This window comes from Narcine bancroftii, chromosome 1, assembly GCF_036971445.1.
Source record: "Narcine bancroftii isolate sNarBan1 chromosome 1, sNarBan1.hap1, whole genome shotgun sequence".
NCBI lineage: Eukaryota > Metazoa > Chordata > Chondrichthyes > Torpediniformes > Narcinidae > Narcine > Narcine bancroftii.
The window spans coordinates 326,601,216-326,673,304 of NC_091469.1; the positions used below are offsets into that span (position 1 = coordinate 326,601,216).

At 43.4% G+C, this 72,089-nt stretch overlaps 1 protein-coding gene and 2 long non-coding RNA genes across 12 annotated transcripts; 1 reads left to right on the forward strand and 2 right to left on the reverse strand.

Moving 5' to 3' along the window:
• Positions 1-4,501: 4,501 nt before the first annotated feature.
• Positions 4,502-7,062, reverse strand: LOC138748110 (uncharacterized). The gene is made up of 2 exons (XR_011347783.1): positions 5,616-7,062; positions 4,502-5,185 (listed from the first exon to the last, which is right to left on the reverse strand). It is a non-coding gene; the product is annotated as an uncharacterized lncRNA (long non-coding RNA).
• A 481-nt stretch (positions 7,063-7,543) lies between these two features.
• On the forward strand, positions 7,544-28,576 carry LOC138748119 (uncharacterized). 10 transcript variants are annotated; one of them, XR_011347806.1, is made up of 6 exons: positions 7,556-7,802; positions 18,426-18,489; positions 19,023-19,227; positions 20,225-20,390; positions 22,551-22,659; positions 23,107-23,554. It is a non-coding gene; the product is annotated as an uncharacterized lncRNA (long non-coding RNA). The 10 variants fall into 10 exon arrangements; XR_011347805.1 differs by having other exon boundaries at positions 7,544-7,802; positions 18,426-19,227; XR_011347807.1 differs by lacking the exon at positions 18,426-18,489 and having other exon boundaries at positions 7,558-7,802.
• LOC138748113 (transcription factor SOX-4-like) lies at positions 8,074-11,836 on the reverse strand. The gene has a single exon (XM_069907808.1). It carries the CDS (start codon positions 11,548-11,550, stop codon positions 10,411-10,413), a length of 1,140 nt encoding a protein of 379 aa, XP_069763909.1. The 5' UTR covers positions 11,551-11,836; the 3' UTR covers positions 8,074-10,410.
• Positions 28,577-72,089: the final 43,513 nt, after the last annotated feature.

Consider the following 72,089-nt stretch of genomic DNA (forward strand, 5'->3'; position numbering starts at 1 on the left):
AATTTCCCACCCCATTCCTTTCCTGACATGTCTGTCCGTGGTGTAATGAACAAATTGGAGGAACAACACTTCATCTTCTGAATGGGCACCCTCCAACAGGATGGCGTTGACATGGTTTCCATCAACCCCCTCCCCTCTCTTCTCCCCTCCCCCCCCCCCCCAGTCGTCTTTCCCCAGCTCTCTCTCCCTCTCCCGTTGGTCTCCTTTCACAGAGCCAAAATCAATTCTTCCTTCTCCTCTAATCTATCCAATTAACACCTTTTGTTGGTCTGAACTCCCCCCTTGCATTCTTCAGTCTTTATTCTGATTTATTCCTTGAAGAAGGTCTCAGGCTCTCCAGCATTTCTCTGTGTGTTTTAAGAATCTTGCTGCACCTCTACCTCTTTCCAATGGCAGTAGAGAGAAAAGGGAGCCACCTCTAAAATGTGGTCACTCTCCTCCCACTGACACAGCCACAAATCCCCCAGAGATACCAGTATATCCACACTGTACTTGACTAGAGTTTCCAATAAGCCCTGTGTAAGCGAGATCTCATACAACAAATATGAAAAGGAGGCAAAGACATGCAGGCATCAACACTTCTGTATTGTAGCAGAGACTCTTTAATTCCTGCTCAAGCCAACTTGATGTGGAGATTGCTCCTTCTCTAACCAGAACTCAAAAACGAAGTTGGTTCGTTGCGCATTCTTGCAGGCAACGCGGATAGTGGCGTCGATTCTAACTGCACCCACAAGCGTCCCATTTATTGACAGGTGGACCAGTTGGGGTTGGGGTTACCTTGTGCGGCCAAACCGGCGTTATGTTCTCAAATTTTCAATTTCTTGTGTCCCAAATCCGCTGGTGTATTTCATTCAGTAAACGGTTCGAAACTATGAATGCGAAAATGTCCAATATCCATGAAAGTACTTATCTTTCGCACAAGTAAATTCGACCTGGGTCTGTGACTTTTCGCGAAGGTTTAGCTATTTCCATGCAGACATTTTATGACACAGGAGTTAAAGTTCATGAGGAAGTCCAGCCTCACGTCAGAACCTTGCCCACATAATTTGCCCTGCCCGGGTTTTACTGCAATGGAAAGAAGCAGCAAACAGGCAGTAGTGCAAAACCTCTTGGATTTCACATTCTTTCACGTCTTTTGGGGAGATGAGAGCGGGACGTGCGGAGGAGACCATGTTGGTGGTGGAAGTAGCGATCCCGTCACCTTCAACTAGAATACAGTGGTTACAGGCTGTTCGATCTCAGCCGCCGGCGACAACAGTTCATTGAAGCTTGCGCACAATTTTTTCTCTCTCTCCCACCCCACTCTCCCCCTTCCCCCTCTCTCACACACTAACACCCATACACAAACCCTCACACACACTAACACCCATACACAAACCCTCACACACACTAACACCCATACACAAACCCTCACACACATTAACACTCACAAACATACACACACTAACACCCATACACAAACCCTCACACACATTCACACACACACTAGAAGGTGGCATGTTAATTTCATGTAAAAAGTGTGAAAACTTAGCGGAAGGTGTCCTAATCTTCATCCAGCAATCTGCCGTTTAAGTAACGGATTTTTTAGTTCATTTATCGAATGGGTGCTCCACAGAGTACGCACAGTTTTATGTTAAGGAGCTACTTGGCGGCTGTAAGGTTCTCATGTGGTTTGAATCTGCACACAGCTGCGGTTCTGCTAAATCTAATCACTAGATCCAGTTGATATTCTCTTTGAGAGAAAGTCCATGCCCAAGTCACAATGCCATGTAAAACAGTTGAAAGAGCAAATTCACTAGCTTCGTCTGCACTGCAATTCAAGATTAATGTAGAATTTATGTGTGCTCCTGGATGGATGAGTAACGTTCCAACATGTTCAAAGGCATAATGCGTTTGTCCTCAAATTCTCTTCGTGAGACGCGAGAGGACCTGGGTCTCACTTTCCAAACCGTAACGGGGTGTGAACTGCCCTCTTGCCCTGTGTCTTGGAAGTGGCCAGGATCAGCAGTTCTCTGAGGACGGATTTATGTTAAAAAAGGAGATTTTTAACAAGAAAGCTATCAGCTCATAGCAGGCATGTCAACATGAACCCGAGTTTTTTTTTTAAACACCAAAGTGAACACGAAAGTCTGCAGACACTGTGATTGTAGTTAAAAACACAGAAATGCTGGAGGAACTTAGCAAGCCTCACACCGTCCATAGGAGGTAAAATATATAACCGATGCTTCGGGCCTGAAGCCCTTTCTCTAGGTATGAACAAAAAGCAGACAGACGCCAGAATTTAAGGCTGAGGAAAGGCCACAGACCAACAGACAAAAGGTGTTCATTGGACATGGATGGGGGGGGGGGGGGGCAGGAGAGAGGACACGTGAGAATTAATTGATGGGGAAGGACGGGGTTTACTGTGTGGGGATGAATTAAAGTAATTTTACAACACCAGGCATCCTTGATATCTGAGCACGTAGTAATAACAACCAGGTAAACTCGCTCTCTCTCCAGCAGCCTGGCGAGGTCCACTCCGAATTTTGCGCCCAATCTAACATGTGGACAATTCCTGGTGGGAGCTCAGTGAAGATCTGACCAGCAGGCTGCATCTTTGCCCTGCCCATTACTTTGCAGTTGTCTCCGCGGTAGCTACAAACAGCTGCATAAAAGTCTAGCGTGGAGATGGTGGGGAAAGTGGGGGGAGGGGATGGAAGGGTGATATCTATTTGCGTACCCGCCCTCCTACTTTATGCCACACTGATAACTGTGCCAACCACATTACTTCATGGTTGACCGGTAAAGAGGGGGTCGTGGCAAGCAGCTCGGCAGTGCATAGAAATTACAGAAAATCTACAACTCAAACGGAGGCTATTCGGCCCATCGCGTGAGTGCGGTTGGAAGACGAGCCAGCTTAATGCGAACTGCATCTCCAGAACTGTCGAAACAAGGGTTTCTGCCGCTACCATCCTTTCAAGAAGCGAGTCGCAAACACGTACATGAAAAGAAATACCAGCCCCTTTAACAAGTCTTTGATGTTCCTTCCATAATCCTGTTTTTTTAACCCTTCGACTGAGATAGAATCATCGAACATCGATGCAGAACATTGCCATCACAGCCTGAACAACCAGTGATGTGGTTTCAAATTCCTTGAGCATTTAAAACGGAGGCTGAGAGATACTTGTGTGCAAGTCACCCCGAGGAGACCCATTAATTGATGCTCCATGGCCGACATCAGCTCCTTGTGTTCACACATGCCACGGATTGCAACCTTAAACTCAAGGCGGGAGGGAAGAAATGTCCAACGTCTAGACTTGGGAGTTGTTAGTGCACAAATGATACAAGTGGATAAATCATTTGGCACAACAAAATAATTTGCAAACAAATGTGCCTGAGCGAACGTCCTACAGATTGGCATTGGTATTTTTTTTTCGAGTGTTTTCTCTTACATGTCCACGTGAACAACTGGTTCCATTAACAGTTTCTCACCACAGCGACACTGGCCTCCCTCTGCTATCCTTTCTCCTTGCAATTTAAAACGCGTGAAAACACAGAAATGCTGGAGAAGCTCAGCAGGCCTCGCAGCGTCCATAGGAGGTCAAGATATATTCTTGGCGTTTCGGACCTGAGCCCTTCCTCAAGTTCCTCCGGCCTTTCTGTGTTTTCGCTACAATCACAGCGTCCGCTGACTCGCGCTTCGCTGGATTTAAAACTAACTTGTTATTCCACCCCCGCCCCCACCCCCCCCCCACCAGTCCTAGCTTTAACGAAAGAAATGTTCGCTCCGTCTCTCTTCTCACCAATGCAACCTGAACCGCTGAGTAACTCCAGCCTACTGTTCCATACCAATTTCCCAAATTTCGCCCAAAAAGGTTCACTATTGGGATCTAAAGCGTGTTAAAGTCACCTCTGGGGCGCATTTGATTGGAGCCTTCACCGAAGGAGAACAGGGGAGGGGAGGCAACAACTACAATTCGGAGGGTCCGAGAGCGGGACGGATGGAGAGACATGATCGTCCACCCCGAATGATGATAATGTGCAGTTTTTTTAATTTTTTTTTTAATCACTCTGCCATATTGTTCCCGTTTCTAGGTCGGGACGAGGCACTGCTAACACAGTGGCAAACGAGGAGTATTGGGGATGGGGACGGAACAAAACAAAGGGTACAAGGAGGAGGCCCAGCGTCACGCTTGCACGGTTTTTAATATGTGACAATCAAAGAGCCATTTCAGCGCAGCAGGAAGGAGGGGATGCGTGCTGGAGCCATGTTGCAGTGGGCTTACCCGAAAGTCATTGATCACAAATGGCAGCTTCGTTTGACAGCAGCACCCCAAGATTCCCGCACCAGCGAGCATGAGGTAAACAAAAAACCGTGCAGAGAGCCCCAGACATGTAGTGTGGCCGGAAAGATAAGACAACGGGCATTAGCTCCAAATGAAATGCATACAACAAAACCGAATGTTATTTTGCCATATGTGACTTCACCCTCATTTATTGACAAAAGGACGCTTTCAATACATTAATGGAGAACACGCTTTTAATTAATGCTGATTTCAGGTGCTGCTAAAGAGGTTTTCTTTATATCTTTGTTTTGTTTGTTCTAAAGCAATCAATTCGGTCTCAGAACCCACACATTTGTAACTAGAACGCCTCCCATCGCAACACCTCGACCCCATCGCCCAGCGCCATGCACAGCTAGACGACGAAAAATAAAGTGGCGTGGCAGCTATGAATGGGGAGGGAGGATGTACTTCATTCTGCCCCGATCGAGCAAGTTTGGCAAAATAAACAAAGTAAGGTGAATCTACCTCCATGAGGTCCCAGTGCGAAAAACATACAAAGAAAACCATTCCTTAAAAAAAAGCCATTTGCTGACAGACCTTGAGGCTGCAGTGATTTGGGACTGCTCATAAACAGGGACCAGGGCTTCCAAGGGTTCCGGTTGTGACCAGACAAACTGACAAGCTTTGAAGGAAAGGATCGTATTTTATAGAGGGATGTGAGGGGGCATTTGCAACGAAATTGTTCATGCCCTGGACAAATCCCTCACTTATCTTGCCCATCTTGTGCTGCTTGCTCGAGTGTTGGTGTCCCGTGGTCGTGAAACTTAAGGTGCCAATCATGGCGTTTATTTCGCTTCCCATTATTGGACTTCCATGTATTATCGTGCTACTTACGATGACGAGCTTTTTCATTTCTGAATCTAAAATCAATACGTCGGACTTTAGGTGCAGGGGAGATTAGAGATTGTATATTATATAATAACCCACCATTTATCGCTCAGAATGTATTCCAATCTGCCATTTCTGGCAGTCTTAATTTATGAATCGTTTTCACTTAATCGTTCTAATCTCTCAAAGATACTACAAATTATTTTCAAACAATATAATTCTAAATAAGGCAATATGCTAACATTATATTTATACACACGCATACTATATAACAATATGCTAACACTACAAACGAATCATTCAGAAATAACAATAAACCCTATTCTTTAATCTCTCAAATTTACATTACCAGGAACTTACAATAAAATCAAACAAAATCTATTACTAATTCTAGATGCGATGGCGCCCTACATTGAACCTAATTTAATGACCAAAGCTTCTCCTCAACGCATTCTCTCATACCTTGATGAAGGGCTCAAGTTGGTTATGTCTTTCCACCTTTGCTACATCCAGGACACTGGTTGACCTGCTGTGCTTTTCCAGCACTTGGTGTCGGTTTTTTTTTTCTTCATTTAAAGGTTATAGCTTCTCCCAATTGTAAACCTAAACAAGTAACAGTAAAGGCTTCACTGAATAACTGCAACTTTTTCTAACTTAAATTCACAACCCTAATCCTAAAATAGTTATATTTAACTACGATTACTGCTTTCCTAACTCTAAAGCTAAAAATCTTGGTCCGTATGGACGATCTGGGCCGAAGGGCTTTTTCCCCTGCTTCATGGCTCTGTGTCTCTAACCTGAACAGTATTTCCCAATGCTCAAACCTAAATAATACTGCCGTTTCTACTGATATGAAAGTTACACTTTGCAACTTCCCACCTAAAACCTGACCCAAAGTTAAAAATAGCTAAAATTAATCCTAAACCTTTTTAATAGCTCTAAACAGAAATGCGCCAATTGACCTAGTTGACGAAAAGGTACAACTTCTGTTAATTCCAACGGTATAAAAAATGGTCTGCTTTAACAACCAATCAGACAGAAAATAAGTTAGATCCTGCCAATTCCGATAAATTATATTTTCCTCTAATTTTCCCCATTTAAAAAAAATCAGAAAAATCTGTAATTAATTTCTGATCCTAATCTCACGTAAATCTCAGTTAAGATATGAGGCAGCGAGGCTTCGCTGCCTGAATTTTACAAAGCACGTCTTATTAAGTGCATGTAATGAGGACTTTCCATCAAACAACTCTCTGGATGAATTGTGCAATCGGCGATTTTACATTCTGTCATTGATTTTGCTGATGTAAAAGAGAGAATGGGTGTGCTCAACTTCACCTCGTTTGACAACTAGCCCTTTGTGTGTGTGTGCGTGTGTGTGAATTTGCCCGCAATTTTGTATTGTCATTCGCTAACCCATTGAGTAAAACGGGGCACCGTTTTCTGCCACCTCCAAACTATCTAGACCAGGTTTTCTGAAGAGATGGCTGCCGCTTCGGCAAATAGGAACTGGGAAACCGTGACAAGCCCACAAGTTTTCAATAGTAGCGTCCTTCTCTGGCTGCTCCAGCCACGGGCCACGGGCCCTTTGGCATTCAACACTGAAAAATGATGCCACCCCCCTGTATCTGGTCTTGCTCTTCTCCACAAATTCATTTGAATGCACCCCCAAGGGTTTAGTCCTGCATTGAAGTAATAGAGTCGCCATTTTCTTCTCATGAAAAGATACAATGACTATTTTAGCCAAATAAATGTGATTTTTAGTGGAAATACTCTTTTCCAAATGTTTCGTCTTGACAAATTCAGATGGACCCGCCTCAGCAACCCTGGCGGGTCAATTCAGTAATTCAATCCAGGTTTGCCCTGCATCTGCAGTCGCTTTCATTGTCTTTAAATCTTGTTAAAACGTAACGTTCCATCGTATTCCCCCCCCCCCCCCCCCTCCCCAATTTGGTTTTTGTTAAATTCTGCTCACGACGTTTTCGGCGGGATTTGAAAATGGATACTGCTCGCCCTTGCAATTCCCCAGAGCAGCCTGGTCCGTTTACCTTCACCACACCCCCAATTCGCCAAGTGCTCTTCGTTGCTTCGCTCAAAAAAGGCTTCGCCCGCTCGTGTGAAGTCAAAGAAAGTCCCCTTGCACCCAATTACAAGGGTGGTGGGGTGTGCCGGCTCTTTGTAAGGGATCGTTTGGGGACAAGAGCGGACGGAGTGGGGGAGGGGGGGGGGGGGTCATCAAACCTCTGAATTGGCTCAAATGCACCCTAATCGCTTTAAGATGTTGTCAGCAACTTAATAACCGATATCATTCATGTTCGCCAACGTCAAATTAATGCATTTGTAAAAGCAAAAATGTTTGCCTGGCTTTAAATAAAACATATATTAACTTCTACGAATTGCGGTCAAACAAATGCTGAAATGGTTCGCGATAACAAGCCACACCGGGCACTGAAACCCTCCGGCCCCCGTAGTTGGAAGGTTATTGTGAAGATTCATGAATAGCCCTGTATCCAGTTGCAGTGCACAGACCACACGTTGTTCGAATGCATTACCTCTGACTGTTCCAGACTACACAGTCTCCCATCCCCCCCACCACCCATCAACTGTCTAATCGCGTACTTCCTGGGGAAATCAAGCTGCATTCATGCCGAAGTGAGTATTGAAAATTTACAGGATTTGAAAGCCGCCGGATGGAAACTAAAAATCAAAACTGAACTCCCGTCTTTTTCGAGTGGTTCAGGTCCCAACTACGAGAGAGGGGCTTACCGCTGGGAAGCGTGTTATATGAGAAACGGGTCGCGGACACAAAGATTTTGTTTGGAAGCCCATATTTTGGGGCGTTAGCTGGTTAAGATTTCTGCTTTGTACTTTATCCCATTTCAAACGACCTTTCTCTATGTCACAAGACACCACTCAGACAACATAGAGAGATGTGTGGCTTGTTTATTTCGAAATTGACAAGAAATAACGTGAAAATCAACATTTCTGTTTTCTTGTTTTGTTCCCTCCCCCTCATACACACATAAACATAGACAGTGCTTCCGCTTTCGGTTCTTGGAACCTTATTTTTGCTCGCTAAGTTCTTAGTGTTTGGAATGATATTTCTAATCTTTTTAGTCACGCTAGGTGCGTGTACACGTTTAGTGTACGTAAAACGGCGTTTAGTAGATAGGCGCTTTTACTTTCTCTTCCCCACCCCCCCCCCCCCACCCCACCCCACCCCACCCCGATTCTCTGCATTAAAACAGGGACTCAGTGATTAGGGTTCAGTTCCAGCTAATTTTATTTCCTTCTTTCTCTCTCTCTCTCTCTCGCTCCTTTCTCTCGAACAACTATTTACAAAGATTCTATCAACAATCTGACAGGCAGTGACTTGACACGGTTAGCTGGCATGATTTTTTTTAAAAGTTGTGTTGAGGCATGATCTGACAGACTATACACAGCATATTGCACAGGATGTGAAAATAAAGAAAAGTTAAAATAATAAAAGATTTATATTAAAAAAAACCCTAACAATCGGACAGCAAACCAAGATTTTTTGCTGCCTTAATGCCTGTCATGGTAGTTTTGGACACATACATGTAACACAGTCTCATGTTTATATAATACACATTTAAATATACAAAGGCGTTCGCACTTTTCTCCCAACCCCTCCCTTCAACAACCCCCCCCCCCCCCTCCCCGCAACAGCTGTACCTGAATTTGGAATTATATAAGATAGCTTCATGCCAAAACAATAATATTTTGCCGACAAGTTATAAGAATTAATACTAGTTATTATTACAGAATGAGAAACAGTATTGTGTAGCGAACTCAAATCAATATTTGATATCCAGTGATTAAGCGCCTTAGAAGGAGCGCCACATACATGGTATAAAAAGGTGCAGCATCCCTTGTAATCTACATTGGTGGACAGTTTCTGTAAGATTGAAATACGTACAAAAATCCTGGCGTGTAACTCCCTTCACGTTTCATTAACAATTGTTTACTCAGACTATGACTGCAGGCAGTACAAAGTTTAAAGGAAGCTTTACCGTCACCTGTTTCGGGGTAAGTGTCCAAATGCTTTCCCGCGCGTTTAAATACTAGAAATGAAACATATCAGCTATCTTAGACAGGAAGGGGATTGGTGAGTTTTGATATCTGCTAAGAAACAGCCGCGAAGCCAACATGAAGGTCACTGCAGCCTTAGTTACAAAGCCTGCAGATTGAAGACTGTAAACATGTGGTATATATATATATATATATAAAAAAAGAGGCATATTGTGACATCGGCCTCTTTGTTCACGATTAGGAAACCCAAACAGCGATAAACACCGATTAACACCCCCTTTATATTTTTTACAAAAATACACTGAGAAAATAATCAAACGTCTCAATTTTCTCTGTCTTTTTTAAAAGTGTCAAAGTCTACATTTAAATATAAAATTAAAAGTTTAACTCTAGCCCTTCAATGAAGGAGATAAAACGGTGCAGGTAATTAACAGGCCTACGGGGGAGGAAAAAAAGTCAAAATGTTTGGCCAGTATAAATACATCCACATATAAAATGGTTTCTGATTACATTGACAAGGGGAACAAAACAAGACGAGGATGAAACATCGGTGACAAGAAGTTCCTTTTTTTGTAGAATTTGTGGAATATGGAACTTTTGAGGAAATTTGGTCCGGAAAATGCCGTCCAACGGAGATTTGAGTTCATTAAGGATACAGGAACAAAAAAAAGCTGGTGACTTGGTAGAATCATACCGAGCGCCATCTATCAGGTTGACTCGCCCTAACACTGTTCCAGTCTGTACAGAATCTGGGGAAGGTACATGCTATGAACCCAGCGAAATACAGTAATCCAATACCACCATTCTTCTGAGAAGCGCTCTCTTCGCGTGCAGATCTCACGTCTTGGCGTGTGTGTCTATGTCCATACCAATAGAATTTGTTTGGCGATCTCTTTCCACGGTTTTAAACGACCTGTCTATGCGAAGCCCGTATTCCCTTCCCATACGTGCAAATCAATTTCAGGTTTTCCTTTTCAATCCGGACTCGAGACTGGGCATTTTTTTTTTCTTCTTCTTCTCGGTGGAATCTCAGTCTCTCGTAAAACACGTCGGCACATTAGTTTGATTTTTTTTTTGCTGAAGACTTGCGATCAGACGTTATGATCACGCAATTTTACAGCCTTTGGATCACAATAACTTTAATTCACGATCCCTTTATTTCCCTCCAAGATCAAACTGCAAGTCAGTTTAGTTCACTCGTCCCTTTTTAATACGTGAACACCAGGTTTGAAATACTTGACTCCAGCCAATCCCCTGAAATCATTTCGCTCACCTCTGGCGTGCAGTAATCTGGGAACTCAAAATGAGACGCGGACTCCTGTTCAAAATTAAATTCCAAATCTCTGTCCAGGGACGAACTCAAGTTGCCCAGTGTCATGCTCTCGAAAGTGGGGCTGGAGCTAAGGTCCATGAGGTCATCCTCGAACTCTTCGTCGGAAGACGAGGCCAGAGACGAAGATGAACAGGAATGGGTCGTGGAGGGCGCCGGTGAGATCGATCTTAAATTGCCGGGGTGTTTGCCCTGGTCCTCGGGCAAGTCGGGATCCCTCGCCCCTGTGCCGCCGACCAGATCTTCATAGAAACTAACCGGGTCGCTGGGTTCGGCTGAACAACTGAGGGTCGGGCTCGCTGGCACGGCGGCTGAAGAGGTGCTGCCCTGGCTCCCGAACGACCGCCTCTCTCTCAGTTTCTTATCTACAAGGTGCTTGGAAGCGGGGCTCGTCCGCGCTTTGTAAACCGAGTGTTGGCTGTTAGTGTTTGTGTTAGAAGTAGTGGTGCCTGACTGCGGATGCTGGTGGGTGATCGGAGTCTTGGTGAGGGCACCCAAGATGATCTTGTGCGCTTTGCTCGACTTGCCAATGATATTATTGGTGCTGGTGCTCTTTTTAGCCGAGGGTTTAGTGTTGATCTTCTCGCTTTTCTCGCCGGGCTTGCTGCTCGCACTTTTCGCCTTCTTTCTCGGCCTGTATTTATAATCGGGATAGTCCGCCATGTGCTTCAGGCGTAGTCTTTCGGCTTCACGGATGAAAGGGATCTTGTCGCTCTCTTTCAGCAACTTCCAGCGCTTCCCCAGGCGCTTCGAGATCTCCGCGTTGTGCATGTCCGGAGACTGCTCCATGATCTTCCTCCTCTCGATCTGCGACCACACCATAAACGCGTTCATGGGTCTCTTGATGTGGCCGCTGGCCGTCTTGCACCAGTTCGGCTCGTCCGTCTTCTCCCCATCCGACGCGACGGAGTCCGCCGCTGGTGAACAAGCTATGCCCAGATCGGAAGCGCCCGAGTCGGTGGAGTCTCCGGCAAGCACCGCTTCCGTGTTCTCAGCGTTGTTCGTTTGTTGCACCATGCTCTCTCTCTCTCTCTTTAAATATATTGTTGCTCTATGGGTACTGAGGGGAAAAAAAAGGCTTTTTATACTGCAGCAGTTTGGTTAGCTTGCACTTTTTCTGTTATTGCAGAAGCTACTGTGCTTTGCAAGCTGTTCCTCGCGTTCGCAGAAAAGAACCTGGTTTCTTGTATAAAATGTGTATATACTTTGGCACAACCTTCCCCCTCTGACCATGCGGGAAGACTGTGTTATATAAAAAACTTGAGTCTGCTGCTTAAACCAGACGCGAACTCGCTTCGCCTTCTTATCCAGTCCCAGCCATTGTGACGTCGAGTTAAAGGTGTCCTTGTTCCAGCCAATCAGCCGGCGCTGTTCGCCCAGACCGCGTCTGTTTCCAACGCTTCCAGCGCCCCGCTCCGCCCCCGCGGCCCCGGATTGGCGGGCGGCCGCGCGGCGCGAGCAATGAGAAGCGGCGTGGCTGACCTCATTCGAGTTTACACTAGCAACTTAAAGGGGGCATGGCTGCAAATACACTCTTTCCCTCGTCCTCCCCTCCCCCCGCCTTCGTTCACCCTCCGGCATTAAATTAAAGCTGCATTATGCCTCCCCAAACTGGCATTCGCCCGTCCCACTGGCTCAGACACGAATCTATACAAACCGAAACGGTTTTTGTGTGCGGTGTGTGTCTATGTGTGTGTGTGTGTGTGAGAGAGAGAATGTGTGCCTGTGTGTGTGAGAGAGAGAATGTGTGCCTGTGTGTGTGAGTCTGTATGGGGGAGGTGTGTGTAGGGAGGTTGTGTCTGTGGGTGTGTGAGTGTGTGTACGTGGTGTGTCTATCTGTGTGTGAGAGAAAATGTGTCTGTGTGTGTGAGTCTGTATGGGGGAGATGTGTGTAGGGGATTGTGTCTGTGTCTGAGTGTGTGTACGTCGTGTGTCTGTGTGTGAGAGATAATGTGTGTGAGTCTGAATGGGGGAGGTGTGTGTAGGGGGTTGTGCCTGTGGGTGAGTAAATGTGTGTATATGGTGTCTATCTGTGTGTGAGTCTGTATGGGGGAGGTGTGTGTAGGAGGTTGTGTCTGGGTGTGTGAGTATGTATGTGTGTACATAGTGTGTCTATGTGTGTGTGTCTGTGGGGGGTTGTGTGTGGGGGAGTTGTGAGAATTGTGTATGTGCTATGTGTTTAGGGGAGCTGTGGGGGTTTTGTCTGTGGTGTGTGTGTTTGGGAGAGCTGTGGGGGTTGTGTATGGTGTGTGTCTATGTGTTTGGGAGAGCTGTGGGGGTTGTATGTGGTGTGTGTTTTTGGGTGATTGTGGGGGTTGTGTCTGTGGTGTGTGTGTGTGGAGGAGCTGTGGGGGTTGTGTCTGTGATGTGTGTGTGTGTTTGGGGGAGCTGTGGGGGTTATGTCTTGTGTGTGTGTTTGGGGGAGCTGTGGGGTTGTGTGTGTGTTTGGGGGAGTTGTGGAGGCTGTGTGTGTTTGGGGGAGCTGTGGTGGTTGTGTCTGGTGTGTGTTTAGGGGAACTCTGGGGGTTGTGTGTGTGGTGTGTGTTTGGGGGAGCTGTGGGGTTGTGTATGTGGTGTGTGTGTTGGGGGGAGCTGTGGAGTTGTGTGATGTGTGTTTGGGGAGCTGTGGGGGTTGTGTGTGTGTTTGGGGGAGCTGTGGGAGTTGTGTGTGTATTTGGGAGAGCTGTGGGGGTTGTGTGTGGTGTGTGTGTTTGGGGGAGTTGGGGTTGTGCCTGGTGTGTATGTGTGTGTTTAGGGGATTGTGGGGGTTGTGTAGGTGTTTAGGGGAGTTCTGGGTGTTGTGTCTGGTGTTTGTGTGTGTGTGTTTAGGGGATTGTGTCCGGTGTGTGTGTGTGTTTAGGGGAGTTGTGTGGGCTGTGTGTGTGTGTGTGTTTGGGAGAGTTGTGGGGGCTGTGTGTGTGTGTGTTTGGGGGAGTTGTGTGGGCTGTGTGTGTGTGTGTTTGGGGGAGTTGTGTGTGTGGTGTGTGTATCCGTGTATGTCTCCTCGCTTGCACCCCATGCAGCTAGTCGACTTTTACAGTATCAAGTTTCGCGAATTTGACACAGAATCGCGCTTCTAAATTGATACGCTGCAGTTTCACTTCAACGGATACCGGTCCATAAACCACGATGAAGTAATTTTAAAAAAATATATATAAACACCTGCGCCAATGTTCCTTGATATACAAAACGATTCCAAAGGACCCCTTTGATGCCTTTTAATTCTAGTAGTAGTATAAATAAATAAAACAGACCAAACGCTTCTGATTAAGTGCTCAGGTTTTTTTTTTGGGGGGGGGCTTTATTTTCATCCGTCGAGAAGTGCACGATCGCTCGCAGGAGCATGAGAACCCCATTCAGTGGGTTGGGCATGGCAAGAAAGAGGCGCGTCAAAAGCACTCGGTGGCGACCTCCTTTTTACCGTATTGACAGATGTAGGTTGAAATGCTCACTATGCAAATCACTTTAGGTTAAATGGTGCAACATTGTCAGAAGCAGCATGCTTTTAAAGCACCGTAATGCAGAGAGCAATTGTGAAAATTTTCATCCCCGCGTCATGTAACATTAACATTTCGGCCATTTGGTTAATATCCGATGAACCAGCCTACATTTAATAGGACTCTAGTCCGAACAAATGTTCTCTTCACATATTTAATGGCAAAAATATTTGACATGGACATGATATGCTAAATTGCACGAGGTTTCAACTATTCGTGTCTACGCGAGAGAGAGAGAGAGAAAAAGCCAAAGAACGAGAAATTGATAAACCATTTAGTGGATGCACTGGATTTATTAACTTCAACGGGAGCAAGACAGTAGGTGGCGGCACCGCGCCTAGAAACGCAGCCGGCGCCTGGATCATTGAGCCCTGAATGGCAGAAGAGAGAGTACAATCGTTTTTCTCTGTCAAGGGTGAAAAACAAAATCCAAAATCAGCTTGCATTGGATTTGTTCCAACTTCGGTTTTCTTTAACCGAGCTTTCATTGTGACGTTAGGTGAACATATTGGCTGCGCTTCGAGTTCTTGATTCCTCGACGTCCCCACTTAATTGCTATATAATCTTCTACAGAATTGGCATGTGCATGAACATCCATGGGTTAAGAGAGGAGGCCATTGTAAACTATATATAAAAAGAGGAAAGCCACATATCCAAACATTTTCCTTCCCCCCCCCCCCCTACTCCATCTGCTGTCCCCCCTATCCACTCTCCACCCACCTTCCTACCCTTACTTGGTTCCACTCTTTAGTCTTTCTCATCAGACCAGATCCCATAATTCACAGCTCTCCACTTTTCACCTCCCAGTCTCTGGAGCCAACTCTGCCTTTCCCTTCCCCACTTATCCACAAATCAACCCCTTCTCACCGGCATCATCTGACCCCCCTCTATCTCTTCACCCAAGCTACCTCCAGTGAACTGCTGGTGACACTGAGCAGGTCATGCAACATCAATGGGAAGCAAAAGGCTTCTGGCCTGAACCCTTCTTGAGGCAAGTGAGATCTGGGCCTGAACCCTTCTTCTGCGGAGTGAAATACTAAACTCTAGCATCTGCAGACTTTTTTTTGTTTTATCCTTTCACTACTCTCAGTCCAAGTGAAGTGCCTCAACTCAAAACGTTGATTCTCCATTCTGCTCCTGACCCTCTGAGTTCCAGCATCAGCAGTTTGATGCATCTCCATATCCAAACACTTTCACTCAAACAAAATAGGTTTTGCTGCTAATTCTGCATTTTAAATTTTTTAAAAATCTGGCCTTAATTGCAAGGCAGTTGGAGGGGTAGAGTGTTAGCATTGTAAATTGCACAATGATTGATTCTGCCAAACACAGCTGCAATCGTCCACCCTCCTGTTTGACATGATGCAGTTAGGTGTGAAAAAGGAAGAAGTGAATTGATCTAAAGTCCTATTTTGTTGGGACACCCTGAATCAAGACAGAATACCATTACTGTAAGTACTCAACAGGCCTGACCAAATGTACAGTGTGACAGATTATGTTGTGTTTGTATTGTATATAGATATGATTTTGGGAAATAAATTTGGGCAGGATTTTTTTTTAAGTGTAAGTCACATACAAACACTTTAAAATAGATCTCATTTAAAATACTGGAGCTCTGCTCAAGCTGGACAGGGCAGGTCCTGGGGACCTTTGCAAAACCTTTGGATTGTTGTTTACAAAAAGGCAACAGATGAAAGAACTTGGCTGTCTGGACTGCAGCCTGCTATTCTGAGAGGGTCAGGTGGTTTTGCAAGCAGAGAGAGAAAAACAGGGTTTTCTCTGGGAGAGAGAGAGGGATTCAGTTCTACAGTGTTACAGTCAGCAGCAGCAGCTGGGACTGGAACAGGACAAGCTGGAAAGCTTGTGGAAAAACCCCATTTGGAAGATGGGTTGTGAATTCTTAGTTCAGCTTGGTCAAAGCACTTGTGGTTCATACAAGAGGAGAGGACTGGCTGCCTAATATTTCACTTGAAATAAAAGAAACAAAAAGGAACTCTGTGGTGACTTGAAAGAAAGAGGTTATCATCTGGAGAACCCTGATGGGGCAAGTTTCATCAGCAAGACACTGAAGTGGCTGATTAAAAGGTATCAGTTGTGGGTATCCCATGAACAACAAATCTCTCACTGAAAACTGACAAGAACCTTCTTGAACAGTAACCATTTACCTTTCAAGCACCAAAGCCTGGTGAACTTCATAAATGTTAAATTCTGTGCACAGTATAAGAATTGCCTGCAACCAGTAAACTTGGAGGAATGAGAAGTGAGATTGGTCTGTGAATCAAAGAACTTTTCTGAACTTACATACATGTGCGCTTAGAATTAGAAGGGGGCTAAGTTAGGTTAGTTAAGTTAATAGTGATAAGTTAAAGTTTGATCCTGTTTTCATGTTTAAAGATAATTAAAAGCAACCTTTGTATAAGTAACCATTTGTCTTGGTGAATATCTATTGCTGCTGGGTTTTGGGGTCCTCTGGGCTCGTAACACAGGAGAAGAAAAGGCAAACAATTCAGAGTCAAGAAATGAAGTCAAAAATAGCAGAACTAGATGATTCTTGTTGAATTATATCTAACTGTGGGAAATGTGATTGATAGCTGTACTATGCCACAAATTCAAATTAATCCATCAGTTTGAAACAGAGGTGGATTTGCATCCTGGGATATTTGGGTCGAGGAGTTGGGAGAGGGGTTTAAAGAATAAAATAAATATTCATGAGAAGTGGAGTGCATTCCAACTTTGATCATGCTTATTTCCTCAAATTGTAAGATGGAATTATTATTATAAATGGCCCTTTCACATCATGTTGACTGGAGAAGAACGATGATTATTCTACCATTAGAATTGTGAATAAAACAAAGTGCAAAGAAAACACTGGATGAAGTGTCCTAAAATGCTTCATAGCCAATGTGTGTACACAACTGTACTGCATTGCTTGCCAGTGTGCAAGCAACAAGGTGATACACATCAGTGTGGTGTGAAGAGCAGATACGCATAAAATAGAGAACACCTTCTCACTATTTAGTAAAACCATGACTTATCCTGAACCTCATTCGCTTTCCCAATTCTCTGATTTCCATTTCATCCAAACGTTCCATCCCTTTAATTTATTCAATAGCCATGGCTATGTGAAGGAAACAATTCCAAAGATTCACGACCCACCAACATAAAGAAATTTCATTTTTGTCATTATGGATCACTCCCCTAACTTAATGGGAATGCAGCTCACTCTAACCAAAAATAAAAGCTTATCAGCAATCGCTCTTTGTCAATCTTGCTCAGAGTCTTGCATATGTCAGTAATGTTTTTTAGACTCCAATGTTGGGAAAATGGCTGAAAAAAATTAAAATAGTCATTTTCTGTGTGGTCGTTCATGCTGGACGCCTTTTTTGACTGAAATTACCTGGGTGTTGGACGTGCAGTAGAGTGGATGACTGTCAATGAATTTTCTCTGGTATGATTAACACTGCAGACTTCCTCCAAAAAGTTGTAGGGGTCCTGCAGCATAAAACATTGTGGAGAAATTGACTCAAAATTCCTGCACGTTCCTTTTCAGACTGCCCATGTAGCGTTAAAATTCCTTGATTGTGCCGTTACATGCCTGCAGTCTAAAAACTATAATTGAAATCACCTCTCTTGGCTCATGTTAATTTCTACTCACAAGAAACACTTTCATCACAGAAATTAATCCAGTTACTCCATCATGTACTGAATCCAAGGCAGTGTTACTCATTATTCAGGTCACTTTGCAAAATTGCACTGGTCAAAATGATAACTTGGGATCTATTAGCCTTTTTTAGGTATTTTATTCAGAATCCATTCGATGTCTCCTCCAAAGTGACATCCTGAACAGTGCAGCACAACATCAATGCTGAACTGGAAGAGTATTTCAAATTGTTGGACGAATGACACAACATTTTATCTGATTGTGCAATCAAGACCTATTATAGATTACAACCTGTGTTTGAAATCTTCTACCAGATTATCATACTTTACGGAATATCTGAGCACATTATAATGTACAAGTAAACGGAATATTAGGAAAACAATTTTGAGATCCACAGGAAATAGAAAACTTGGTAAATTAGTATTGAGCAGGATAATGGCAAACTTAGGGAGGACTGGTGAAATAAATAGACCCACAACAGTTACAATTTAGTGCCAATAAGTATCTGAATGGTGTAATTTAAGAAGAATGACATATTCTAAATGATAATATTATATTGAAAGATTGGAATCAGAGAAATCTGGGGTACATTCACAAATATATAAAGGTGGTAAGACACAGAAAAGGAGAGGAATAGCTTTGTAATTGAAGGTATTGAACACAAACACAAGGGAAATGTATTAAATGTTTGCTATTCGTTGGTTAAACCTCAGGAAGATCACTATGTATAATTTTAGGTAATCACACTTCAGGAGTGCAATGGAGGCATTGGAGAGAGCACAGGGGAGGTTTACCAGTAAGGTAAGAAAGATGAGAGGCTTCATATATTTGATAAAATTGAAAATGGGGATGCCGCAGAATTTAGGAACTAGACTGCAAGAAATGGCTGAGGACTGGGAATGCAGCTCACACCATCAGATATACCCTTCTCCCCTCCATCTGATGCTGGCTTGAAAAAGCAGCCAACATAGAACCAAGGAACCTTAGAACATTACAGCACAGAAAACAGGCCCTTCGGACCTTTGGTCTGTTGAACTATTAATCTGCTTAGACCCACTGATCTGCACCCAGCCCACAGCCCTTCACACACTTCCCATCCACTTACCTGTCCAAATTTTTCTTAAGTGTGAAAAATTGAGCCTGCATTAAGACTCATCCCATACCAGCCAGACTCTCTTCACCCCCTTCTATCAGGAAGAGGATTCACAATTGAACAATTGGGGACCAACAAAATCAAGGAGTTTTCTTTCCTGCTGCTATTGGACTCCTGAATAAACATCACAAATGTAATATATCACCTTTTCTCTGGACTAACTGATCTTTCTTTGTGACAGCACTTTTCTACTGTGTTTTATAAGTTGTACTATGTATGAGATGGCTAGCAGGACTGCTCGGAAAACAACCTCTATCATGGATAAATCAACTTAGAAATGAAGGCAGCCGAGAAAAAAAAAAGTGAAGAAGTTTCTACATCATGAAGAAAGCCTCTACTTCCTCAGGAGTTTGCGGAGGAGCTAGTAGAGTTGTTCAAGTGATCCGGTACGGACTTGAAGGGCCGACATGGCCTGTTTCCATGCTGTAAATGGTTATATGGTTATTGCATCTTGGGATATGTGACAATAAACCTGAACTTGCTTAGGCAAAAAAAAATTAAGATGAGGCTTGATTCAAAAATATTCAAGGTCAGTATACAATCAGTAAGGAGAAATTGTTTACTTGAAAGTGTCAAGGTTAGTGTAGTGGTTAGCGCAATGCTATTACAGCATCAGTGACCCAGGTTTGATTTTCACGCTGTCTGTAAGGAGATTGTATGTCCCCCCCCCCCCCCACCACCATGTCTGCACAGGTTTCCTCTGGGTGCTGCAGTTTCCTCCCATCATTCGAATTGTACCGGAGGTTGTAGGTGGGCTGGAAGGGCCTGTAACTGTGCTGTATGTCTAAATGAAATTAAAAATTAAATTAGGATCTGGTTTCTTTGTATTTCTTGGTGGGGTAGGGAGGACAAGTTTAATGTGTAAGAACAGTACATTTTATATTTGTTATTCACTGCAGCCCATTAACAGAGGGAGTGTGAATTTTAATATGGTGCTTTGGAGGAAGCAGGCTGGCTTTTTATGGTTTCATTCTCCCTGATTCAAACTAGCACAACTCTTTGAAAGAAAATTTATTTTAAAAAAAAGTTTCTGCCACAACAACATTTGGGGGAACTGCACATTCTACACTCCATAGTTAGAACTCCTTTAGTTAGAGACCAATTATTATTTTAAATAATACATTTTAGAATATAAAATTAATCTTATTTGCTGGGCTAAACTGCTGGTATTCTCACCCCTCCTCCACCACCAACAAGTTATCCCAGATTTTGCTGACCAAATTCAAGCAGGTGTCCACTTGTAAAGCTTAGAGCAACTACACCATTTCAGACCACACACATTTTGTAACTGTACACCACGTGGATTAAAATGAATCCTTCATCTTATTCAGGAGATTTCTACCAACAAGCAGCCAACTCATGGCCACTGTTTTCGATTCATAGGTCTCTTTTATTGCACAGAGGAACAAGGCTCCTGAAAAGTGAGCCTGGGTCAATCATTCGTGCGAAGTTGCGGCAGAGAAGCTGTTGTCCAAACTCCAGCAGAATTTGGCTCCATCAATGCTTGACTCCCAAAAGGGCACGTCCTAACCCTTGAGAAATACAAGAGGTAACAATCAGAATTTATTGTCACTAACAACTCACGAAATTCGGTGTTTTACGGCAGCATCGCAGTACAAACATTTATATAAACGACCTTGCAACGATTTTTTTTTAAAGTGCACGAAAAGTAAGACAGTGTCTTTGGTTTATTGATTATCAGGAATATGATGGCGGGGCGGGGTGGGCGGGGCAGGAAAGAAGCTGTTCTAATGCTACTGAGTGCTCGTGTTTAGGCTCCTGTACCTTTTCCCCTGATGGTAGCAGAGTGAAGAGGGCATGGCCTGGGTGGTGCGAGTCCTTGTGGATAGAGGCTGCTTTTTTAAGAAGCGCCTCTTGTAGATGTCCTTGTTGGAGTGAATTCCGGTGCCTGTGATGTCGCAGGCCAAGTTAATGACCCTCTGGAGTAGTTTTTTTATTGTACTGAATATTGTCACCTCCATACCAGACAGTAATGCAACCTGTCAGAATGCTCTCCATGGTACACCCGTAGATGTTTTTTGAGAGTCTGCGATGACGTACTGAATCTTCTCAAACACCTCACAAAATATAGCTGTTGGCGAGCCTTCTTTGTGATTGCATCGACATGGAGTCTCCAGGACAGATCCTCAGAGATGGTGACAGCCAGGAATTTGAAGGTCTTGATCCTCTCGACCACTGAACTCTTGATGAAGTCTGGGTCGTGTTCCCCTGACTTCCTCCTGAAGCCACAATCATCTCTTTGGTTTTGCTAACGTTGAGTGCAAGTTTGTTGGTGTGACAGCTCCCTCCTGTCCACTTCCTCATTGCCGTTTGTGATTCTGCCATCAACTGTGGTGTCATTGGCAAATTTGTAGTTAGCATCGGAATCGTGCCTGGCCGCACAGTCATGGGTGTGTATTGAATAGAGAAGTGGGCTTAGCATATTCCAAAGAGAGGAATGGATTTTTGAAGGGTTCCCTCCCTCTGGAGAATGCCAGTCTCGACCACGACAGCCCATGGCAACACAACCGTCAGCAGGCAGGGATCAGCTCACACCGTCAGACACTACATTCCCATTCGAACAACTTGGGCTCAGAATGCTCATGCATCCACAAGTTGGGGCAAAGGAAGTAACAGCATGGATGCAAATTCACAAGCTATGGAACCAGAAGCTGACCCATGGAGTCTGGTGCACCATTCTAATCATGAACTGATCCATCCTCGCACTCAGCCCTATTCACCTGCCTTCTCCCCATTACCCTTGTTGCCATGATTAATCAAATAAGTTTCAATCCTTCCCTGAAGTTCCACAGCCTCCTGTGGCAATTGGATCCACAGACTCATGGCCCTCTGTGTTTTAAATTCTGGAAACTTACTCTTTTAAAGGAAGGGAAATTGTTCTGATGAGGCAATATTAATTCAACGTGAGCTGGGTCTAGCTAAATACAACACCACCTTGTTACCCTAGCTAAATGGCAGGTTATTAAACAAATGTCAGAAGGCCTGAAATGCCAAACGTTACAGCGTGGGTAGAAGCGCAGTTCAGGGTAAAAGGCGCGACAAGTTCTGAATGGTTTGCAAAACTCGTCAGGTTGCTGCTGAGTTACGACCTCTTGACCAAAACCAAGTTCATACATTGCACGGTTTCCAAGAAACATTGTCACATCTACCCTAAGCAGCAGGCATTAGATGTTTGCGGTGCGCCACTGGGCTGGGCTGGTTTAGAAATAAGAAATGCCAGACTGTCACAAATGCACATACATTTCGTGCAAAGAAAATAAATAACCCTGGAGGTTAAGATACAGCCAGAACAGATGTTTTATTTGGATCGTCCCTCCAAAATCTTCAAATTACAGCGGACAAAGGGATGGCCGGGGCTGCGGTCGTCAGACACACAATGACAAGCGTTCTTGCTCCTGGCAAGTGCTCTTGCATTTAGCTGTGCGGGAGGGAGGGGGAGAGAGGTTCAGTGGCAGCTGCCACTCGAGTCCTGTCAATCAAAGGGCCAAGCGCGCTGCACGTGCCTTTACCTGGGCCAGCCAATGGGCGAGCGGCACAGGTGAGGTACGACCGGCCGCTGGGATCGTCTCTGGATGAAATGCCTGCTCCGTACATAAGGGGTTTAATTTCATATTCGTTGGAGGGGTGGATGGTCTAAAGTAGCATTGCACTGACCAGTTTTCTGCTTCGTTTTATCTGCTGTCTTCAGGTCTTGATACTCTGTTGTGAAGAATTGTGAGCAATTCGTGTTGACCGAAAGGAATTTGTAAGACCCCACCTCTCTCTGAGGGTTCATGTTACCACTACACGGAGGGAAGGTAATGCTTTGATCCTTTTGTAGTTAGAACTAGAGGAAAGGCTGCCAACAATATCCCTAGCCACAGCCCTGAATGTTATAGAACCATATAACATTAAAACTGATCTGTCACCTGCCCATAGCCCACTATACCTCTCCCATCCGTGTATCTGTCCAAATTTGTCTTAAATGTTAAAATTGACCTCTTTGACATTTACCTCTTCAGCTGGCAGCTAGTTCCACACTCCCACCAGTCTGTGTGGAAAAAGTTCCCCCTAAACTTTTCCCCTTTCACCCTTAACTCGTGTCCTCTGATTTGTAGTTTACCTAATGTTAGTTGAAAAAGCTGACTTGCATTTACTCTATCTATAACCCTCATAATTTTGTAAATCTCTGTCAAATCTCTCCTCATTCTTCTACAGTCTAGGGAATAAAGTCCTAACCTGTTTAACCTTTCCTTGTAACTCAGTTCCTGAACTCCAGGTATGGTGGGACCAATAGCCCTGAGCCCAAAGCCCGGCAAAATTATCACAGGCAAAACCCTCTCCATCATCCAGAACATTGGAGCGCAGCAGCAATCATCGAGGATCCACACCACCCAGCACGTGCTCTGTTCTCGCTGATACCATCAGGAAAGAGGTAGAGGTGCAAAAAGACCCACACCACCAGGTTCAGGAACAGTTGCTACCCCTCCACCATCAGACTCCTCAACAACAATCTCAATCAGGGACTCATTTAAGGACACTTGCACTTTATTATTTTTTTTCTCTGCATTGCACAGTCAGTTTGTTGACATTTCTTTATTTGTGTACATTGTGTACAGTGTTCTTGCACTACCAATAGTGGTAATTCTGCCTCACCTGCAGTTAAAGAATCTTATGTGATGTAATGTATGTACTCTGACAATAAATCTAAAATCTGAACATCCTAATAATCTTCTCTGCACTCTTTCTATCTTATTGATAGCTTTACTGTGCTTAGGTAACCAAAAGCTGACCTCACCAATGTATTGTACAACTTTACCATACATCCCAACTCCTACACTCAATATCTTGATTTATGAAGACCATTATGCCAAAAGTTCTCTTTACAATCCTATCCTGCTGTGTTATCACTTTCAGGAAATTATGTAATTGTATTCCCAGATCTGTCTGTTGCACCACACCCTTCATTGCCCTATCATTTACCGTGCATCTCCTTACTGTTCTTCTAAAATGCAACACCTTACATTTGTTTGCATCTGCAATTTTTCTAGCTGGTCCAGATCCCTCTGCAAGCTTTGATAGCCTTCCTCACTATCCACAGCACGTCCAATCTTTGTGTCATCTGCAAACTTTCTGATCCAATTTACCACATTATCACATTGATACAGATGACAAGCAACAATGGTCCCAGCACTGATCCCTGAGGCACACCACTGGCCACAGGCCTCTAGTCTGAGAAGCTATCTTCCACTTTTAAATTGGGCAATATCACTTCGTTGTTTACTAATAACCCATGGTGGTCAATATTTGTTTTGCAAAAATGTAAGCCTCTAATCAGACTTGGGTATATTTGTTTCTGGCCCAGTAGAACCCACACTTATGCATGGTGTTTTTACCTCCAATTTGGACCCTTTTGAACTCTCCTGGCTGTCTACCACTCTCCATCAGATTCAGCTCACCCAGAACTCCATTGCCTGTCCAACCATCAAACTGGTATGTTCAAATTTTCCTGTGGCTTGATATTACCACAATTTTGTAATCTCACCAGTACAAAACTGACACTCTCCTCCAGTTCTGGCTTCCAGTGATGTTCCTATTTCCATTGCTGCAAAGTCAGTGCTAGGCAAACAATTGGTTTGGCTGAAATTGTGGATTTTCATCCTTTTTTGATCATTCTTTGAAGCCTACCTCTTCAATCAACATTTAAGATGGTTATCCTAGTCTCTGTGGTAACTCTCTGCTAAACCACAATCAGATAAAATTTTTAGATGACACTTTCAAACCATCACAATATTGATCACTTGCCTTCAAACATAATTTGCCATTTTGATCGCAAGATACAGTGGTCTGTAGCTGATAAGATGCTATACCAGGGTTGGGCAACCTTTTTTTTAAACTCACATTCCACCTTAAGTATTCCCTATGCCATAAGTGCTCTGTGATTAGTAAGGGATTGCTTAAGGTGGTGTGCAAGTGGAAATTAAAAAATTTGAAAACCACTGTTTTAATCATACCTCATTGACTCATGTGCACAGGTTCTTAACTTCAAAGGAAATGGGCCAATGACAATTTTTCTCAAGCAAAATATTTCAGTAACAACTGGGTTTAGAGCAGTGATTCTCAACCATCCCTTCCCACTCATATCCCACCTTAAGCAATCCCTTACCAATCACAGAGCACTGATGGCATAGGGAATACTTAAGGTGGAATGTGAATTTTATAAAAGATGCCCACCCTGTGCTATACCAACAACATATTCCACAGGACAACAGTCATGTTTTTATTAAGGGAACTTTCTCCACAAAACAACAACAGCACCAAATAAAGCTGTGGTTTTGTGGAGTAGTCTGATGGTGGAGGGGCAGCAACTGTTCCTGTACTTGGTGGTGTGAGTCTCGTGGCTCTTCCCTGATGGCAGTAGTGAGAGCAGAGCTTTTCCTGAGTGATGTGAATCCTTGATGATTGCTGCTGCTCTCCAACGGCAGTGTTGCGTGTAGATTTTCTTAATGGTGAGGAGAGTTTTCTCTGTGATGTTCTGGGTTGTGTCTACCTTTTGCAGGGCTTTCCACTCAGAGGTATGGGTGCTTCAATACCAGGCCGTGATGTAGCCAGTCAGCACACTTTCCACAACATATCTGTAGAAGGTTGCCAAGGTTTCTAATGTCATACTGAAGCTTCACAAGCTTCTGAGGGAGTAGAGGTGCTGACGTGTTTTCTTCATGATGACGTTCAAGTGCTGGGTCTAGGAAAGATCGCTTGAGTTAGTGATGCTCAGGAATTAAAATTTTCTCGGCCTCTCCACCTCTGATCTCCCAATGATCACTGGATTGTACACCTCTAGCTTTCCTTTCCTTTTGGTTTCTTCTGCACTTCTCTCCAAAATATAAAAACAAAATCCTGTTACCTGAGGTGAAAAGAAAACAAGGCTTTTACTTAAAGGTCCTCATTGAAAATGACTGGTGTAGAGCTACTGTGAAAATGTGATTGCAATGGAGATGTTGGAGAGGAGATTTACAAGGATGGCACAGTCCCAGGGCTGAAATGTTTTGGCTATGAGAAAAGTGATCTTTGCAAAGAAAGGTTCATTTGTGATTTAATTGAGGAAATGGTAAATAAGAAGGACTTGCTTCCTTTTATCTTGGGGGGGGGGAACATAGTTTTTAGGTAAGGAGTAAGATACTTAAGAGGGGATCTGAGGGGGATCTGTCACACCCAGAGTGTGGCAAATACCTAGAATATATTGATAGCATGATAGAAGCAGAGTTGCTTACGGTGTCCAGACATGCACTTGAATCATTAGGAATGGAAGTCTATGTGTCAATTATTGGAAGGTGGGATGAATACGGGAGGTGTCTCTGGGTTGGAATGGATGTGTTTCATTGCTCTATGACACTGCTAATTCGGACACACTGATCCTTTTGCATTTCAGAGTTCTGCAAAATGTTAAATAATTTAAAAATTATAGATAACCTTGCCCGTTTAATTTCATATTCAGTTTCTGCAGTTTTAGGGTGGCACGGTTAACCCAGTGGTTAGTGCAACACCATTACAGCTCCAGCAATCCTTGTTCGAATCCTGTGCTGTCTGTAACGAGTTTATATGTTCTCCCCCTCTCTGCGTGGGTCTCCTCCGGGTGCTTCGTTTTCTCCCACCCTTGAAAAAAAATGTTGGGGGGGGAGTTCTGTAGGTTAATTGGGGTATTTGGGCAGCATGGGCCAGAAAGGCCTGTTACCATGCTATATGTCTAAATTTAAAAATTTTAAATCAGATCCAGTCTTTTCCTCATTCCCAAGACTCAACATCCCTCCTCCACCCTACCCAATCAGTCCATACATCAGGAAAGCGATAACGTTATCCAGAATTATGAATACTAGTAGCTTGCATTAAACTTCAGGTGAAATATTATAACGATAATTTACAGGTGCTAATTGATTCCCCATCTGTATTTCTGTTTTATTGCAGATTTCTGAACTTTTAATGATTTATTAGTCACCTGAAAACATTCCATGCAACACTGAGGTTCAGTGAATGGTGTTATTTTTAATCAATTTATCCAATCTGTATTCTTGTTGAATTAGATTATCAATTAGGATTAGGCGCTAAGAATTGATGTGGTGATCCAGTTTATTCATGGGCCATTAATTTGGTCATTTAAGATGGAGGTTGACAAACCAGATTTTAGAATGCATCGAATGCTGCCATTTTCACTGTAGCAGTTCCATTAATGTTTGAGTAAAAACACATGACAGTGAGCATAATTACCACAAGCTAACATGTTAATTATTTTTCATCTGCGAGATGGGGAAGGGTGTTTATGTTTAAGTTTCTGTGTTGCAGAGAGTGGAGGCGGGCCTAATGTTACTGAATGGGAACAAAACATCTTATTGTGTCAGGAAAGTCAGGCTGGAATCGCACTGAAAAGAACCCCTTGTCATGAAAACTACTCCATCTGCAATCAGATGAATAGGCTGCAAGCGTGTGTGTCTCGGTCTCGGGTCTAATAGACTGGCAATCTGATTTTAACTTGTAATTTGTGTTTTCTTCTGTTGCCAGCACTGGCAGATGTAAGAGGGTGTCCGTTCATGTTCAAGTTCATTATTCCCTTCCAAAAGAGGCCTGACCTGATCATAATTACAGAAGGAGTTTGATCCTGAATTCTTTGTATGTGTTATGCAGCTTGGCTTCCCATCTTAGTATAATTGGGCCACTCTTTCTTTTCCTTTGAAAAACAAACTGTTTCAAAATGTGATTGTTAATCATCATTCACTCCATCTCCAGCAACCTAACAATAACCACAAAGTGTTAGAAATATCAATGCCAAATATATTTCTGGCATTACATTTTGCCCTCTAACGACTTGGCAACAGATTTTGAAATCAACGGTATCAGATTAATCTTTTAGGGGTATGAGGTACCTGGAGAATTGTCTTGCCCAAAACTCCACCTAAAACGAGTTTGTTGCACTTGCATCTTGCTGTAGTCAGAATTGTTGTAACTGGATCTTGCGTCTGGAGAATCATGTATTTTTTGACAATTGTGGAAGTAAAAAGAAAGCAGAACACAGTGGAGATTTGAAATAACATTGAAAACCGAAAATAATCATTTTGGAGGATAATCCTTTATCAAAATGGGTATTACTATTGAATACTGGGTTGATTTTTCTTTGAGATACAAATGGAGGTATCTCTCATTTTATTATTTTTATTTTGAGCATTGGTGTTTTCATTATTTGTTTTGGTTTCAATGTGCTGCAATTTTCCCCTGAATTTTAAGTACCGAAAACCTGATTTGTTCTCGAAGGAATCTGAATTCACATTATGAGGATATTTTAAGGTGCTTTGTGAAAAACATCCTTTTCAATTGCTGACACTATTGTAAGACAGGCCTATAGTCTTTGCTCAGAGCAACCCCACAAACAATCCTGAAATAAACAACTAGCTAATTTGTTGCCTGATATTGGGCTAAATGCATGATTTCTCATTTTTAATTATATTAAATTTAGTCATACAGCAGGGTAACAGGCCCTTCCGGCCCATAAGCCCATGCTGCCCAAATACACCAAATTAACCTTCAGCCCCCGTGCATTTATGAAGGGTGGGGGAAAACCGGAGCCCCTGGAGGAAACCCACACAGACACAGGGAGAACGTACAAACTCCTTACAGACAGTGTCGGATTTGAACCTGGGCAGGGGTGCAGTGCTGCCAGAGCTCACCGAAGTGCCACTCCGGCACCTCATGGGACCGTTTCAGGCACCTCGTGGGGTGGCTCCAGCACCTCATGGGGCTGTTCCAGGCACCTCATGGGGTGGCTCCAGCACCTCATGGGGTGGGTCCAGGTACCTCATGGGACCGTTCCAAGTACCTCATGGGACCGTTCCAAGTACCTCATGGGACCGTTCCAGGTACCTCATGGGGTGGCTCCAGCACCTCATGGAACTATTTCAGGCACCTCATGGGGTGGCTCCAGCACTTCATGGAACTATTTCAGGCACCTCATGGGGTGGCTCCAGCACCTCATGGGGTGGCTCCAGCTCCTCATGGGACTGTTCCAGGCACCTCATGGGGTGGCTCCAGTACCTCATGGGTGGCTCTAGCACCTCATGGGGTGCCTCCAGCACCTCATGGGGTGGCTCTAGCACCTCATGGAACTATTTCAGGCACCTCATGGGGTGGCTCCAGCACCTCATGGGGTGGCTCTAGCTCCTCATGGGACTGTTCCAGGTACCTCATGGGGTGGCTCCAGGACCTCATGGAACTATTTCAGGCACCTCATGGGGTGGCTCCAGGCACCTCATGGGACCATTTCAGGCACATCATGGGCTGGCTCCAGCACCTCATGGAACTATTTCAGGCACCTCATGGGGTGGCTCCAGCACCTCATGGGACCATTTCAGGCACCTCATGGGGTGGCTCCAGCACCTCATGGAACTATTTCGGGCACCTCATGGGGTGGCTCCAACACCTCATGGGGCCGTTCCAGGCACCTCATGGGGTGGCTCCAGCACCTCACATGGGGTGGCTCCAGCACCTCATGGGACCATTTCAGGGACCTCATGGGGTGGCTCCAGCACCTCATGGGACCATTTCAGGCACCTCATGAGGTGGCTCCAGCACCTCATGGGGTGGCTCCAGCACCTCATGGAACTATTTTGGGCACCTCATGGGGTGGCTCCGGCACCTCATGGGGTGGCTCCAACACCTCATGGGGCCGTTCCAGGCACCTCATGGGGTGGCTCCAGCACCTCCTTATCACTGTTTTTGGTGAGCTCTGGCACCTAAAAAATTAGCACTACCCCCCTGAACCTGGGTCACTGGTGCTGTAATAGTGTTTTGCTAACCACTACTCTTTAGAATGATTAATGCTTAATGATCGTGCATTTGGGGATTCAGGTATTAATGTCCCATCTAAAGGACAAAACTTTTGATGAAGCAGTATTTTCTCTGGAAATTCAAAACTACAAAGAACAGAAAATGCTGGAAACAGTCAGCATTTAGTGCACGAGAAACAGAGTTAACTTTTTAAGTTTAAGACTCTTCATCTGAATGAGATTCTGATGGAGCATCTGCCCAGATTTTACACAATGTAAATACCTCTTCGACAAAAGTGACTCATTACGTAAGGTTCTTTGAAGCTTTAATGATTTCTTTCATCAGATGGATTTATTTATTCATTTAGTGTATCAAAGCCAACATAACCAACATAATAAAGGTAAATACAGCTCCCCAACTCTTCTACATTTTGTTCTGTGCATTTTCAGTATATCATTCAAAGTCTTTATATTTCATGTCTGTAGTTCATCCAGGTTTCAGAAAACAGGAAAACAGTAAAAGGAAAGAACCAACCATTAGTATTTTGACCAAAAGTAAAAACACAATGGTGGAGACACTCAGCCAGTTAAACAAAATATAAAGACACATAACCAATGTTTCGGGCTTAAACGCTTCATCAAGGTATGAACAAAATGTGGGCAGGTGCCCACGAGGTCTGCATCCTTCTAAGCCTTGCTTTTCAAGTGTCCATCTAGATGCCTCTTGAACATAGTTTTGTGTCTGATCGCCACACCTCCATAAGCATAGCTTTCCATATATCAAACACTCAACCTCCTATAAACTCTCAGTGCAAGCCGATGCCCTCTTGTTTTTCATACCACAGCTCTGTGAAAAAGGGTTTAATTATCTACCTCTGCCTCTCTCAACATTATTTTGGTTATGGCCCCCTTTGTCTCTCCTCAATGTTTATGGGCCCCCTTCCCTGAAAAGAGTCAAGTTTATTGGTTCTTCTGTACTTCTCTCCTACCGACAACATAAAAAATTCTTTAAAAAAATTATGATTTCATTCCATGCTCTCCCTGAAATGTGCTGTGTCCCCACCTCACCCATCCCACTGAGAGTGGCTGATCTACCCTATCTATGCCTCATATAATTTTATATACCACTATCAGGTCACCCCTTGGCCTCCTCTGGTCGAGGGAAAGCAAGCTCAGCCTATCTAATCTCACTTTATGCCTCAAATCTGGGTAACATCCTGATGTATCTCTCTGCACTCCAGTGCAATTACATCCCTCCTGTAGAACTCCGAGTGCAGTCTAACCAATGTTTTGTAAAGTTCCGAATCAGAATTTATTGTCATGGATATGTGTCCCGAAATTCATTGTTTTGGCGACAGCATTAATGTGGATTACAGGTATAAAAGTTGCTATAAATTACATTGCTTGAATACAAAATTTAAAAACAAATAAATTCAAAAGAGTGGGATTAAAAAGGTGAGGTCGTGTCTGTGGTTCATTGCTCTTTCTGAAATCTGATGGTGGAGAGGAAAAAACTGTTTTTATACCATTAGGTGTTCACCTTCAGGCTCCTGTACCTCCTTCCTGATGGTAGCAGTGAAAAGAGGGGATGGCCTGGGTCATGGGGATCTTTGATGATAGAGGATGCTTTCCTGAGTCACCGCCTCTTGTAGAATCATCAATGGAGTGAAACCTAATGCCCATGATGGTGAGCTCACAACTCCCTGTAGCCTCTTCTTGACCTGTGCATTGGCACCTTCAAACGAGACAATGATGTAATCAGTCAGAATGCTCTTCAGGTACACCTGTAGAAATTTGCAAGAGTTTTTGGTGACAGATCAAATCTTCTCAAAACTCCTCATGAAATATAGCCACTGGCAAGCCACCATCAACATGAAGGTACCAGGATAGATCTTCAAAGATGTTGGCAGCCATGAATTTGATATTTTTAATCCTTTTACTGCTGACCCCTTGAAGAGGACTGGTTTGTATTCACCTGGTTTCCCCTTCTGCAAGTCCACAATCACTTCCTTAGTTTTGCTAACGTTAAGTGCAAGGATGTTGTGGTGACACCACTCAACTCGCTGATCTATCTCACTCCTGTACACTTCCTCATTGTCATCTGTGATTTAGCCAACAACCATGGAGTCATCAGCAAATATATTGATGGCATTCTTGGCAAGTTTCAATGGACCCTTTTAACTTTTATATTTTAAGCTCCAGGCTATGAAAGGGAGGATTACATATACCTTCACTACCTTATGAACCCCTCTTGCCATGTTTTAGTATCTATGGAGTTGAACCCCAAGACCCCTCTGTTCATCATCGTTCCTTTGTGCCCTACCATATGCTGTAAATGTTCTTCTCCTTGTTACTTCCCAAAATGCACCACTTCACACTTAGTCGGATTAAAATCCACCCGCCTATTCTCTGGCAAACTTTCCAACTGATCTACATTGTGCTTAAGCTTCAAACAATCTTCCTCACTGTCTGCACACCTCTAATTTTCATGTCATCTGCACAGTTTTATAATCATACTCTTGGATCTCTTCAGAATGGTCATGATGTTTATTTTGTTGTCATCGAACATTTTGCTCATCTGTTCACTTCTTTGCTGTGTTTCTTGTTGAAGCAGGAACCATGTTGCATAGTTCACTACCACATCAGTATAATTGTGTCAAGAACAAGAGGGCACAATTTCAGGATTAAAGGGCACCCATTTAAAACAGGGATGTCGAGGAATTTCTTCCACCTTTGGAATTTGCTGAATCTTTGGAATTTGCTACCATGGGTGGTTGTGGAGGGCAGGTCATTGGGTGCCTTTAAAAATGAGATTGATAGGTATCTGAATTCTCAGGGTATCAAAGGTTATGGAGAGAAGGCAGAGAAGTGGGGCTGAGTGGAGCAGATTTGATGGGCCAAATAACTTTCTTGTGCTCCTATATCATGACCTTATTTGTTCCATCACAAGAGGAATCACAGTGGTAATAGAGACAGCATCTAGGGCAGTGGAATGTTCCAAATGCAGGATGTGGGAAATCTGGGAGAGCACGTTTGTCTCTGATAACTACACCTGCTAGAGGTTTATCCAGTTGCAGCTCCTGGTAGACTGAGTTAAGGAACTGGAGCTGGAGCTCGATGAACTCCGAATAATTCAGGAGGCAGATGGGTTGATGGTCAGGAGCTTCAGGGAGAAAGTCACCCTCAATGTCATGAGGAAGGTAGCTGGGTGTCTTTTAGGAGAGGGAAGGGGAAGAGGCAGTCAGTGCAGAGCATACCTGTGGCCATTCCCCTCAACAATAAGTATGCCATTTAAGATAATGTTGAGGGGAGGGAATGATCTACCAGGGGCAAGTCATAGTGGTCACCTCAGAAGGGAAGGAGGGGGGAGAAGAGGAGAATGATAGTGATTGGGGATTTGCTAATTAGGTGCACAGATAGGAGGCTCTCTGAACAAGATCGAGCTTCCCAGATGGTATGTTGCCTCCCATGTGCCAGGGTCAGTGACATCTCTAAACGAGTCCACAACATTCTCAAACGGGAGGGTGAACAGCCAACTGCCGTGTTCCACATTGGTACCAATGACATAGACTGGTGTAGGGATGAGGTCCTAAGAGAGAATCTAGGGAGGTGAAAAGCAGATCTCAAGGGTGGTAGCAGGAAATCCAAAGGGACCCAGGAAATTATATGGTAACCAGCAGAGTTCGAAGGGGGCATGGGAAAGCCTTGGCAAGTAGGATTAAGGAAAACCCAAGACATTCTACACATATGTGAAGAAAGGTGATTGATGAGAATGAAGGTAGGCGCGCTTAAAGATAAAGGGGGCATCATGTGGTTGGCGGCAGAGGTTGGAATAGAACAGGCTTGTATGCTGGACGATGTTGAGGTTAAGGAAGAGTAAGTGTTGGATCTTCTGAAAACCATTAAGATTGTTAAGGCCCCGAGCCTGGATGTGATATACCCTAGGTTGCTGAGGGAAGGGAGGGAAGAGATAGTTGGGGCATTGGCTAAGATCTTTGAGTCCTCCTTGGCCACAGGGGAGGTGCCGGAGGACTGGAGAATGGCAAATGTTGTGCCCTTGTTTACAAAAGTTAATAGGGGAATCCTGCGAATTATAGACTGGTGAGTCTTATGTCAGTGGTGTGCAAATTGTTGGAGAGAATTCTTAAGGATAGGATTTATGAGTATTTGGAGAAGTACAATCTACTCAAGGATGGTCAGGATGGCTTTGTGAAGGGGAGGTTGTGCCTCCAGAGCCTAATAGAGTTTTTTGAGAAGGTAACAAAGAAATTGATGAAGATAGGATGGTAGATGAGGTCTAAATGGATTTTAGTAAGCATTTCACAAGGTCCATGAGAGACTCCTTCAGAAAGTCATGGAGCATGGGATCCACAGAACCTTGGCTATGTGGATTAAAAATTGGCTAGCATGTAGAAAGCAGAGAGAAGAAGTGAACAGAAAGTATTCTGCCTGGAGGTCAATGACCAGTGGTGTTCTGCAGGGATTTATTCTGGGACATTTTGAATTTCTTTTCTATATGACCTAGATGAAGAAGTGGAAAGATGGGTCAGTAAGTTTCCAGATGATACAAAGGTTGGTGGAGTTGTGAAATTAGTGGTGAAGGTTGTCATAAGTTACAAAAGGATATAGACAGGATGCAGATTTGGGCAGAAAAGTGGCAGATGGAGTTCAATCCAGATAAGTGTGAGGTGATGCATTTTGGAAGGTCAAACCGGAAGGCTGAGTACAGGGTGAATGATCAGATACTTAACAGTGTGTGTAAAGGTTGAAACCTTGTGTTTTTGATTTTTGTTAATTTTGTGCCTATCCCTTCAAGGAAGTATTGTTTGTTGAATTATTGAATTCATCTTAATCAACTTATTTCATTTTATTTTTTTTTATTTTTTATATTTGTTTAAAGTTGAATATCATTATCATTATACAGTATACTTTGTTTACTCATTGTATGAAAATCTCATTGCAAAGTTATGCAAAATGTTTATTTGTTTTATCAATGAATTAAAGCTACTTACAGCTGCAACTACAAAGTTTGATTTGTTGAATTAATAAGATGGTATATATCATCACTTATGTTTCTGTGGTTCTCCCGCAAGCTCATCTCCACCTCAAAGAACAACAAATCTGCAAGTTATTAAGGTTAAAAGACATTAACTTCAGTCCCTTCAATTTTATTTTCCCGGGCTTGATCCTTGCTCTACACTGCCTCTTCTGGCCATTGAACCATGGTGTTTTATTTGAACAGGCACCCATTTCCCTTCCATCACACACTGCCAATTGTCACAAATGTCTCTGTAGCCATCTCTTCCCCTTCTCAGCATTTTTTTCTGATAAAATACTTTTCATTTGCAGATCCCCAGGCTTGACTATTGCAATGCTCTCCTAGTTGGCCATGAACTTTGGTCCCAGTGCATACTAATTTGCATTAAACTGATTTGAACCACCACTCTATGGTTTCGGATAAATTTTAGATCCTGATAAGGCAATGCTTTGATTTTAGAATTTCAGATTTATTGATTATTGCCACATGTATCAAAATATTGCGAAACCTCATCTGAAATAAATTATGGAGCAGCCATTGTTGGAAAAAGAGAGCGAGAAATCTCCAGTGCCAATTTGAATTTGAAAATTTGCAGAAAACATGGTGAAATTAACATAACAAGATAGATCATGTAACTGAGTTTCTAGATTTTAACATTACAGGCAGATCAGATTAATCAGGTCAGAGATGGGGAGGGTCAGCAACTTTAAATCCCTGGGAGTTACTATTTATATTTTTAATTTTTTGATGTTAACAGGCCCTTTTGACTATGAGCCCATGCTGCCCAATCACACTCAATTGGCCTACAACCCCTAGTATGTTTTGGAGGGTGGGAGGAAACCAGAGCCCCAGGGGAAACCCATGTAGACACGGGAGAGCGTACAAACTCCTTACAGATAGCGTGGGATTCAAACCCCGGTCCCGATCGCTGGCGCTGTAACAGAATTGCATTTTCCACTATGCTAACTGTGCTTCCCATCTCAGAGGACCTATATTATGCCAATGTCAGCACTTCTACTTCCTCAGGTGTCTGCAAAGGTTCGGTATGTCACCGGAAGCCTTGGCAAACTTGGAGAGAAGCATGGTGGAAAATATGCCGACCGGCTGCAACACAGCCTGGTGTGGGGGAACTGATCTCTCTCCACAAAATATCCTGCATAAGGCTGTGGACTCAGCCCAGTACAAAACTCTCCCCCCATTGAGAAAATCTACATGGAATGCTGCAGCAATCATCAAGGATCCACACCACCCAGCACATGATCTCTTCTCACTGCTACCATCGGGAAAGAGGTGTAGGTGCCGCAAGTCTAGAACCACAGGTTCAGGAACAGTTGCTGCTATTCCGTCAACAGATTCCTGAACCACAGACTCATTCAGAGGCTCATTTAAGGACTGTTACATTTCACATTATTTATTGCTGAATATTTATACCTACATCTGCACAGACAGTTTGTTTACAGCTCTTGCTCTGAGTACAGTTTACAGTTACTGGTATAGAAATTACTAAGCGCGGCCTGCAGATAAAAAAAATCTGAGAGCTGTATGTGATGTCATGTCTGCATAGTGAACTTTGAACTTTACTCACAGGGGTTTCCTGCTATTGCAGGAGCTGCTCAGTCATCAACAAGTGGAAGGGGATTTGGCACTAAGTTACTCCGTGCCATCGGACATAATACCAGTAAGAGTGTCCTTGGTATTGTCTCTGTGCCCATTTCACCCACCCACAGTCTTTGGGACTGAACATTCATCTGTTTCCACTCACACATCACATCATGACCTCACCGTTGCACATCTCCATAACTTTATCTGGTCCTGAAGTCCTTCCTGAACTCTGCATTCCAATCATGACCTCATGGCGTGTCCAACAAAGCCTTCACCTAAAGAAGCCAACACTTATATTTATGTTTAGCAGGCCCCATTTAATACTGCAATTCAACTATGATGCTGTTAGTCAATCAGTATGGTGCCAAATTTTAAAAAAAGCACGAAAATTATACAACAATATGTTTCCGATTATCTGAAACACTCGGGACCAGACGTGCATCGGTTAACTGCATTTTTCGGATAAATTAGAAATGGCTTTAAGCAGCCCAGTAGCATAATCAGAATACTTGTATCAGCTGTCACCGATCTCCGACACCTTCCCACCGCCGTCACTAATCATCGCGGAACCTGCCTAATAGCTGGAGGTCACCACTCCAGTCCCAGACACTTCCCACTGCCGTCGCGGAACCTACCTGGGGAGCCCGAGGTCCCTGCTCCGATCCCAGTCACCTCCCCACTGCCGTCGCCGATCCTACCTGGAAACCTGAGGTTCACCAAACCCCTCCCCCCGGTCTAATCTTGCTGCTGCTGCCACCCCTCCCCCCAGTTCTGAAACCAAATCAATGCCTCCCTGCCCCCCTGCAGATACCCTAATACCCCCCCCCCCATTACATTTGTTCTGGGGACAACAGAGAACCAAATACAGCAGAGGGTTAAGAAAAAGATGGAAAGAGAGAGGGGAGGGAATTAACTGAAACAAGGAGAACGTTCCCACTGACTTCCTCCAGTCGCTCACTGATGTTACCAAACTGGTGCTAATACTGCCTCAGAGCCCCACATGAGCATATCAAGAGAATTTATTTTTCAACTTGTGACATCATGTTGCCGCCGAAAAAATTTTGGATAACCAAACTTTTCAGTTAAATGTTTTTTTGCTCATTGGAAATGTACTACATGAAGAATCTTTGGAGCCCAATTTTTTTTTTTACCTTTGCAAACCCCCTGAAAAGAATCATGACACCAATATGGGGGAACAATTTACCAAAACTCTGAAGTTTCTACCCAAATCCACTTTGTCTTTCCAGCTCAATTTTTCTTCAGTTGGACTTTAAAACTTTCCTCTTTCAAAAAAAAAGTCACCGTTCTTCATCTCTTATAGTGTGACTAAATACAGTACAAGATCTAGAAGGCCATTCAGCCCATCACATCTTCAATAGCAGAAAAAGAGCAACTGTGCCCTGATTCCATCTTCTAGCATCAGGTGGTTACTTCATCAGGTTATGACTCTCCAACTAAATTTCGAAGCATTGACCCACCATTCCTTCCACACAGTGATGCCATGCTGGCATTTATTTCAAGAGGAATAGAATACAAGAGCAGGGATGAAATATTGAGGTTTTGTAAGGCACTGGTGGGATTTCATGGAGTATTGTGAGCAGTTTTGGACTCTTCATTTATGAAAGGATATGCTAACATTAGAGTTAGGGTTCATAGGAGGTTCACAAGGATGATTCTGGGAATGACAGCTTATCACATGAGGAACGTTTGACAGCTTTTGCCTGTACTGATTGAAATTTAGGAGAATGAGGGAGGATCTCATTGCAACATGTTGAAAGGTGCGGTCAGAGTGTACATAGAAAGGTTGTTTCTCATGATGGGACAGTTGAGCACAAATTTAGGATTGGAGGATGTCCACCAAGAATGGAGATGTGGAGGGATTCATTTTGCCAGAGGGCATTGAACCTGCAGAATTTGTTGCCACAGATGGTGGTGGAGGCCAGCTCATTGGGTGTATTTAAGGCAGGTTGGGGTGAAGAAGGCCGGGCAGTGGGGCTGAGTGGGGAAATGGATCAACTCGTGACTGAATGGTGGGAGAAATTTGATAAACCTGTAAACGTCTTTCTGAGTTTGTAGAAATAGCTAAGAAGGAATCATTCGAGTGATGTAGCTAGATTTTTCTACGGTGTTTTTTAAAGGTATCACAAGAGACTCTTAAACAAAATGAGAACAGATAGGATTGGTGGCAATATGCCCACACAGAATAAGAATTGGTAAGTAAAGAGAAAACAAAATTTGAAATGAACAGGTCATTTGGTTGAAAGGGTTTGACAAGTGGAATATTGTAGGGATTAGTTTTGGGGCCTCAACTGTTCACAATCTATAATCATAGATTTTATGATCAGGTTGAAGGGACTGAGTAAAATGTATCCAGCTTGTTTGTGAGAAGGAAATGGAGACTTCTGCAGAATATAAATAGGTTACGTGAATGGTAAAGATATGTTGGTGTGGAGGTGGACCTCAGTATCCTTGTATGCATATCATTATAGGATAACATCAGTGATCTCTGCCCACTGCTGAAGGAAAAAGATGCTTCATATTTATTCCCTTTCACTCATGATTTTAGGACAAATGGTATGCTGGTCTTTATTGTAATGCATCCTTCTTACCTGGCCTAACAGAATAGATGCAGGGACTGTTTCCACCATTTTCTGTTCATATTTTGCATCCAATTTGCCACCAAGAACCATAGAACATTACAGCCCAGAAACAGGTCCCTTTGGCCATTCTAGTCTGTCCTTACCTCCCCCATCCTATCCAAATTCTTCTTAAATGTTAAAATTGATCCTGCATTCACCACCTCAGCTGGCAGCTCGTTTCCACCATTCTCTGTGTGAATAAGTTCCCCCTCATGTTCCACCTAAACTTTTACCCATTCACTCTTAATCCATGTTCTCTGACCTGTGGTGTGTAATGTTTGCATCAAGTACCAGGACATAAAATTTGAGAGTTTTAATGCATCACTAATTCCCTCACAATCAACCCTGAGCTCTATTCTTGACCAAATACCTGTGTGTACTAGCCTCACTGATATTGTGGATCTAGATTCCTCCCTTAGGATACCAGAGTGATTTTTTTTTTGTTGGCCAGCTTGCCATTGAGATCTTAGCATGCTCTATTTAAATCTATATACCCTGCATTAAACACATCACCTTCACCGGCCCTCTAGTTATTGCCACACCAAAAAAAAATGTGTAAAGTTCATCAGGTTGGAACTTCCCTTAAAAGAAATCTAAGCCAAGTGCCCTTGATTAATCTGTGCATTTTTAAATACTGTCCCTCAGAAGAGATTCCAATAATTTGCCTAAACCTTAAAACTAACTGGTCTGCAGTCCTTCCATTTTTAAAATTCATTTTTAAATGTGAACAGCATTAGTGTTGCACCCATCCTCTGGTACCACTCCTGTGGTTAATGAGGATTGAAAAATAATGGTCAGAATCTCTGCATTTACTTCTCATTTAACAATCTGATGAAAAATTGCAGCCTGCCAATTTATCCTCGTTCAAAAATAATAAACTTCTTAATACTCTTTTTACACTGTTTATCAAATCCAATATTTCCCATTCTTCATCCTTAACTATATCAGCACTTTTTGATATTTTTTGTGAAGACAGTAGCAAAACATTCATTACATCTCCCGTACTACACATAGGTCATTAATAAGACACACTGTCTCATTAAAACCATAAGACATAAGAGCAAAAATAGGGTCTGCCCCGCCATTTAATTGTTCTCAAAGTCAGAAGCTCCATTCAAACATGTTTGTTGTTGACAAGTCTGATGGTGGAGGGGTAACAGCTGTTCCTCAACATGGTGAAGCAAGTCTTGTAGCACCTAGCCCTCTTTCCTGATAGTTGCAGCCAGATCAGAGTGTGTGCTGGGTGGTGTGGATCCTTCGTGATTGCTGCTGCTTGCCAAAGTCTGTGCTCCCTGAAGGTGTTCTCAATGGTGGGGAGAGTTTTGCCTGTGATGTCCTGAGCTGTAGCTACTACCTTTTGCAGGGCTTTATGTTCAGGGGTATTGGAGTCCCTATACCAGACCATGATGCAGCCAGTCGGCAGACTTTCCACCACACATCTGTAGAAATTTTCCAGGGTTTCCAATGTCATACAAAACCTCTGAGGAAGTAGAGGCACTGACGTGCTTTCTTCACGATGCCATTAGTTGGATCCTCTGAGATAATGACTCTCAAGATTCCCCAATGATCACTGGATGATGCCCTTCCTGAAGTCAATAATCAGCTCCTAGGTTTGGGTGACATTGAGTGTAGAGTGGTGTAGGTCGATGGCCTGAAATTCAAACCACCACAGAATTGATGCAGAGCTCTCCACAACCTTCTGTAGTGGTTATATAGTGGCCACCTTCCAGGACAATAACAGGAGCCAGTTACCTATCACCCATATAAGTTACTCAGTAGCACTAGACCTACTGTAGTTTGTTCTTCTCACTCACTGATCCTGGTCCCAGTTATTCCATACTTTTCTTCTGATGACTTCCATCAGGTGACAGCAGGACTGGGGAAGTCCTTCTGTGAAATTGATTGGACATGCAGATTTTACATTTAGGATAAGAAATACAGGTGGAGATGTGACGAAGAACTCTTTAATGTCATGATTAATAACAACCTGGGGCAACGTGGTTGGTGTAGGGATTAGACCAATGCCTTTACAGTGCCAGCAATCAAGACCAGGGTTCGAATCCCGCACTGTCTGCAAGGAGTTTGTACATCCACCTCGTGTCTGCATGAATTTTCCCCGGGGGCTCCGGTTTTCTCCCACCATTTGAAATGTACCAGGGGTGCAGGTTAATTGGGTGTAAATTGGGTGGCATAGACTCTTGGGCCGAAATGGCCTGCTATCATACTGTATGTCTAATTTTTTTTTTAAACTGCAACTTGTACCTATGAGTCATGTCAAGTTTATTGTCATCTGATTGCACAAGTTCAACCTGATGAAACAGCGTTCTCCAGTCCTTGGTGCAAAACAAGATATAACACACATACAGACAAATAATTACAAATGCAGGACAAGTATTTCAACTATACAAATAAATGTTGCTTTGTGAATATGAGAGTCTCGGATAGTTAATATGAGCAGTTCCTTTGGTCGTTCAGTATTCTCACTGCCCATGTTCCTCTGCCTGGTGGTGCTGGCTCTGATACTCCTGTATTTCTTTCCCGATAGGAGCAGGGTGAGAGGGATCCTCAATGATTTTGCGTGCTGTCTTCAGACAGCAATCCTGGTAGATCACGTGATCCTCTCTACCACTCTTATGGTCCTGTGCATTGACCTCCAATTTACCAACTGAACCGGACTGTGATGCAGATGGTCAGGACGTTCTCGATAGAGATCCTATAGAAAGTTGACATAATGGTGGCCGGTAGCCTTTCCCACTTCAGTCGTTTCAGGAGGTGCATTTGCTTTCCTAACGTGAGGAGATGTTGAGTGTCCACAATAGGTCACTAGTTAAGTGACCTCCAAGGGACAGTGATCTTCACTCTCTCTACTACAGAGGTGTTTATGTGTGGTGGAGGGTGGTTGTTCCTGATCCTCCTGAAGTCCAGAATCATCTCCTTCATCTTATCCCTGTTGAGACTCAGGTTGTTACTCTTGCACCATTTCCACCTCTTCTTTGTACTGCGACTCATTGTTGTTACTGACGAAGCCAATGACTGTTGTGTCATCTGCAAACTTAATGACTCTGTTGGAGTTGGATCTGGCGATGAAGGGGGTCAGGCGCATGAGGAGGAGCAGGCTGAGTGCACAGCTCTGAGGTGCACAAGTGCTCAGTGTGACAGTGCTCAGCAATCTGCTACTGACCCGGACAGACCGTGGCCTTTCTGTTAGGAAGTCCAGAATCTGATTACAGAGAGAGGTGTTTAGTTTCAGTGAGCCAGCTTCTCCACCTGCCTCTGGGGAATGATCGTGTCAAATGCTGAGGTGAAGTCAATGAACAGCAGGTGTCATTCTCCAGGTGGGTCAGGATGGAGTGAAGTGACAAGACGCTCGAGGTATTTCATAATGGTGGAGGTCAGTGCCACAGGGCGGTGGTCATTGAGGCCTGTTATTGTCGCCCTCTTGGGTACCAGGACGATTGTGACTCTCTTGCATCCTGCACTGCTGCAGTGAGGTGTTGAACATGTCCATGAAGACCTCCAACAATTGGTCTGAGCAGTCTTCAGTACCCGACCAGCTATGTTGTCTGGTCCTGCCGCCTTGTGTGGGCTCACCTTGGAAGTTAAGAAGTTATGAAGGGGGCTTATTAATCAGGGGGAACACGGAACTTCTTTGGCATCATCCTGTTCTTCTCATAAAACCCTGCATAGAAGGTACGCAGTTTGTCCAGAAGGGAGGCGTCATTGTCCTTCGCTTGCAAGATTGACTTGTGATCTGTTACAGTCTTGATCCCTTGCCACATGCACCTCATGTCACCGACATTGCACAGTTGTCTGTCAGTCTTCTGTGGGTGTCTGGCCAATAATAACACTGAGTCATTTAAATGAGCCATTGATAAGATGTGCACTAATGGGTGGGCAAAGTCCAACCTTGATTGGCAGTTGATGCATACACTCGCCCTGCCTTCTGGATTGCACAGGAGAGTTTAGCCCTGGCTGATCATTGTGCCGTCAGAGATTACCTGTGGATGAGTGGAAATCATTGCTTGATAATTAGTGCAGCCTCGACGGGCCAGAGGACCTGCTTCTGTGCTGTATGACTCTATAATCTTTCTAATGTTCATGAGCTACTTGTTGACCACATTGTTCCAATCACAAATTCAACTGTTTGGTTCTCATATAGTAGCTCTGAAATTTTACCACTATATCCAAATCAACCTGCAGCCCCCGTACACTTTGGAAGGTGGTGGGAAACCGCAGCACCCGGAGAAAACCCACACAGACACAGCATCATATTCTTATCCATGGTGCTTGCACTGTAATGGCATCGCGCTAACCACTACACTAATTATGCTGCCCGCACATGGTCCCCAAAGACCAAAGAAACACAGTTTTCACAAAATGACAGCAGAATATAAACAAGGGTTCATTTTCTGGTTGTCTGGCCATACACACAACCAATTGCAATATTTTTTTGAAGGGAATCCAACAGTCAACAGTTGGAAGGAGGAAAAATGTCTGTGCGGTGCCTTGCCCAGTATATTCAATCCCTATTCATTACAACATTGCTTTCCATATGTCCAGGAAAATTAAGGACCAACCTGAATTAATCATCTGCAAAAATATTCTCATGTGCATGAATACTTAAGCCTTATGTATTTTAACAAAGCAATAAGGGGTAAAAAAAAAGGCAATTATAGAACCAATCCAATCACTCACGGTCTTAACAAAAAAAAAATCATTCTAACCACAGCACTACACCAAAATGTAAGTGAACAGAATTACAGTTTGCATCTTGCAAAGAAAATAATATTCTCAAAATGTTCTTCATTATGTTGTTCGAAAAGGCCAATTAAATATAATTGTACCACTGTGTATGTTCAGCTGCTCCAGACTTTGAAACAGATGTGAATATAACAAATACCTTGAAGAGAATGGTTGCATTGAAGTTTTTCCAAACTTATCTTGGTTTGCTAAAAATGTAACACCTTTACTAAAAAGTATGATTTAAAGTGTTGTAGAGTAGATAGTATGATTTGTTTACACGCAGCAGGTGTCCTCTGTCTTATCTTATCTGTAATATAATATATAGCAGCTGTAGATATCTGTTTCAATTAATAATTTACCAGTATTACAAGGTACTTATTCAAATATTTTGTTCAATGTTCACTGAATAATGAAGTAGTTGCTTTTCAAACAGCCTTAGCAGCTCTGTGGCCTCACCAAGATGGTCTGAACGAGATAAAATAAGACATGGAAAATACCGTTTAATTTTAAATAGCCAAAGTTCTCACAAACTCACACGAATAAATTCAAACTCACACAGGAAGTTTTTGTTTCTGGCTGTAGAAAAATTTTGAAAAACTGGGAACTCGAACAAATCTTCACACTTTGGTGGAATGCACAGTTGGTCATGACCAGCTGTCATTCAACTACGTCCAGTTAGGTGTAATCAGGCTAGACTGCCTCAGACCCAACTACCAGGGAGAAGAAAAGCACCTCATAAGACATGGCTGTTCAATTCAGAAAGAAGCAGGCCTTTTTCATATCTTGGAGAGAAAACAATTACACAGTACTTTTGATGACCTTTGACCACACTAGAGTCCTGATCATTCATAAAGCCCCAGTGAATTGAAAATGGAAAACCTGACAGCCAAATTATTCAGAGCAAGCTCCCTCAAATAGCACTGTGACGGCCACATTTCAACAAAAGCATTTGAGAAATTATCATTTGACAGGACTTGAGGAAGAAACAGTGCAAAACAGAAGTATTTGCTCATTTTGCACATCCTGAGGGGAAAGATGGTATCACAGTGGAACACCTCATTTGAAACATGGTACTGGCCTTCACAGGGTTTGAGAATCATCCAAAGACTGGCCTTGAGGTTATTTGAAAATGGTCACACAAAGAGCTCATGTATCAGTTTTATAAATTGTTTTGCAGAGGGCTCTGTGAAAACATATACAGTATCTATTTAGAGTGTCCTGGCCAGCTGCATCATTGTGTTGGTATGGACATTAGATAGGAGGTCAATCCACAGGACCATTAAGAGCGGCAGAGGAGAGAACTGGGGTCTCCCTCCACTCCATGAACGTGATCTACCATGTTTTTTGTTTGAAGAGGACTCACAGAATCGTTGAGGACCCCTTCCACCCCGCACATAGCATCTTTCAGCTACTGCCATCTGAAAAAAGATACAAGAGTATCAGAGCCAGAACCACCAGGCTGAAAAACAGCTTCTTCCCATGGGCAGTGAGTCTGCTGAACGATTGAATGAACTGCTCGTACAAATGCTCTGAGACTGTACTATTTATTTAGCAATATTTATTTTTATATTTGTCTCATATAGGTTGGCATGATTTTGCACCGAGGACCAGAGAACGCTATTTCATCAGGTTGTACTTACTCTTTGCAGATGATGCCGCTTTAGTTGCCCATTCAGAGCCAGCTCTTCAGCGCTTGACGTCCTGCTTTGCGGAAACTGCCAAAATGTTTGGCCTGGAAGTCAGCCTGAAGAAAACTGAGGTCCTCCATCAGCCAGCTCCCCACCATGACTACCAGTCCCCCCACATCTCCATCGGGCGGCACACAAAACTCAAAACGGTCAACCAGTTTACCTATCTCGGCTGCACCATTTCATCAGATGCAAGGATCGACAATGAGATAGACAACAGACTCGCCAAGGCAAATAGCGCCTTTGGAAGACTACACAAAAGAGTCTGGAAAAACAACCAACTGAAAAACCTCACAAAGATAAGCGTATACAGAGCCGTTGTCATACCCACACTCCTGTTCGGCTCCGAATCATGGGTCCTCTACCGGCACCACCTACGGCTCCTAGAACGCTTCCACCAGCGTTGTCTCCGCTCCATCCTCAACATCCATTGGAGCGCTTACACCCCTAACGTCGAAGTACTCGAGATGGCAGAGGTCGACAGCATCGAGTCCACGCTGCTGAAGATCCAGCTGCGCTGGATGGGTCACGTCTCCAGAATGGAGGACCATCGCCTTCCCAAGATCGTGTTATATGGCGAGCTCTCCACTGGCCACCGTGACAGAGGTGCACCAAAGAAAAGGTACAAGGACTGCCTAAAGAAATCTCTTGGTGCCTGCCACATTGACCACCGCCAGTGGGCTGATAACGCCTCAAACCGTGCATCTTGGCGCCTCACAGTTTGGCGGGCAGCAACCTCCTTTGAAGAAGACCGCAGAGCCCACCTCACTGACAAAAGGCAAAGGAGGAAAAACCCAACACCCAACCCCAACCAACCAATTTTCCCCTGCAACCGCTGCAATCGTGTCTGCCTGTCCCGCATCGGACTTGTCAGCCACAAACGAGCCTGCAGCTGACGTGGACTTTTTACCCCCTCCATAAATCTTCGTCCGCGAAGCCAAGCCAAAGAAAGACTTGTATAATTGGATGATAATAAACTTGAACTTAAACACATATAGGTCATTTTCTGGATAGTATTTACTAGTCCCCAGTACACATCTGTACAGGTTAGAGGGCACTGCACTGAATATCATTGTCCCAATGCACATCTGCCCAGGTTAGTGGCCAGAATGGGCTGGACATCGTAGCCCCTGGTCCTTACTTTTCCAGAGCAGTGAATAGACATCATAGTCTCAAGTACGCACTTGTCCAAGTCAGAGGGCACTGGGCACTGAGTTTACTGAGGATTATTATGTCAGATGCCCTTCAACCTGGACAGATGGGTTCCAGGGACTATGATGCCCGATTCACACTGCCCTCTAACTGAACAAATTTGGACAAATTCATGGTCCCCAGTACGCACCATCCAGGTTAGGGTGCATCTGAGGTCATAGCCTCTGGTACACACCTATCCTGGTCGAAGTGCACTATGTAGTGAACGTAATTGTCACATCTCAGGATTTGAGGGCACTGTGCATTGGACATAATGTCCCGATGCACACCTGCCAAGGTGAGAGGGCACTGTGCACTGCATGTCATATCTCCAAATAGAGGAGGATCAATACGTGCAGGATTGGTACCTCCTCTGTACAATGTGTGGCATATTCCTGGAATTGGCTGAAAATGGGTAAAATGTTTCTCAGTGTGATAGCTTTATCAAAATCAGAACGTACTGTCATGAACATATCACAAAAATGTGTTGTCTTGCGGGAGCATGACAGTGCAAATTATTTCAATAAATCACATTTTAAAATAAATAAGAGTGCAAGAAAAAGAAAAAGACAAAGTGGGGTAGTGTCTGGAGTTCATTGTTCATTCAGGAATCTAACAACCAAGGGGAAGAAGCTGTCCTTGTGCCGCTGAGTTCTCATCTTCTGGCTCTTGTACCCATTGAAGCAACCAGATGGAATGATCTCCACAATACACTTGGAGAAGTTTGGTGACAGACCAAATCTCAAACTCCTCACTAAGTATAACTGCTGGTGAGACTTTTTTTTATGATGGCATCAACATGGAGGCTCCAGGATAGATCCTCAGAAATGTTGACACCCAGGAATATGAAGTTCTTGATCCTCTCCACTGCCGAACCTGATCGATTTGTGTTCTCCTGACTTCCTCCTGAAGTCCACAATTATCTCCTTGGTTTTACTAATGATGAGTGCCATATTGTTGGTGTGACACCACTCAATGAGCTGATCTATCTCCCTCCAGTACACTTCCTCGCTGCTGTCTGTGATGCTGCCGATGACCATGGTGTCATTGGAAACTTGCAGAGAGCATTTGAATTGTTCCTGGCCACACAATCGTAGGTGTAGAGCAGTGGACTAAACATGCATCCTTGAGGTGCACCTATGTTGATCGTCAGTGAGTAGGAGACATTGTTTCTGATTCATACAGTCTGTAGTCTTCCGATGAGGAAGTCAAGGATCCAGTTGAGTGGGAGAAGAAGCCCAGGGTTTGTAGCTTCTTGACCAGCACTGAGAGAATAATGGCATTGAAGGCTGAGATGTCAATGAATAGTAGCTGGATGTATGAGCTGCTATTGTCTAGGTGATTCAGACCTGAGTGGAGAACCAGTAATATTGCGTCTGGTTCTGAATGCTGGCTATGAGCAACGTGAAAGAGCAGCTGGATGATAGGTGCGAATCAACAAGTCTGGCCACCTGGCTGCTTGCTTATCCAAATAGCTACCTTTGACAACTCTGTGGTAAAAGAGGCTCCTATTGTAGATTTTGTTCTAAAAAAAGCTTTTAGGAATACTGACATAAGGGAGTTGTTTGCACACACATGACATGGTTTAGCTTGGCTCAACACCAGAAAGCGGGTGCTGGGATGTTTAGAAGGTTTTGTTACTTCTAAAATGTACCTCATCATAATGACTGAGATTGTATTTTATCATCTGGCATCTAAATTGAAAGTTATTATGTTATAACATTAAAAATGTAATTGTAACTGAGATACAGTGCTGAAATCATATAGGCTACGGCCAAGAGTGTAAAAACAGTGTTACTTCAAAGGGAGAAATCAGTTTCTATTGTTTGTAGCAGTGGGATTTTATCTTAAAAGTTCTAAAATCAGAAATGGAGAACTAGTCACTCCTCAAAAGACCACTGGCAAAGGAGGTGAATTCAGGAGATGACAACCCTTCACATCCCAAATGGGACAGCATATGACCATAATCATAGATGTGAACTATTATTCAGAGGTAGTTGTTTCTCATTTGTTAATTATACTTACCGCACCCTCCATAATGTTTGGAACAAAGATACTTTTTTTTTCCCTTATTTGCCCTTGTGCTCCCAGTTTTAAGTTTATAATCAAACAATTCACATGTGATTAAAGTGCACATTCCAGATTTTATTCAAGGTCATTTGTGCACATTTTGGTTTGATCATGTAGAAATTACAGCACTTTTTATACCTAGTCCCCTCATTTTGGGGAACCACAATGTTTGGGACATTTGGCTTCATAGGTGTTTGTGAAAACTCAGGTATATTTAATTGCTTCATTGGCGCAAGTATAAGAGAGTGAGGTTTGCTTCTAAGGTTTAGATCACCTTTGGAGTCTATCATTGCCATTTTTCAACATGAACACCAGAGTTGTGTCAATAAAAGTTAAAGAAGCCAATATGAGGATGTAAAACAAGAAAAAAACCAGCAAGAAACATCACTCAAACCTGAGGATTTCTATAATTAATCAATTGGAACATCATTAAAAAGAAACTGTGGAGCACAGGGGAAAATAAAGGAAAAAAAAAGTGTCTTTGTCTCAAACATTATCGAGGGCACTGTAAATGACCTCTTTCGTGTGTGGCTGTATCAGGCTGTGCGTGGAACCAAAATGCGAGGGCACCAAATGCATTTATTTGCTGAGGTTCTAACTGTCCCAGGTGTTGCAAAGGGTGGGCCTGGCCCAGTGCCGGGGAATATCCTAGTCAGCTGGATTGGAAAAGATTTTCCATATGAACATCTTTGGCCACAAGGCTATCAGACAGTGGTCATCATGGAACATCCTGCAGACACTAAGAAAAGGACACGGTTGGGAGGTTCTTTGAGCAGGTAATCTTCAGGAATGCCTCATCACCAGGGCTCACAAACATGCACCAGGACTTGGGCTGGCTGGAGTTGAGAGGAGCCCTCCCAGTCAGATCCTTCATTCCCAACCAGAATGCCATCGACAATGCACGTTGTCTCCAGAATGACTGCATGGAAAGGAGACAGTCGCCTACCTCTTTACAGAACCCAGATTCACTGAGCGAGCGTGGGTCCTCATCATGGTTCTTCCCCAGCAGCAGCAGGACAGAGGACTCTCTGATTAACGGGCTTTTCCTGGGGATGCACACAGTCAGACATCCAGAACTGCTGGAAGTGAAATGTGCTCTTTGGTCAGCCAGAACCTGTTGGTCTACCAGCATCCAAAGATGTCGGTGAGGGAATGCCACTGACTGGCACATTCCAGCTGCAGGAGTACGTGGTGAGGGTTGCACTGATACTTGGTACAGACAACGCGAGCACCCTGTGAGGATGCAGTCTAGAATCCTTCCATTAGCATGCATTGAGGGTCTGAGACTGAGGGGAAGCCCCTCAAACAATAAAGAGGAGAGTAATGGTATAAATAGAAATTAATCAATGTACAGTATAGTGATGGAAATATATGGATACAAATTTTTTTACATTGTAGGGGAATTAAGGGATATGGAGAAAAGGCAGGTAGGTGCAAATGAGCCTATCATCAGATCAGCCATGTTCTCATTGAATGGTGGAGAAGGCCCGATGGGCCAGATGGCCGACTCCTGCTCCTATTCCTTATGTTCTTATTAATATGTTTAATATTTTTAAAAATGTGTTTCTGGGACATTCATTAACATTTAACATCAAGGGAAGTTTCTTAACTGGCCTAATGCATGACTCACATTCAGAAAACACCAACTTTGCAGAGGGATTCCCAGATCAGATTGAGATTGATTTACCTGTCAATATTCTGACCCACTCCAAGCACAAGCAGATTTTGGAGCAGACGATTATTCAGCTGCAGATAAACAGTACAGTGCGGAAACAAGGCCTTTGGCCCACGATGTCTGCCGCAAACACAATGGCAAATTAAGCTCAATCTCTTCTGCCTGATCCTGACCCTTCTATTCCCTCCAAATTCATATCTCTCTCTGAATGAGTGGTTCTCAACCATTTTTCTTTCCACTCACATACAACTTTAAGTATTCTCTATGCCATCGGTGCTCTGAGATTAGTAAGGTGGGATGTGGGTGGAAAGAGAAGGTTTGAAAACCTCCGTTTGAACTGCACCTCATTGATTCGTTATGTGCACGGTTTCAGAGCTCCAAAGGAAATGGGCCAAAATGCCACCTTAAGCAACCCCTTACTAATCACAGAGCTCCGATGGCATAGGGATTTCTTAAAGTGGGATGTGGGTGGAAAGAGAAGGTTTGAAAGCCACTGTTTGAATCGTACCTCATTGACTCGTTATATGTGAGTGGAAAGAAAAAAGTTGAGAGCCACTGATTTAAAAACTAATGTAAATGCGTGGGTAAAAGTCAAATATTACAAATAATTTTTAATGTTAAATTTATGGGGTTGACTATGACATGGATACGACTGTTGAGGGACTGAAATTCACGCTAGAATCCAAGATTCCATATCAGTTCCAGAAGTCCAAATGATCCAGAGTCTGAATCAGGGGCAGGTCCTATCGGGCGTGGTGGGGGAGGAAATTAGGGTGACCATTGTGGTGGGCACACGCTGCCATTCAAAAACTCACTCAGCTGGGGGAGGGGGTGGAGCGGGGAGGGAGAGAGGCGTGGGCCATATCTTCTGCTATGAAATTCCTTCATGTGGTGCCATCACACTTTCCCCTCCTGATGTAACAGATAAACGCGCGTACTTATATTGCATGGATGCTAGCGAGGCTAGTACTGTGGGTGGGGTGGACACGGTAACTCTTTTGGGGGGGCAGTGCCCACGAATGCCCCCCCCCCCTTGGCACTGGCCTCAATGAATAATGAACAGAGTGAATCAAAGTAATGATTCAGAATCTGCCATCTACACCACGGGGGAGGTTTGATCCACAGTAAATATGTGTGCTGTCAAAGGCTCCAGGAGTTCCGATGGGCGGGCAGCTCCTGGTCCCGAGGCATGAGTGCGCACTCAAGACATTGGGAACTCTGGCCTGTAGGCGGCTGGGGCCAAGGCAAGAGACCAGAGTCAACTTTTCCATGAGATATATGGAAATTTCCAGATATTTTAGCCAAAAATAGGGGGGGTCGACTTTCATATGAGTTTTATAGGGTCGTCGCCATGGGGGTGCATGCGCGGGCATTGACCCCCCCCTCCAAAATAAGCTATGTGATCCCCCCACACGTCCGTGGCCATAGACCCCCCCCCCCCACAAACAAGGTATTGTTATTCCCCGTTATCCAAGACCACTATCAGAACCGTTTGTACCACCTGACTACAGCCAGACCTGCCTCTGCCCTCGTCACTAGCGTGCATCAAGCATCTCTGGCGTCAAGCATCACTAGCCGCTAGCGATGCTCTATGCACACTAATGACTTTCCACGTAATATAAACACCTTGTTCGTCAGCTACGTCGGAGGGATGGAGGACATTCATGTTCAGCAGGTAGGCACCACTACCAGCGTTAGACTGTGCCCCCACCCCCAGGTTACCCTAATGCCTCCTGCTAAGGCTTATTCTGGCGCTGACCCTGTGAGTATATACGATAGTTAAATGCAACTAAGATATTTCCTGTCCCTGCTGTCCTGGCAGGCCATTCCAGGCACATGCCTCGGGGCATAAAAAAACTTGCCCATACATCTCCATTAAACTCTTCCCCTCTCATCCTAAATGCATGTCCCCTTGCATTTGATATTTTTACACTGGGATAAAGATTCTGATTGTCCACTGTTCCAATGCTTCTCATAATGTTACAGACTTCTTTCAGATCACCTCTTAGCTTCCGACATTGCAGGGAAAACAACCCAAATTTGTCCAACCTCTTGTAACTTACACCCACAGGGAGATCTGGGTTAATTTAGTACTGGCAGATGCTTTATAGCATGGTGCTTAAACAAGACTCCTCAGTCTGAAATCTCCCACAAAGGGAATTACTCTCCATGTTTATCTCACTTTCACTTCTACCTTCTTTCTTTCATTCTTCTCTTTCCCCCTTCCTCGCCTTTATCTTTTCCAGCAAGAGGTTCAGCCACCATTTGATGGGTAATGTTGTCATGCATTAAAGGAAAATATCCAGCCGTAGTTGGAAGCTTTTGGGGAGGGTGGACTCTGAATTCCAGAGCAGCTAAATGCAAATAAAAAGCAAAATAAAAGAAATGGTGCTGTGTTCCTCACTGCACATTCCATTACTCTGTTTTATCACTTAGACCCAGAAAAATCAAAGTTTTTCATCGATTATAGCTCAGCTTTCAACATTGTCGTCCCTCAGTGCAGGTCAACGAGCTTCAAACCCTGGGCATCTGCACTTCCCTCTGCAACTGGATTCTTGACTTCTTCATCAAAAGAGCACAGTCAGTATGGATTGGTAACAAGTTCTCCTCCTCATTGACAACCAATAGAAGGATGCGTGCTCAGCTCACAGCTCTGCTCATTATACACCCATGAGTTTGTGGCCAGGCACAATTAAAATGTCATCAGCAAACACAATTGCCAGGAGAATCACTTAAGGCAATGAGAAAGTGTGCAGGAGGGAGATAGATCGGCTACTTGAGTGGTGTCACAACAATAATCTTATACTCACCATCAGGAAAACTAAGGAACTGATTGTGGACATCAGAAAGCAGAAGCCAGGAGAACCCAAACCAGGCCTCATCAAGAGGCCAGCCGTGGAAAGGGCAAGAAACTTCAAATTCCTGGATGTCAACATTTCTGGGGCCATCATGTCGATGTAATCATGAAGGAGGAATGCCAGCAGCAACATTTTGTTAAGAGCATGAGGAGATTTGGCACGTCACCCAAAGATGCTTGCAAATTTCTACAGGTGTACCGTGGAAAGCATTCTGACTGGTTACATCGCTGTTCGGTACGGAGGTGCCAATGCACAGGGCAGGAAAAGGCTGCAGAGAGTTGTGAACTCAGCCAGCACCATCGTAGGCATGGCTCTTCACCCCATTAAGGACATCTTTAAGAGGTGGTGCCTCAACAAAGCAGCCACTCTTCTCAAGGACCCTCACCCCTCAGGCCATGCCCTTTTCTCACTGCTACCATCACGAAGGAGGTACAGGAGCCTGACGACGCACATTCAACATTTTAAAAACAGCTTCTTCCCCTCCACCATCAGATTTCTGATCGGACAATAAACCTATGAACAACACTACCTCACTTTTTTTTGCTGTTTTCCTTTTAAACTTGTATTTGTGGAAATGTAATTGAAATTAATTTTGCGCCTTGTTCTGCAACCCACTGCTGCTGCAAAACAACACATTTAGTGTCACATGTTGATGACACTAAAACTGATTCTGATTCTGAGAAGTTCAGATGCATTGCCCTGGGTGTTCAGTATCTACGTACTCCCACCCTCCCACAACGTAGACAACTATTGCGCCCACTTCCAGATTGAATGCTGCCACATGAAGCGCTCAATCCAGTGCTTGCAATTACATTTGTGCAACACTTTTGTACCTGTAGCATGATTTTTGTGCCAGTCATGGACCAAATGACATCATCGTCACACAATGCTGTTTTGGGAATGTTCCATATGTAGGCCTCTGACACAGCATTGTTCAACTTTCTGTCATGATTCAGCTACCTTGGTTTCATCTCAGTTCAAAAACAAATTCACGACATGGCACAGAGATGTTCAACTGGCAGAAACGCTTTTTTATACAGCACAAGTTGAGTTTTATCCTTTTTGCAAATTGCACTTAAAAATTTATTGGCCCAGACATGTCCAAAAAGAATACGTTGCACCACTTCCACATATTGGTTTTGACATGTCCAAAAAAAAGCTTTATCACACACCCACTTAATTATATAGGTTTTTAAATGTTACCTTCTCTTCCTACTTATTTATCTTGGTGGCATAGAAAGAGGATGCAGCCGGAAACAACACTAATGACAGATGCTGCACAAAACAGATCCTGCCAGCATCCACCTTCTCTGTCTCCCCCATGGCCCTGGAGCACATTTGAGAAAGACAAGAAAGCTACTGTCAGTGACATGTGGGCAGCTCTTCTTGCAACCAAATGTCACATTCTGCCTGGAGACTGAGATATCTCTACCTGGCATCTCATAGTAGCAGGAATTGCCAATATTGGCTGGGGAGGGAAAGGGAGAGGAAGAGGGAGGGGGAGGAGAGTTTTGGAGATTGGGGAGAGAGGGGGAGAGAGAAAGGGGAAGGGGAGGGGGAAGAGAGCTGGAAAGAGGAGGGAGAGAAGGGGAAGGGGAGGAGTGCAGTGGGAAGGGAAGAGGAGAAGAGCGAGGGGAGAGAGAGTGGGAGAGAAGAGAGGGATGAGATGGGCAGGAGAAAAGGGACAGGGGAGGGGATAGGAGGGGAGAAAGTGGGAGAAAAGGGGTGAGAGGGAGAGGGGAAGGAGAGGGCAAGGGGAAGGAGAGGGCAAGGGGAGGGGATAGGAGAAGGGGAAGAGGGAAGAAGGGAAGGGAGTGGAGGGGCAAGGGTAAGGAGATAGGAGGGGAGAGGTGGGAGGGGGAGAGGGAGATGGAGAAGGAAAGGGTAAGTCAGGAGAAGGGAGGGAGGTGAGGAGGGGAGGGGGAAGGGAGGAAGAGAAGGACAGCAAGGGGAGAGAGGAGAGGGGTGAGGAGGGGAGGAGAGGGGTGAGGAGGGGAGGAGAGAGGTGAGGGGAGGGGATAGGAGGAAAAGGGAGAGAAAGGAGGTGGGACAGGGTGAGGGTGGAAGGGGAGCGGAGGGGCAAGGGGAGGGGAAGAGGAGGAGGAGGAAAGAGAAAATGCGGAGAGAAAAGGGAGACATGAAAGACATTATATTCTGAAATGCATCCAAGGAATCTATATTTGCATTCATTTTGCACCCCAATTTTAGAAAGGAGAAGGAATTCCATACATCTTCCATACTTTTCTTCCTTGCAAACTAGCTTTTGTTGCTGACCTCCAATCAGCCTTTCATTGGATTATATCACCCACAATTTATCTACCCCATATCCTGAACACCTGGAAATATAAGAAAGAAAATCAACGGAAGGAAAAAGGATGATGCATCTGTATGCAAGAAAGAAAATATATACTGTAGCCAACATTGAAGATCCATTGCTTGAATTCCTCTGCATCAAAGTCTACCAGAGGATCATTCCTCCCCACTCTGTGTGAAGATGCTGATCAGTGCTACAGCATGGCACAAATGTGTGGTCGTTCTGCTAACTGGCATTGGGCTATGTGGGGGATTTATAAACAGTCAATTCCAGCGCTCCAAAAACACTGCCAAGTAAATTACAGTCATAAAAAAGCAACATTCATTTAATCTGATTCATAAATTTAGAAACGATGAGAAGAAAACCCTTGTCACCTGAGAGGAGACCAACAGCTGAACAAAAGTAACTCTCACATTTCTGGCCAAAAGCAACCTGCGTCTGCAATTCAGGATTTACCTCTCTCTCTGGCTCTTTCTCTAAATGATCCTTCGTCTTTTTATGATGCCACTGATTCCATAATTTTCTTCACAGCCTAAGAGACTGTATGTGTGAATTACCTGATTGTTTTCCTCAGGTTGTAACCAGAGAGAGAAAAAAAAGTCTGTAAAGAGGAACAATGTACTGCAGTAATGGTTAAAGCATCCTGTTTGGCTGGAGTCAAAGAAAAAGCAATATCAACGTCACCAAATCAGAACTGCATGACAACCCAAGGAAGTACTAAGATCCTAATGAGGTCAAATTCTCCAGAGGCCCATGCGATTATCACCCTGATCTATTGGTTTAGTCAGAATCTTTTTTGTGAAAACACATTGTTTGGAACCAAGGAGCGGCACGGTTAGTGTAGTCATCGCAACACTATTGCAGTGCTTGCAACCTAGGTTCGAATCCAGTGTTGTGTGGAGGGAGCTTGCACATTCTCTCTGTGACAGTGGGCTCTGGTTTCCTCCCAACCCTCCAAAACAAATTGGTGTACTTGGGCAGCCCGGGCTTATGGGCTGGAAGGGCCTGTTACCGTGCTGTACGTCTACATTTCAAATTCAATTTTTAAAAAAAGTTTTACAAGTTTCATTATGGTAACATTTTGGACAAAAGTTTGCCAATAATTATCTGCAAGGTACAGAAAAGGGTTGCACATGATCTCAGAGTTAGGCCATAGAATGGCAAAACCTGCTCATTTTTACCTGTGAATCTTCTGATGACCTGATTTCTAACAAAGTCCATAAAACAGTATAAAATACCGATAAACTCCATATATTCCACTCAAAGCATCATCTGCTGGTTTTAATTTTAAATGGAAAAAGACATTCAGAGGATTCAACATCCAAATTAATTCCCAGCCTGTTTTCCTTGCCTTAACAGGTACAACATGCCATCATTTATGATGAATGACAGGTCTGCCTGTCATTGTTCCTGAACTGTGGAGGAAGTTAATAAGCAACAACATTTGTGCATCTGGAGTTACATATAGGCCAGATCAGGTAAGGATGGCAGATTTCTTTCTCTGATGACCAGTAAGGAATCAGAACTTTTGTGCAGGACAGTAGGAAGTAGGAACAGGAGTAGGCCAAAAATGTCCCGTCGAGCCTGCTCCGCCATTCTATACGATCATGGCTGATCTAATTTATGACCTAACTCCACCTACCTGCCTTCTCCCCATATCCCCTAATTCCTCTATCATGTAAAAATTTATCTAACCGAATTTTAAATATGTTTAATGAAGCAGTCTCAACCACTTCCCTGGTTAGAGAATTCCAAACATTCACTACTCTCTGGGAAAAACTATTTTTCCTCATCTCTGTCCTAAATCTACTCCCCCGAATCAAATGACATGGTTACTGACACAGAGAGAAGCTTTAATCACAAATTTATTTTCCAATATAAATTTAAATTCTCAGCGACCATAACTGAATCTCAACGGTAGGATGAATTGTGCGGCAGTTGCAAATATACAGGTCCAGAGTGGGTCGATGGCCAGGACGAGGTGTCCACACAGGCAAATGTGAATCTTTGGACCAAATTCCAGCTCCTAGTCAATAAATATGCACTACACATCAGAACACAATAATCGTGTTTTCTTTATAAAGCTGATCATAGACATGATGGGGTACTGTTGGAGTTATTCTAGATGTTCTTGGTGGGCGTCACATGTAACCCGCATAACATGACTAGAAAATTCAACCAGATATCACCTTATTATTTTGTACAAGGCTGATGAGTCATGTGTGGCTTGTTCACTTAAATGGGCCACAACCAGACAACTGAGTGGCCTGGTTCAGCTTTGGTTAAAGGGGCCTAATAATACCTGGCCTATCACCGAGGAATCTGAGGCATGCAGCTTCTACCAAGGAGGCTCCCTTTAAATTGTCTTTGTCTTCACTCTCGGCTTCACCTGCTACACTGCCTCCATCTTCCCTTGCTGTTGAAATCTTCAAGGCCTCCAGCTAGTTTTTCATTCATCTTCAGTCATTAATTGCACATCAAATGGCCGCTCACATGATGCCTCTCCAAATGAACCTCATCTTGATTGCAGCTGGCGGAATTTGGATTGGGAAAACAATGTGCAGGAGGAACCAAAGCGGGTCGAGCAGTATTTGTGGGTGGGGGGGAGAGGGGGGTAGGAATTCTCCATATCATCAGCAATGAAGGGTTTTAATCTGAAACAGTGACAATTTATTCACCCCCTACCACTACCTCCCAGCACATTATTTCTTTGACAGGCATATTTTTAGACATACAACATGATAACAGGCTCTTTTGGCCCAAAATACATCCAATTGACCTACAGTCCCCGTTACATTTTGAATGGTGGGAGGAAACCGGAGCTCCCAAGGAAAGCCCGCCCAGACACAGAGAATGTACAAACTCCTTTCAGTCAGCGCGGGATTCGAACCCCAGTCCGAATCGCTGGCTCCAGAACAGCTGCTAACACTAACAGTGCCGCACCAACAGTATGAACAGTGGAAATTCTGCCTGGACCACAGGAGAAAGAACCTCGGGGTTGTATGTGGTGTCATATATGTACTCTGACAATAAATCTGAACTCTGAAATTCCCCTTGACCTGGCCTCAACCACTCTCGCCAGAATCCTAAGTGTCAGAATTTGGTCTGGATCATCAAAACGGCAGTTGTCAGGATTCTAAATTAAAGACAATGTTGGAAATATTCAGCAGGTCACGCTGCATCCATGGGAAGAGAAACAGAGTAATCTATCAGGTCAATGACCCTTCGTCAAAGTTCAGAGTTTGATCCCTCTCTGACTGACTGACCTGAAGCTTTGGCTGCAATATTCTCCACCAAACTCCTCCATTCTTTATTATCTTCAGATCCTCTTCTGTACCTGTTGATCTTCTATACCCAGCTCCATAATCTGCAGGCCAAGTGAAGTAATCACTTGTTACAGGGGCATGGGGGACATAAGGCTTTGACTTTAAAAAAAAATGTAGATACACAGCACGGTAACTGGCCCATGAGCCCATACAGCCCAGATACCCCAATTAACCTCCAACTCCCGAACGTTTCGAACGGTGGGAGGAAATCGGAGTGCCTGGAGGAAACCCAAGCAAACATGTGGAGAACATGCAAATTCCTTACAGGCAGCTCTGGATTGAAACACTGGTCGCTGATGCTCTAATAGCATTGAGCTAACTACTAAGCTAACTGTGCCATCCAAAGTATGTCAGATTATTCCAGCACATGAAAGCCATGATGTCACTCTTGGGGACCCTCCCTCACAAGTAGAGGACCGTTGTGTCATGCCTGTTTGGATAAATTTAAATGATTGCTCTGTGTCTATGGCAGTTTCAACCAAAAAGTTTTTGCAACAATTTCTTGAAATCTGTTTTTAAAAAAATTGCGCTTGATGAGACACGAAATCATCCATTCTCAGCAGGAGATGTACGGCCTCCTGCACATTTAAGGGGAGCCACAGACTTAAATCATAAAAATATTTTTAATGTTTTTCTTGTCATCAGAAGGAGAAGTACAGAAAAAAACAACTGGATTATTTAACGGGGAAGGGGGACCCACAGACTTTGAGCAGAGTATAAATGACATTTTCCTTACTCTAACATATCCTAATTTCAAAGTATCATCTTCCAAAAACATAAGCTACAATATGCTGAATTTCAATCTCTTTTATCCAATAAATCAAACTCTGTGTCTGATGCTTTATGTAACTTTAATTTGTTGATAAAACAGACAAACATTTTGCATAACTTCTCATTAAGACTTTCATAATGACGAATAACAAAACATTTACTGTTTAATGATAGAGATATAAAACTTATATAAAGAAACTCAAATTTTAAAGAGATACGAAAGATGTAGATAAACAAATATAAGGAGACAAAAAATTCACAGAAAAATTTCTCATGCTCATGCTTCCTCTACATCTGAAGAATAATGAGCAAGTTGTTAGTCTGGGTGGAAATTATGACATATTACATCATAGTCGCTATGGTTGCACTACAAACAATAGTTTTCTTAAAGAGATAGGCATAAAATTAACTAAGAGATAAAAAACACAAGGTTTTAACCTTTACACAGAATCCTACGGGAGCCAAAAGAAAGTTGAGATTGGCTGCTTTGAATTCTTACAACACCATGACAATTTCCATCACACTAGACCTAGTAAAGGATGAATATCATTAACGAACAACAACATACAAGGTCAGGGAGACCAAATCAGTGCAGACTGAGTAATGTACCATTTCAACTGATGGAGTAAAGGGCCTCATATCAAAAGTGTAGAATGAGAGCCTGCCGGCATTGGAGGAATCGGAGGTGGCAGTAAAGATAAAAGCTAACATGGCTGAATCCTGGTGTGAGCACATCAGAGGTTCCAGGAGCAGCCTGGAAAACTGAGTGGAAATGAGCGTAGCCTGGAAAGGCAACACAAGTGAGTGGGGATCTGTAGCTGAACACCAGCCTCAGGGAAATGGGCAGGGCAGAGCAACGGAAGAGCAGTCAGGGAGAAAAGAAGTGCAATTGGACAGAGCTGGGATGAGACCAATAATGGCAGGATGTGGACTCAGCTCAAAAAAATGAACCAGTAAATGTAAAGTTATATAGAAACATTGAAAGTAGGAGGGTGCTTCAAGCCTGTCCCACCATCCAATAAAGTTAAACAAGAACATCTGCAAATTCTGGGGTCAAGTGCAAAGCACAAATGTGCTGGAAGAACTCAGCAAGTTATGTAATATCTATAGCAGGGGGCTCCAAAGTGATCGATATCAACCCCTGGGAGTCAATGGGACAATCTAAGGGGGTCGAAAGGGGGGGGTCGTCAATAAATGGCAGGTGGGGAGGCAGAGTCGACTGAACTTTTGTGGTCGAAAGCAGGAGGGTGTCTACAGAAATTAGCACCAATGACAGGGGTGGCCAACCCCTCGTGAGATCTGGACTTTGGTGGCCACCATGTTATATCTGGTTTCAGCCTCTTAATAAGTAGAGAGCGAAGGACAGATGGAGTGGAGGGGTACGTGACCAATGCCTCCGCCACCCTCTCCCTCATCCAGCACCTCCACCACCTCCCGTCCAGGGCCGCCACCACCCCACCTTCTCCCTTCCAACACCATCACTACCCCCAAGGATTCCATTTCAGGGTCTGTGAGGGATCAAGGATTCCATGAAGGGGTTGATGGTTTAAAATGTTTGGAGACCCCCAATATATAGCATTTGAAGGCTAACCAACATTTTGGCCCTGGGTCTTCATCAGGTATAATGTATTCCACTATCCAATAAAATCAGAGCTGACTATTCATATCTAGTACCTCATCCAGCTTTCTCTGCCTTTTGCTTAATTCATTTAATCTGAAGCACCATATCTAACTCTTTTTTTGGGTAAACATAACAACTTGGCTTGTACTGATTTCTGTGACAGAGAATTGCATGGATGCACCACTCTCTTGAAGAGGAAATTGGTCTCTTAATGGCTTCCCATTATCCTCACACTACAACCCCTGGACTTGCATTCCTTAATGTAAAACAGGAAAATTTGCAGACGCTGTGACTGTAGTAAAAACACTGAAGTCTTCTATGTCAACATTCCATCGGAGCTTTATCAAGAGCTGCCGGCTGCATCACAGTGTGGTACAGTTGCTGCAGAGAAATTGATAGGAGGTCAATCCACAGGATCATAAGATCAGCAGAGAGGATCACTGGAGTCTCCCTTCCCCCCATTGGCGTGATCTACCGGGATTGTTGTCTGAACAGGCCTCGCAAAATCATTGAGGACCCTTTCCACCCCGCACACAGCATCTTTCAGCTGCTCCCGTCGGACTATCAGAGCCAGCACCACCAGGCTGAGGAACAGCTTCTTCCCACAGGCAGTGAGGATACTGAACGACCAAAGGAACTGCTTACACTGGCCACCCAAGACTCATTTGTACGAAGCAATATTTATTTATTTAATTGTGTAGATAAAATACTTGTCCTGCATATGTATTGATTGAATGTGTGTTATGTCTGGTTGTGTGTCTGCATGTTTTGCACTGAGGACCAGAGAACGCTGTTCCATTGGGTTGTACTTGTACAATCAGATGACAATAAATTTGACTTGAAATGCTGGAGGAACTCAGCCAGTCTCGCGGCACCCATAGAAGATAAAGATCTACAACCGATGATTATACACTTCCATGTATAATTTAAATACATAAGAATGGGAGAAAAGGTGTCAGGTGTAGGCCATTTGGTCCATCAATCCTACATTACTCTTCCTCAAAGCCATATCTGTTTTGAATGAACCAAATGAAGGGGCCTCAGCAGCTCCTCAGAGTAGAGAATTCCAAAGATTTATCAGCCTCTGAGAGAAGGCATTTTTTCTCATTTGTTCTAAATGATTTGTATTTTATTCGGAATCTGTAAATCCTAGTTCAAGACACTTCCACCAGGGAAATGTCTTTCCAGAATTTACTACAGTTGGCATGGCTGTTAGTGCAACCCTGCTCCAGAACCAGCAATCGAGGCCAGGATTGTAATCCCGCGCTGTCTGTAAGGAGTCTATACGTTCTCCCACGTCTGCGAGAGTTTCCTCCAGGTGCTTTGGTTTCCTCCCACACTTCAAAATATACCAGGGGTTGTAGGTCAGTTGGATGTAAATGGGCGGCATGGACTCGTGTGCTGTATATATGTTTGAATTAAATATCCTCCAGGCACTATTGACCCCAGGATATCCACCATGAGGAAAAATATCACTGGTGAGAAACTCAGATGCAGTAATCATTGAAAGGCAAGTAGTAAAAGAATCTTTCCGGTACAAATTGTCATTGCCTGGCAGAATTGTGTGGATATTGCTTGACATTTGTCAATTCACTCAATGTTATTCAATGCCTGCTGTAAACTAGAATGGCCCCCTTTTACCTTATCAATCATGGCTTCCCTCATACCTGTGGCAATATTGTGAGATGACGAAGTCTGGTCTCTTCCAACTCCAGGCCATAAAAGGCTTCCACTTTAACCCCTGATAATCAGTCTTCTTGATGTTTACTAATATCATAATTCTTGGATGGGCAGACGGACAGCTTGTCTGGACAATGCTTTATGAAAAAATTCTTGCCAACTAAAACAGAGATGCTGGAGGAACTCAGCAGGTCTCGGAATGTCAATAGGAGGTAAGGATATATATCAGGCCTGAGCCCTTCTTCATGGTATGACCTGCCAACTAGTCCACAGTTAACAGAAGGTTCTTAGCTATGAAGTTGTTCTTGCACTATTTCTAGTAGCTACTGTACTTCAAACTGCATCAAATAGGTCCCTGGAATTCAGTAACTGTTTACATCATTGCTTATGAAGAGAGTGCAGAGAAATATATAGTTGGGGCACGAGTAGAGTTAGAAACAATAACACAAGCAAAATTATTGCTATGATTTCAGTAAATCGATGTCTGATTTGACCATTGATATTACGTTATAACCATGTAATACCTTGCAGTGCACAAATGAAGCTTAAACACTTTGACAAGAGACAGAAATACCTGAAGTATTTTTTAAATTTAATTTTTTTTTAATTTTTTAAATTTAGACATAGAGGCCATTTTGACCCACGAGTCTGTGCCACCCAATGTACACCCAATTAATGTACACCCATTTAGAATTTTTCTGAAAAACTATTTTTTGAATATTTCCTGCCCTTTTAAAATTATTTATTATAGCCCTGATCCTGCCTCATTCTTTTCGAGAAAGCCACAAAACAATTTAAATTGGGCTTTGTTGCTTTTGCATCCGAATGAACAAAAATGGAAAATTACTGTGCAAATATGGCCCTCTCAATAAACAGAGCACTCCTTCAAAAAAATACAGTGCAAAGCATTTGAATCATTGTTTATTTTATGCATAGTTTAAATATTCTGTGACAAACCTTTGAGAATTAGCCATCATTTGGGACTTGCTAATTTAAAACAAAACCAATTACAAGCAGCCAGCTGGACTGGAAACTTACACTGCTCTGCCTGCTAAAGGGTTACAGTAGCTCAGGAAAAATGTAGGCAGGAACTGCATTGTAGCAAAGGGCTGGATAAATATTTTCATCACCGATCTGTTTAATTCTGTTAGTTCACTGGTGGAAAGGGGAAACTGCTGTGGTTTTTGTGTAAATACTGCATCAGCAGGAAGTGGAATTCCATTCCATTGCTCGCCAGCCAAAAGTTCCTTAAACTGATGAGGCAGAGGCAAGTGGCAGAGAGGTAAGCTAGTCGTTGTGCGCAGGGACTCAGTGGGGCCTGCCCCTTCGCCGGGAGACCCTTTCTCATGCACCACCTCGCGCATCGGGTTAAGTCTGTGCAACACCACTGAAATGATAACACTGCAAAGTCAGCTGACTGCAGTGTCACTGTGCTGCTGGTTTCTTCACGATCGCAACTGCCAGGGAGCTAGCTCTGACTGCTGCAGTTTTCCAGTCGCAGTGCGGCAAAGCAGACGCTGCAGCCGGAACAAGGCAGCCATGGGATTCTTCTCACCTGTGTCGTGGGTCGAAAGGGAGAGAAAAAAAAAATTATCAAGAGTGACATAGAGAAAGAAACTGCCTGCTGGATTTACAGGTTAATTTTCCTGGCATGCAGCACTTGCAATTAAGCAGAGGGAACCACGCAAGAGGTCTGTGTCCACAATGTGGCACGAGAGCCTACGATAAAGGATGTTTCGCCTGCCTGGTTCTTTATAAATATATCCTGTACCATGCCGACATACCTGCAAGGTTGAGACAAAGGATACAGTACTTTTCAACAACTGTTTCATCAGGCCTTTTTTTTTCACAGACCTCGCAGCCTGATGTTCCAGTGTTAACGGAGATCAGGGATCGCAATAATAATATGGACTGACAACGGTATCTGCCTCTGGCTTAGCACAGAACTCAAATTAGAGGCCAGTCTTGCTGACCTACTTCCCTTGAAATCATTGTTGGATGCAGGGTAGCAGCTGTCTGGTACCAAACATCACTGGCCATCGTGTGGAGGATCCAAGGGATTGCAGTGCATGACTGCTGGAGACTGGAAAACGGAGTTACACACTGTCACACTGTCTTTTGCAGTTCCAAGCAGCTATAAAATCCTGTCTGTCTGAGTGATTCAGTATGGTTCTGTCACAGTATTTGGATTAAATTGTCTTTTAATACCTGCCTTTATCTGAGCTTCATCTACCAGAATGAAGGCACCAACCTGTTCGTTCTACCTAGTGGATTTCACTGAGACATGGCTGAGGGAAATTTTTTTTACATCGGGACAACAAGAGGAAGCAATGTATCATCACCTGGATTGCAGTGTTTATTTGAGTATGTTATCCTGGCTGCGTCTTTACACATTCCTGCCTCAGGTTCAGAAGCTCCAGTCAAGGCCGTGATGTGGTATCTAATGAGCCAACAAAAAAAAAATACAGTCAGTGAAAGCTGCAGTAGGAGACAGTAACACATTTAGGTTGCTCCCAATGTGATGCATATGGTATATAAGCATTGCCCCTCGAGGGACAGATCTACAAAGGGAGAGAGAGGATTGCAGCTGAAGGAATAAAAAATGAAAGCGTAATGGAGAGTCTGCAGTGCAAAATGCCACTGAAACCCTTCACATTCAGCAATTCCGTCAGACACTGACAACTGAATAATTCATGGATTAAATCATCCTGGATTCACCTATCGGATAGGTTGGTATGATTGGAATTTTGTATATATGCAGAAAAATTTATATGTAAAATTTCAAGTTGGATCTGACAGGCTGTCAAAAGGTGGGCGTTGTGTATGAATAAACCTTCTGATCCTATCGTAGTAAGACTGCAAGGAATGCACTTCCATCATGAAAATGCATTCAGTGAAATTATATTAACGGTGACACAGGCCAACAGATAATCCTGATGGCATCTTCCTTCATTCTGGGTTTTTTTTTGTTTTATTCTACCGATTAAGAACACTGCAGAATTCAGATTTTTTTTTCAATTTCTCAAATCTGTTGCTGTGTAAGGATCAGCTCCCCACCCCCCCCCTTCAGTATCACGTGAACCCTCATGATATTGTGTTTGCATAAACCAGCCACACAGAACCGCTCAGTTTAAACGCAGTGGCATTAAACCGACAACTGAATCGGAGCCAAAAAACCTTTAAAGACCATGCCACAGCATTCACTTAAAAATTCCGTGCAGTTTGTTCTAGGGGAATGCTACCTATATAGGTACAGAGGATGAGGACTATGTGGATGGCAAAGAAGACCTTCAGTCATTTCTCCAACTACTGCACTGGCAATTTTCATTGAGAGAAATGTTAACTGAAATCATCAATTCGACAAATGTTTACAATAATTGGGCAAAATTTGATAACATCTGCCTAGAAAGCTCCTAGATTGCAGTTTAGTTGCTTAAAATCACTAATAAAATGCTTATGTCAGTCATAAAACACTGATGGAAAAGTAAGAGGGTTTCTTTAACCCATAGAACTGTGAGTAAATGTTTCTGATGCAATGCACTTTTAAAATCTTGCTGTTTCCCATGTTGTCATTTGATAAAAGGTAACTGACTTTCTGGTCAAATATCCCAATCTTCTGAGGTAAAAAAATATTTACGATTGGCTTTTTTTTTCTAAAAAGAAGAAACTCACTGTAATCCAAAGTACTGCACTGTAGTACTAATGCAAAACTAAACAGATAGATATTTCAAGACAATCGTAATCTATAAAGTGTTATTGTTTCTGAAGTGGTATCTATCGGTCATTCTCGATTAAGCAGAACAAATCCAGATTGGTTCCAAACCAATTGATCCTTAATTAAGCTTTACATTTGAATGCCATCAGTCTTCTCAGAGTGAATTTGGCAAGCACCTTACCACAGCATAAGTAGTTCGGTATCTATCTTTAAAAGTGGACCGCAGAACATCATAAAAGTGCTGAAATAGTCTGAAGTATAAATTAGGGTCAGATAACTTTAACAATTTTTAAAAAAAATGATAAAAAAAAAATATAATATCTATCATGCAGAACAATAGCGGGAACCATTTTATAACAATTATATCTATCTTTAGACATTTGTTGAGAAATATTAAAAATCAACTTTGCATTTTCACTGGTCAATTTTATAACAACTGCACCAGTAGAACTGTGCAAGGTGAAAACCTTGTTATCCATGTTTATCCTTTCAAATACAACATCTTAAACATCAACTGGAATGTAAATTGTAGTTGGCCGAATATGCGAAGTTGTTTTTTGTTAAAGTACATGGATTTATGGGATGTGGCCATGCAAAAATTTCATTGTCCATTCATAATTGGCCCAGAACTGAAAAGGCAGTGAAGAGTTGACCATGTTGCTAGGTCTGGACTTGCATACAGCTCAGTCTGTGCAAGGATGGCAGAATCCCTTCTCGAAAAGACAACTAACCCGGTGCGTCCACATTCCACAGCTGAGGCATTCCATTTTTACATTGCAGATTCATTGAATTAATGTTCCCTGGCTGCCTTGATCAAAGGTTCAGATCTCTGGCTGCCAGGCCAGTAATTTTCCCATAAACTACCGTACTCCTGTGAACAAACTGTACGTGCCCATAAGATTTGAAAGGCTGATTGGTGCACCTTCTTAAGTCTTTGGCTTTGCTGCTTAGCGCTCCAGCTCACAATACCACATTTGAATGATTCAGTGTGTTTTATGCTTCCCTTTGTAATTGCATCGTTCATTATATGAGGGAGCAATTGCAGAACTGTTTAACATTGGAGCTGATCGATTGTCTCTCAGTTTCTGTGAAACAAGAAAGTCTGCACACGCTGTTGCAGATACACAAAGGTGCTGGAGAAACTCAGCAGGTCCCGCAGCATTCACAGGGCACAAAACTAGATAATCATTTATTAAATAAACATTTTTTACAGTGTCAGCTGTGAAGTCAAATAATTTCAGGAAGGGATGATTCAGCATTGAAGATGGCTGTTTTGCCCATCAAGTCTCTGCTAGACCATGGGAAGCGCCACCCAATTATCCAAGGTAGACCAATAGTGCAGCAGTTAGTGCTGCTACCTCATTGTCCTGTAGCCTGGGTTTGACACTGACATTGGGCGCTCTCTTTTCATAGTTTCCATGTGGATTTCTTCTATGGGCTATGGTTTCCTGCAACATCTCAAGGTATGCTGGGAGCTTAAATGGCAATTGTAAATTGTCCCTCAGCATTGTTAAACAAATTCAAAGGGAAGTTAGTTGGCTTGTGTGAGAGACAGTAAGGCGCAAGGGTATAGGGAAATGGGAAGGTGGGGAATAGGATTAATGAAGCAGGCCTGATTGGCCACATAGTCTGTAAATATGCAAAAATGCTGGAGAAACTCAGCAGGCCTGCAGCATCCATAGGAGGCAAAATATATAACCAACGTTTCAGGCCTGAGCCTTTCTTCAAGGTACGGGTTTCTGTGTCAATTCTTAGAAGAACAATTTATCCTTATTCCTTTATGCTGTAGTATATTTTTTCTTTTATCTATCAGCTATTTATTATTTTTTTAAATTTAGACATACAGCACGGTAACAGGCCATGCCACCCAATTACACCTGTAACAGATTTGTGTTAATCTTTAATGTTAAAATATTTAGTTATAAAATATATATTTCTTAGTTGTGATAGTACAGATTCTATCACCAATGTGTATATGTACAGATGGTAGTGTAGGATGACTGTGATTGGCTGAAAGTGTAGCCACGCCTACTGGCAGGTCTTAAAGGGTTGCTCTTAGCCAGACCAGGTCATTCTGGACTGGTCGACCTACATGTGATACGCTCCAGTCTTCTAGTTAATAAAAGCCTTGGTTTGGATCAACAAGCCTTTGATTCTTTTGATGCGCTCTACAATTTTATTAACTAAAATGTTTCGAAGGGATGGAGCATATGCTATGGCTGGAACGCCTCGACATCGACCCACAGACAGCTACATTCTCGAATGACTTTAAGCACTGGGTGAGGTGCTTCGAAACATATTTACAACTCTCTGACACTGCCGTGATAGAGGACAACCATCGACTACTAATATTGATGACTATGGTGTCCATGAGAGTCTATCAGAGCATCCAGGATGCGACCACTTACGCCGCAGCCATGAAGGTGCTGAAAGGGCTCTACGAGCAACCGGTGAACAGGGTCTATGCTCGGTACAAACTAGCGACAAGGAGGCAACAGCCTGGTGAGTCCTGTAGAGCTTATATTCAAGCACTAAGGAAAATGGGCTGGGACTATGCCTGCACAGACTGAACTGCTGCGGAGACCTCAGAGGATCTAATTCGGGATGCCTATGTGGCCAGGGTCTGATCGAATGTGATGAGGCAGCGCTTGCTAGAGCATGGGGGAGAAAACCTAGAGGAAGTGATCCGGATCACAGAGACAATGGAGGATGCGGTCTTAAGTATGAACATGTACTCCCCGGGCTGGGCACCATGCTCTGATGTGAGTAGGATGCCCTCCTTCTACCCTATTACCCCCTGGCACACCGACAGCCTGTCAGCTGCCGCTACGCTGCCCAATGTGACCCCAAAGTGTTATTTCTGCAGGAGAGACAAGCACAGCAGGTCCCAGTGCCCAGTGAGAAAAGCCAGGCACCAGAAGTGCCTTAAAAACGGCCATTGTGCTGTAGTCTATCGCTCCAAAATGGCCACCGTCAAACACAGTGCCTCGTGTGAAGCCCAACTTCCACCCTCCCAGTCAAACATTTCTTCCTCAGAGATCTCTTCCAATGAGAGCGAGGGTTCCACCGCGCGGCAGCATCTGATGTCACGGGACAGACTCCAAGCCCGGAAGGTACAACCCACCCTCGCCGCAATGACATTCACTCTCCCTCACAAAGCAACGTCCGACCAGATCCCAGCCCTGACCCCAACAGCCGCCGCCGCTGCCGACCAGGGACCCACTGCCACCATCACCGTTGAGCCTGCCGCCGGACCTGATGAGCCTGCCGACAACATGACTCCAGCGACCTCAATCCTAGCACTACGGCGGTCACGCCGGATGGTCAGGCCCCCTGACCGGTACAGCCCCTAACCTCCACTAGGCCCTTTTTTTTCTTTTTCTTTTTTTTACAGCCCTCCATCCACCCCAGGGTCAGTTCTCAAAGAAGGGGTGAATGTGATAGTACAGATTCTATCACCAATGTGTATATGTACAGATTGTAAAGTAGGATGACTATGATTGGCTGAGAGTGTAGCTACACCTACTGGCAGGTCTTAAGGGATTGCTCCTAGCCAGACCAGGTCATTCTGGACTGGTCAACCTACATGTGATAGGCTCCAGTCTTTTAGTTAATAAAAGCCTTGGTTTGGATCAACAAGCCTTTGATTCTTTCAATGCACTCTACATTAGTAAAGTAAGTTATAGAGTTAAATATATTTCTAGTGAGGGAATTGTGGGCTGGATACAGAATCACACACAGGTCACAGCATATTTCCAGGCACTCCATTGAACTCAGAAAGAGTCAGCGCATCTGGAAAAACAAAGCCATAAAGCTGAAGAAGTGTTCTTAATTAAAACTTAAGAAATGCTTAAAAGCATTTGTGTTGGCACCCAGCATTCTGCTGGCTGCTCTATCAATAGGCAGTTCTTCCCTGAGTGATGTGCGTAGACTTTCTGGAGACACTAACAACTTAAATCTCTTGGACAGAGATGAGGTCAGATGTTTTTGTGGATGTGAAGTGATAAATTGAAAAAGTTGTGTTTTGGACAAAAAAAAATGAAACTGAAACAGTGGTGATGTTGGGTCACATGATTTCAGAGAACATTACTGAAAAGAGAGAGAGAGACATTTTGAAACCAGAAAGAGAAATTGACACTCCTGTGAAAGATACAGGGGTAAAACAGTATCCTTTGGATAGAGAAGGAGAAGCCATTCTGCATTGTATTATCCTTATCATAGGAGATACACAACATCAGTGGCCATAAAGAAGTTACTTCACTGTCTCTTTGAAAAAGGAGGACAGCTTTGGAATTGAAGATACAGTCACCAGAAAAGATACTGCTGTGCGTTACTCCTCGAAAAGGGAAACATAAAATCAGTGGCTTTCAAATAAATAAGATAACTTCTGACTGTCTCTTTAAGATAAAGAGGGCAGATTCATCGTGTGGAACACAGATTCCAGAATCTCCAAGCAAGAGAGGAGAACATTCATATGAAAAATATCTCTCTGAAAGACAAATCATCAAGAAATTTGTGAGTTTAAAGAGATCTAAATGCATAATGTTTAAAAGAGCTCCATAATTCTGAACTGCAATTTTAAAAGATCCTCAAGTTCAACAAGATGTTTGAAACTGGACTTTAAAATGGATTTTTCAGAATCAAGCTTAAACTGTAATGGTTTGAATATAATATCTCTCTCTGTCTCTCTCTCTCGCTCTCTCTCTCTCTCTCTCTCTCTCTCACACACACACACACACACACACACACACACACACACATGCGCACATATTTGTGCATAGTGGGGTTTAAGATAGTTAATTTTAGAGATAAGTAAAGAAATGTTATGTTATTAATAGTTTAATAAAATCTATTTTTTTGAATTTACTGTTGCCAGGTGAATTTTCCATTGCTGTACCTTTGATAGTACTAATAAGATTTTATTAGTTCATAATAAAATTGGGGCCTCTTCTGGATTTAACCAAAATTGAACCTTAATGAGAGGTTATTTGATCAATTAATATTTGATTGGTTTGGTTAAAAATCTTTTTGTAAGCTAATAAAAGGCTTATTGTGTGTGTTAATAAACAACAGCAATGAGTTTTGATAAATGCTTGGCAACACCAATCTTTGTAGATTTGAAAGTGGAGACCTGGTCAAACTCTGCAAAAATTTTAAACCCCAAAACTAAGTGTGGGCCAAGTGAAACTTTCCAAATGGTATTTGATAAGTTTTTGGAATGCCAAACTTTGCAGATTTGAAAGGGAAAAAAAAGGATGACTATTTGCTTATCACTAAAAAGTTGGAACTTTTAAAGAAAAGAAATTTGGGGAGGAGGAGTGAAAGCAAATTCTTGAGAGTAGATCTCTTGAATGGCAGTTACAGCTGAGACAGAGGCAGTTAGAGAAAATTAGAGCTAAGATGGCAGAAGAGAAAAAGGAGTTTGAAAGAGAAAATTTGAAAGAGAAAAAAGAGAGAGAGAAAAAAAGAAATTAGAAAGAGAGAAAGCAGGAAAACAGAGATAGGAAGC

Coding starts and splice junctions, on each gene's coding strand:
- LOC138748113 (XM_069907808.1), bottom strand. CDS start 11,550: ATGGTGCAACAAACGAACAACGCTGAGAACACGGAAGCGGTGCTTGCC.